The sequence below is a fragment of the Ptychodera flava genome, chromosome 10 (assembly GCF_041260155.1).
Source record: "Ptychodera flava strain L36383 chromosome 10, AS_Pfla_20210202, whole genome shotgun sequence".
Lineage (NCBI taxonomy): Eukaryota > Metazoa > Hemichordata > Enteropneusta > Ptychoderidae > Ptychodera > Ptychodera flava.
Window position 1 is genome coordinate 23,198,661 of NC_091937.1, and position 72,089 is coordinate 23,270,749.

Below are 72,089 nucleotides of genomic sequence, written 5' to 3' on the forward strand. Positions count from 1 at the left end.
GTTAACTTTATACTACTTAATGCTTTACAACACAGTTAGATATCTGTAGTATCAGTATGTGCAGCAGTTTCATCACATTTGATGCAGTTATTTCGGAGTTATATGACTAATTATAAGACTTCATGAATATGCAAATGAGCTAATTATTAACTTGACACTGCTCAATGCTTCTCAGTACAATTGGATATGATCAACATCTGTAGCGGGTTTCATCAAATTAAATACTTTGAATTTTGGAGTAATATCACTAATTACAAAGTTCATAAAATATGCAAATGAACCCTTAATTAACTTACACAACTAAATGCTCTACACCACAATTAGATATCTGTCAGATCAGTATCTGCAGCAGATTTCATCACATTTGGTGCAGTTATTTTGGAGTTATATCACTAATTACTAAACTTCATAAAATATGCAAATGACCAATTTGTTAACTTGACACTGCCAAATGCTTCTCAGTACAATTAGATATTTATCAAAACAATATCTGTACCCAATTTCACTGACTTAGGTGCCGTAATTTCAGAGTTATATCACTAATTACAAAGTTCATTAAATATGTAAATGAAGCCTTAATTAATTTAACACTACTAAATGCTTTACACTACAGTTAGATATCAGTTGGATCAGTATCTGCAGCAGATTTCATCACATTTGGTGAAGTTATATAAGAGTTATATGACTAATTACAAACCTTCATAAAATATGCAAATGAGCTATTTATTAACTTGACACAGCCTAATGCTACAAAGTATAATTAGATATATATCAGATCAATATTTGTTGCAAGTATCATCAAGTTTGGTGCAGGAATTTCAGAGTTATCTCACTAATAACAAAAGTTCATTAAATATGCAAATGAGAAGATAATTGACATGACACTCACAGTAACATCATAATGTTCTTAGATTGTCATCTGTGAAAAGTTTCATGAAATTTTGTGCAGTATTTCTTGATATATGTCTACACTGTCATTACCGTCTCCATAGGGAAACCATTGTATGGAAAAAAACGATATTGCATAACTTCATTAATATGCAAGCCACACTAACCAAAATCTAATCAGTTCTTGCAAGTAGCACATTGTACCTGTGTACCAAATCTGACTTGAATCCGTTCAGGCGTTTTTGAGTTATCGTGTAAACAGACAGACAGACAGACACACACACACACACTAACACACACACACACACACGGACAGACAGACAGACATCGCTATGACAATAGCCCACGTGTTTACACACGTGAGCTAAAAATGAAATATTTCATCAACGTGACAGCTAAACGACGCCCTTAAAGGATGTTCTCTATCGACAATAAATAAAGTGACAAAGTTCTCTACGCTTAATGTAGTACAGTCTCTTTGGGTTTTTTTTATATAGGATATTGTCCTATTTGGCAATTAAATATGTAGCTTCTTTTCTTGTAAATTGCAGATAGTGATTAACAGATGAAATAATGCAATCATTTATTAGCGACTTCTTGCAAACTTCATCAATTAAGTGAGAGAATCAATACGGGTGTAACGTACATTTATTTCTGTAGAAAACGCAAACCAAGCGGAAGTGGAGATGAACAAGCCAAAGACGAAGATCATATGGAGACATATCCTTCAAATGTTAATCTTATCGTTGAGCAAGAAAAGGTTTTGCAAGGATTAGACAATGCTATATGATGGCGTCTAATATCTTTTTCTGGTGTGCTTTGTAGTTATCTTCAAACTTTGTGCACAATTTTGAATAATACCCCGACAAATACTCGTAAGCAGTGTCACTTTAGGTCGTTGTTGAAATTAACATATATCAGATAGGATCTCATGCTTTCTATTTTATATGTCAAAATCGTTGGTAAAAGTAATTAGCAGTTTGATTGTCTTGGAACGGTTCCGCAAAGTGTGGAGATAGTAACAAATTATACGCATTTGTACCAATATCGTTGTTCGAGTTCTCTGCATGTAAACCATAAATGTATTTTAAATGGTGAAACAGGGGCAATTAATTAAACTGATATAAACACGTTGAAAATATTACTACGTGCTAAGGTGATTAGAAAAACGTTTGTTGCGATAGAAAATAACGCCAAATGCATCCATTGCAAACGTTCTCCTTTGTTAACGATTGAAACTAATTTGGGATAATAAGATGGTGAAGTAAGGTCGTTTTAACCTGCAAATGTAAGCTCATTTGCTTATCTTTTTAAGTCACACACTTGCTTTTATGAGTAATTTGTAATGTTGCAACATTCAGCTATATGACACCTATCAGTTTTGAGAAATTTTAAAAAATATAAAGATCCAAAAGTCAAAAATTAGTTCCAATCGCGTTTTTGATAGATTTTGCAACAATCGAACCGAATTCGACGTCCACTGTTTTCATTTACAGAACATGTTCAGTGTAGAAAGCGCCAATCCTTCTACCCTCCCGTACACTCTGCCCCCAAAAACCTGTCGTGAGCGTTCTGTGCAGTTTCATCGCCGGGAAGTTTGATAAATGCAATGTAAGAATGTTCAAGCAGTAAGTGTATGCGTGAGTTTTCTAATGGGAGCGCTGCAACACTGACAATGTTGACTGTGGCACAGTGAACGTCGTCTTGGGTTTAAGTGCTGCAAAATTCATCGAAGGAGAAAGTTTGTAATAAATGCAGGTGGCGTCATTTTCTATCGCCAGTAATGTTTTTCTTATCACCCAATCACGTTGTAATGCCATAATGCCAAGCTATTTGAAATTCACTATTATATGATAAGTTACTACGAATTAAACTCAGACTACATTCACAAGGAGTTTACGAGGTCTACTTTATTCTTTTTCTCATTTTAAAACACCCTTGCATACATTTCGGACTTGAGTTTTATTTCAATAACGACAGCTTTTCATCTCCACCGATTTTCAAGTAATTACACGATACATAATACGCATAATGTTTGCACGCATGCGTGTGTACCTACGCACGTACTTAAATGCCTGCCTTCTTACCTACCTAGCTACCCATCCATCCATACACACATCTTATTGCAAAAATTGCTATATTTGTATTTCTATCCAATAAACAATATAATAAATGTGTCCTTCGCTATCACGGGTCAAACGTGAAATATAATGAGGTAAACGAGGCTTGAAGCAAATATTTTTACCTCATGTTTATTTAGACCATTTACGTACGTAGTCATAAAACGTCACACGTTCTCCCGAAACCCTACTTCACCTTAACCGTCGGCGTTGTGTAGTCAGAAAAAAATTTGCCTCACGGAAACCAACTGTACAACATTATTTCTGTTCTACTCTCCATATTTGCTACCATCTGCAGACGCTAAAGTTACAGGTTTTGATTGAGATAGCGCTCCATGTTTCATAGAACTAAAGGAAAGAGAGCACGGCGCCATGGTCCGAGATTGATTTGTCGTTAATGCTGTTAATCGTCTACGATAATTACGAAGTTTTGATAGCAATGCAGAAATTACATTACTTGTACGACATCAATAGGTTTACTATAAAATGAAAAATATTCATGACCGCAGACTCAAACTAACAATAAAGCCAAAAACGCGTGCAGTCATTCGCTGGTTCTGAATATGCTGTGTAGTCAGAAAGCAACTAGAACAGGGGACACAACATGCACAGAGGTACTGTACGCAGTGAACAATAGGCCATAAATTTTAAGGCAATAAGATGTTATGCTATACATCACACGCATGTTTGTATGGGCGAACACAGTATAGCCATTTCGACTTCTGACTTCGACGACAAGGTCAAAGACTCCGACACTGCTTGTCCCACTGAATAATACGTCAACTGCAACTTTCTTTTCCGTTCTTCATATCCTTTAACATCACAAGGACAAAAAATTTAACGTTTCTTGCTAGCAATCAGGCCTGCAAATTCAACTCGTTCATTGTCGTTCAGAACTTTTACATAGTCGCCATGCTTATTCCACTTACGTTTACACAAATATGTACTGAACCATATAAAGATAACCTCTCTGAATTTATTAGGGACCAAGTCAAACTAACAGCAATGATCTGGTACAAAGAGTTCTTATTCTCAACACAGTCCAACAGCATCTTCGTTAGGCCAAAATTGCTGCACGTACGTTTTCTGTTTAACCGCATGTTAAAATAGCAAAAATTGACTATGCCACGACCAGCAAGCGTCTCTTCAATACACACGCTCATACATGTGTATATAAATGAATAAATCAAGTCAGTTGAGCAACTCTCAATTGACTCTTGTCAATTCAGGTGGATAGCAAAAAGTCAAGAAATAATAATAGTGCAAAGGCGCGGAATATATTACTGTTTCTGATGAAGTAAAAAGTAGTGTTCGTCTAGGTGACCTTTCAAAATGTTACTTACAGCAACAAATATCAAATATGACGACATAATTCTAAGATCAATGTTGACATCCGCTTGGATTTATTCCATGTGCATCAATAAATAATATGGACACTGTAAGTGTTTGTTATTATGACTCATGTAGACAGTTTTTCCCTAAGTGGATGGGCGCGTAATTGATTCCTTCCAATTCTGATTCAGGTGTATCTCTGTACCAATTTAAGAGCGTCGTGCAATGTTTAAAAAACGAGTAATCAGAAGCAGCAGCAGCAGTAGTAGTAGTAGTAGTAGTAGTAGTAGTAGTAGTAGTAGTAGTAGTAGTAGTAGTAGTAGTAGTAGTAGTAGTAGTAGTTTTTTAGTTTTTCAATGGAACTTTTATTCCAATAATGAAAGTCGTGTACAAAAATACAAAATTGCACTCAGCTGTACACGTCAATCTGGTGCAATCAATAAAATCAAAAGAAATCAAAAAAGGTTCAAACTGAGAACACAAGCAGCGTTCACAGAAAAACACACAGAAGCACTGAGGTTGATACTCCATTGGGTCTTGACGTGGTGACCAAAACGTCGATGACATCACTAGATAACTGGTAGTATAAAATTGACATCAGGCGATGAGATGACTACCAAAGCGTACGTGCATCCAGCCTAAGGTGAAAACCACTATATAGATCACATCAGGTGACAGGTGTTAAAAAGTAGCATCACGTGAGATTGGTCGGACCAATGTTGACAGCTGGACGTCAAGATAATAGGCAGCAATAACGCTAACACAAGCACAGTGGTTAGCCTGAAACAAAGCAAAGTGTATGTCCCTCCGACAACTGTCCGAACCATGAAAATGATTCCCGTGAGGAGTACGGTGCCCAGGGCATAGACTCGAAGCTACTCGAGCCTCAGTTATCAGAAGTGTAGCCTAATGCTGTAGAGTGTATGCAGTGTGTTAATACACAGACCTAACAAGCTTACCTCACGAGAGAATATCAGCAATTTTCAGTTTTCCTTCACTAACAGAAGCTAAAACATTGTTCACACACCAAAATCTATCAAAATTCGTGTTCTCGCGGGAGAAACCATGGTAAGCGTATTCATTTAGTATACGCGAACGTAGACGAGATTTAAAGGCGGTAATAAGGTCACCAGACAGGTGCGGATCATTTTCAGTGATGGCTTTACGACGAGTCATGTGAATAACAAGTTTTGCAGTGTTGAAAATATAGTTTAAAAGGGCATGGATATTTTTATCCATAATAGTTTTAATAAAAGGTGGGCCCATTACAAACCACCAGTACAAAATCCTACAGTTGGGTCCAAGTAGTTGACGAGATAATTTACGCAGTAATTTGAACAAAGAGGTTAGTCGATGACATTCCAGAAAATATGAACAAGGTCATCTCTGTTACCACAGAAAACACAATTTGGGGTCTGACTGAATTACATTGAAACAGGTAGTTACCAGTTGCATAGGCACCGTGCAAAATGCGCCATTGAAGATCACCTTCAGTTTTAGGTATAGGACTAGTATAACAGAAACTAAAATTTACCTTCGTGTCTTTTGACAGACCAAGTAATTCCCTCCAAATAGTGTCAGGACGATCACTATGCTTCTTGTGGAAGTCAGACATGATGAGGAATTTATAAATTGCGTCCTTTTCAATTTTACAGAGGGGGCAGTTAAGGACAATGTTATTTGTTTCATCGGTATGAATGATGTCAAAGTGAAAACAGGTATTGATGGGGGAGGTTGGAACGTTAAGATTGACATCTTCGGTGAACGAATGTTGTACTTTATCTCTCCATTGTTCAGGAATGGAGTTATGTAATGACGTCACGACATTGCTCAAAATCCTACGCGAGTAAATGGGCATTATGTTTGCTATATTATCATGAGATAACCAGTTTCTGGAAAAAGGATCGACAAGGTCACTTATTTTTGTTATCCCAGCATCAGTGAGATGAGTCGAAAGGGTTGGCTGATCATCAAATACTGAATGCTTGATTTGATCATTAAAAAAGGGAGGTTCTTGGAGAATATTATCCGTTGAGGTGGGATCACCCTTACGAACAGCCTTGGAAGACTGCCAAGTTTGTAACAGGTCAAGATAAAATGGAGGCATGGTAACAGGAATACTGGGAATTTTAATAGCAAGAAGTTGTCTACTATAATCAAGTTTGTGGACACGCCTAAAGTAATAATCAGTGAATGAGAATGAAGGGTGATCTAAACCTGAATACAAATATCTTTGTATATATTGTAAGCGGAATGCCTTTGCACGTGCAGGGAGATTAATAAGACCATGGCCTCCCTTTTCGAGAGGAGTGTATAACACAGTAGCAGGCACCCAGTGACGACCTTGCCAGAAGAAATCAAGAAGCGCACGTTGAATTTCATTGAGTACATCAGGTGGCGGAAATAGAGAAAAAATGCGATGTAAGATTTTCTGGCCACGAGCTGGTTAATAACAATTACTCGACCACGGTACGACATTGCAGGGGCAAATCTTGACCACCAACTAAGTTTGTTGTTGACTTTTGATATGCAGTCATCCCAATTCTGAATGAAATAGTCAGCATTATTGCCTATGAAAGTACCAAGGATCTTTAAACCGTCACTATTCCATTGAATTTGTAAGGGGGTGTCTCTTCTGTTACGCCAAGCACCCACCCACAGCCCTTTGGATTTTCTATAATTAACCCGAGCATTACTAGCATCTTCATAAGTACGCAACCATTTTTCGAGAATACTGAATTCTGAATTATGTGTGATAAAAAGACTGACATCGTCAGCATAGGCAGAAAGCTTACATTTTCGCCCATTAGATTTTGGAATCATGATTCCTTGAATATTTCGATCTTCACGAATTTTGTGAAGCAATGGCTCAATAACAATGGCGTAAAGTTGACCAGATAGAGAACACCCTTGTCTAATTCCACGTTCAAAGTGGATTGGAGCAGTAAGAGAGCTGTTGATTCGAACAAGACTTTCCGTTTGAGTGTAAAGCAATTTAATGTGTTTTATGAAATTATCACCAAAGCCAAATGAATGCAAAGTTCTGAAGAGGAAATCATGATGGACCCGATCAAAGGCTTTTTCTTGATCCAGTGACACAATACCTAGTGGAAGAGTGAATTCGTTATGGTAACTTATGCAGTCTCTGATTAAGTTGATATTATCGAAAATTTGACGACCCGGAACTGTATAACTTTGATCGATGTGTATGATGTCAGGTAACACGCCTTTCAAACGAATAGATAAAGCTTTAGCAAAGATTTTATAGTCTGCACAAAGCAAACTAACGGCCTCCAGTTACGTAGCAAAGTATTGTCACCTGACTTGGGAAGTAAAGTCAGAACAGCACGACGACAAGAAGTGGGTAAAATACCATCTGTGAGAGAGGCTTGGAAAACATCATGCAAATCATGACCAATAGTGGACCAAAACGTTTTAAAAAATTCCACTGGTATACCGTCAATTCCAGGTGTTTTACCAGTGGTAACCTGCTTTAAGGCTGAGGACATTTCTTCAAAAGTGATCGGTTCGTCACATTGTTCAGCTTTATCCGGGTTTATTTTTTGTAAGTTATCGAGAAGAGAATCTTGGGCTGCAGTTGAAATGGGTTCCGGGTGGTACAAATTTTGATAAAAGGTACGAGTAAGTGAACGGATTTCATGTTGATTTTCAGTGATGGTCTGATCGTGACGACGCAGCTGATTAAGAGATTTGTGCTGACCTTTATGTTTCTCAAGGAATAGAAAAAGTTTGTACTGGCATCGGAACATTAAATTGTTGATAACGTGCTCGAACAGCTGCGCCTTGAGTTTCAATCTATTTAAGTTATCCAGGATATCTTTCTGTTGCTGATATGTTTTATGAAGTGAAGGGCGTTCAGCAAGCAGGCATTGCAGATTTTGGACGTGATCGTTTAATTCTTTTTTCATATGCTTATAACGGTAGATGTATTGATAGCTGTATTGTTTGCTAATTTCTTTAATTTTTTGTTTGCCAATGTCCCACCAAGATTGAAGTGAAGTGAATCTCTGTTTTCATTGCGCCATTTCTGCCAAAAAGTCTTGATCAAATTACAGTAGTCTTCATTACTTAAGAAACTAGTGTTGAGACACCAAACAGGATTTTTATTTTTAGTGAAGTTGGCACAAATATGAAGGGAAACTGGACTGTGATCAGATAAATTGTGACATGAATCAATCGAGACAGATTTGATTTTTGAAGTGAGGGCTTTTGTAATGAAGAAGGTGTCAATCCGTGATTTATTATTATTTTTTTGCCAAGTATAATTACGTGAGGAGGTGTGAACATGACGCCATGCATCTGCAAGTTTTGTGCGATGAACAATATCAGAAAGAAACTTAGAAGAATTCATGTGTGGCTCAGTCTCGGAACCCCTGTCTAAGTTAGGAATGAGCGTACAATTAAAATCTCCCCCATAATACCGGATCATCATTAATACTGTTTAAAAACTTTTAAGCTGAGCGAAGAAACGTAAACGTTCCTCTCCAGAGTACGGGGCATAAACATTCACTAAGTGAAATGGCTGTTCATCTACAGTCACGTGGAGATGTAATAAGCGACCTCTAACAACACTACTTTGAGAAATAACATTCACTTGTTTTCTCTTGGGAAAGAGAATAGCGACACCTGCCGAGTTACTAGTTCCGTGAGAAAAATATATTGGTGAACGCCAAATAATTTGCCATTGGGCTTGACTATCAATTGTTGAGTGAGTTTCCTGGAGGAAACAAAAATCGTTATGGTGATCTACATTCAAGTAAGATAAAATTTGATAACGCCTGAGAGAATCGTGACCTCCATTAATATTCCACGTTAAAGTTGAAATACTTGCCATTAAAAGACAAGACAAAAGAATTAAGGCATTAGTGACCATTATTTTAGAGAATAATGTTTACTCTTGGTATACGCATACAGTTTAACTGTCAGCCTATATATTCTTACATTTTGGCTGGCTGTAACACGATCAGATTTGCGCAACTTATCCAATGCTTTAATTAGAAGTCTTAAATCTGGACAATATTCATAACATCTCTGGACTGGCTTTTTGAACCTTTAATCTGCGCTAAAAACTCTAAAAGGCTGCTAAAGCTTAGATCGTTGCGATCTGTCAGTTCAGAAGTATCAGAAACTTCAGATGTCATAGAAATACTATCAGCGTCATCAACCTCTTCGTCTCCGTCAATATCAGAATCTTGGCTGAGAACATCGAATCTATTACCAGTTTTGACCGGAGTTGTCTGGGATAATGGAAAATCAGAGTCTGTATGCATCCCTCCAGTATTAACACCAGAGAAAGGCGTCTCTGGAAAATCAAGGGATTGAGAAAAACCAACTGAGGAAGAAGAAGAAGGGGAAGGAGCAAAAGGAAGAGAGGGAGAGGAAGGGAAAGTGGAAGGGGAAGGAGAAGCAGGGGTTCGTACCCTGTCTTCAACAGCAACACCAACATCTGCGGACTCTGTGTCATCAACATTTGTGTTCTTACTATTGGCCCTTCCTTCACTTGTTTCATCGTTAACACCTTCATTGCTTTTGTCATTAGTATTGATTATCTCCTCATTGATTACATCATTTGCATCGCCTATTTCCATATCATTAGTATTTTGAACTTTAACCTGCTCATCAACACCTTGCTCCTCAACAATTACCTCATCGATGATATTATCAGTAGCAGCTGAAGAAATTTCTGCATTATCAACATTGTTATGCGACTCTTTGTTCTGACTGTTGCTATTTTCGTTTCTTTGATGAGCCTGAGTTTCATGAGCTGAATTTGTAGAAACATTTCCTGATTGATTTTCAACAACGTGCAAAACACCGGGCTGACCTGGACAATTTCTACGATGTGGCCTTTCATACCACAAGCGAAGCATCTCATTTCATCAACAAAATGTAAATTGGATACAAATGATCTTGATATTTGACCTGTATTAGCCCGTTGATGTTGTCATTATGTAATAAAATGTGAATTTGCCGTCTGAATGACTTGACATGTTTCAAGGCAGGATCTTTACAACCAAGGGGAATGACTCGCATATGTCCAACTACTCTTCCTAGTTTCCACAATTCTTCCTCTAGTTTTTCATCAGGGATAAATGGGGGCACATTAGATAAAATAACTTTGGAGGCAGGTTTGAGCATGTGTTCAACCTGGACGAATTCATTGTCAAGCACTAGTTGGCGTTCAACGACAGACTCTACGTGTTCTAATTTAGCAAGATACACAACCACTGAACGATTCATTCGTGAAGCTGCAATAATACTTTTCAGCCCCAACAATCTTTGAAATTTCAGACACATAGTTTTCTACTGGCACACCTTCAACATTGTTGCACCTCACAGCATGTTTACGGGTGAGGTGCCTGAATGGATTGTCGACCTGGGTAGCCATATTGCGTACCGACAGTGGCCGGGAAGGGGGAAAGATAAAATCCACCCCAATCCAGCCAATCGAGCTTTAAAAACCTCAAAAACTACGTAAAACTGAAAGTATCAATTACTCACGAAGTAAATATACCAGTAGAGTTGATCAATAACGCTGAATGATGAGAATACAACACAAAATTCAGGAGCCCATCTACCACACGTCCGCACGGAGTAGTAGTAGTAGTAGTAGTAGTAGTAGTAGTAGCTTTAAAAATGAAGTTTATTCATACTAAAGTCGCTGATCACATCAAATATTAAAATGTACAAGTGAACTCAATATAAATACTCAAAAGTAGTACTCAAAATAATTGCACTCGATTAAAATTCACAAAAAGTAAAAGCTTACAAACTGAACGATCACGGAGGAGTTTATAGATATCGGTAAACTGTTATCGGCTTGATATGAATAAAATAAAATAAAATAAAATAAAATAAAATAAAATACAAGTAGTAAAAGTCAGAAAGTCAGAAAAAGTTGGCGATCGTTTAAACTGCAAATTTTGTTATTAAAAGTTCATGTTGAAATGAACGTTCAAGTCTGTATTTTGAGTCAGTTTGTAGTATTCAAATTTTAGATGTAACTGTTCTTGTGTGCGGGTCTTAAACGTACTCGTATAAGGATCTCTCATATTGCGTAAGCGTGCAAAGACATTTAGCAGTGTTGTTTCTTCTATCGCTAATTTGCATATTTAATAAACTTTCATAAGTAGTATGATTTCTCAAGAAATACTGCAACAAATTTGATGAAGCGTGATAGAGATGTTGACCTCACAGTGTTGTAATGGCACGCAAAATATTATGTCAGGAGAGCAAATTGTCTCCTGCTGCGAGGGCAGATAAAAACACGTATTCAGGCAATTTATTTATTACATGCCTCTTCACAGTTAATGCTATATGACATTTAGTTACATGCAGGGCATTTTCAAACAATTTTTACCACTATCAACCAGCATCAAACAGATTTTAAACGAAAATCAAAATGGCAGTGCGTGCATGGATATTTTACATCTAGCGTTAAGCGTCTACTTTGACGTCGAAAACATCGAAGGGCAAGGGACACCTGTCAGTACATCGTTCACCGGCCCGGTAAAGATGATAATCCCACACTGTTATAAAAGCATATACAAACATTTAGCAATATCCTATCAATTTATTAAAAAGTGACATATTAAAAGAACTTTGTTAATTAGGGTAGCAGGCCAGATTGGCTTTACGTTTTTGCAACCATGGTTTGGACAAACCCATTCATGAATGCTTTTCCCAACACAGATTTAGACTTTGTGGGTATGGCCTATTGGGACAAATAGGCCATATCCTCCACGTCTATTAAAATTCATTAATTTACTTTTCTTGTTTACGGACACACTCATATCGATTGGAAATCTGGAGAATGGCTATTACGCCAGCTTGACAGCCGCCACGTATTGGCAGTGAATTGAGATTACTTTTTGTAAGACAGTTGCGATTCCGAATAAAGCAAGACGACTTTGTTGGTTTCACGAATTTCCCTTAAAATACAACACTAATGTTCATTAAACAGGGAAAACTATGGAAAAACTAACGACATTCGACCAAGGTATTCCAAATGCTTGCCATATATAGCATGGAGGTACTAGCTCCGCTCCTGGCTCCGTGATCGTAGCGAGCGACTAACCATGGAGGTGGAATAGAACTATTTTATCTTTATGGACTAACGTACGTGTGGCCGAAAAAAACTCGGAGGTTACTACTAGTATTTACTTACTGAAAAGCAATTTCTGTCACGGTATCAACCGACGCGCGATTATTAGCTACTAGCCCTACGGTCTATATGAGTCAAGAGTGCTCAGTTATTGCTAAGCCGTGGCCTTATTGTAGCCCTGCCGCACAGAGCGGACTAGCGCGCGTGCAGACACCAGACTAGCCACCGAGGCCCTTCTTCTATTTACATGTAGTTTATTGTCCGGGCAAATTTGCAGCCACCAAAGTCTTTGTTCGATGATTTGTGTTCGTCCACTTTGTTTCCTCAATTGTGGTGAAGGGTAAGGCAGTGAACGAAACATGTGCACAAAGGTCCACACAGCACAGTAAGTGAGGCTACCCACAATTCTCCAATATCCGTACACACGAAGATCACGTGCACTCACTGAACTGAAGCAAATTTCTTCTGTACACAGAACAACTAGGTCAATATTTCAAAATTCCGGGACCATAGTTCTGATAATCATAATTTTCTGATTTCTTACTGTGAATAATTAGAAGATCAACCCCTTTTCCGCAGAGGAGATAGCAATTTTGTAATTTGTCGACATAGTTTTTTGACAGCCATATGTAATATTTTCAAGGAAATAAGGGAATAAGTAGCATCTGTGTTGGCAAAAGAAAGGGTATTGATTTTTTTGAATGTTCGTTACAAAGGAAATTAATATATCTGACAGGTGGTATGATGAGACCATTTGAGTTGCTGATAACTTTATTTTGACAAGTGTACAATTTTTATCATCTTTAAACATCGAATTCTTATTCAATTTACACCTGAATTTTAAACATGATCAATAATTTTGGAACATAGTTTTAACCAATAATCCTTCAATTAAATTCTAAGTTTCAAATTGTTCAGAAACTGATAAAATTGAAGAAGCCTTAAGTAAATGTCTGAGCACACAAATCAAGGGGAATTGTGGGTAGTCTCACTTACTGTGTACAGCATCGTACCTATGGTGCATCAGCTACGTTAAAGACCAAGAGGAGCCTAAGCTGAACCGTCTTACGTAAACGTTTTTTTTCTGAAGGACACAACAGCGTAGACCCTTGAGCAGCGACATGCACAGTAGAATATATAGTACTACACTAAAATAGTCAGTAAACAATTACACAATTAGACTACATATCACAAAAACAGTAAACCACATGACTCCTAACATAATTTAATAGCCGATGTGTGCAGCCGCATTCCTTTATTTTATTTGCAATGTGTCATGCTTTCCTGTGTTTCGCTAAACTGCTATTGAGACCTTTAATTACAATGTTGCTTTCCAAGTCACCTACTCAACCATTTTAAAGGGGTGATCAAGATGGCCAGAACAGCCAATTTTGACCAATTAGGTTCAAGAATCTTGGAAAAGGTGCTAAAAGCGTGCGATAGATATATTGACGAGATAAACATTGAGAACAATAGGATTAAGATATTATATTATTTATTTATTTTACTTTATTTAAACAGGATAAGTCAATTCATTTCCCACACAAGGTGTTCTATGATCTCCCATGACGTCCTGCATAAAAAGTAAAAGGTACACAACAAACAAATAAAAACAGACACGTAGAATGAATAAAATTGACAAAAGTACATCAAAAGTGACGAGACTTAAAAACACAAAGCGTACAAATTAAACATATTTCTTCACTAAAGATTTAAAATTACAAAGTTCTTTTTGAGATTCTATATATGAGGGTAGAGTATTCCATAGTCTTGTGCCTCTATTCAGAAATGTGTTTCTACCCTTCTGTAGGCTGGACATGGGCACAATTAATTTATCACTAAGAGTAGATCTTGTACAACGCCTGGAAGCGCTTAACAAAATAAGCTCTTGAAAATCAGTAGATAATATGGAGGGGCTAATCTATTAAAACATTTCCAAGTCATCACAGCTAACTGTATATTCCACTGATGGTTTATAGGATGCCATTTTAGATGAGATAAGGCCAATGATGACGAATATATGTGACTGACCCAACCTATTCAGTTTCTGTGTGGGGAAAGGTTGGAATGTTGTTTTCTGCAGTAAAAGTTAACCTTTAGACAGGGAAAGAATGTTTACAATTAGTGATTTATATCTTAAATAACTGCACTAAATCTGATGTCATTTGCTGCTGATGTTGATCATACAAAGGTTTAATAGTCAAGAAAGGCATGTAACAGTGTCAATAGTTAATTATGGTAAGTGTCTTCAGCAATGAATAAGGGGGGCATTTTGGTTTATATATAGTGTTCAGATTTTTTATGTCAAGAGCCGTTTATCAGATATGCCTGGACCAGTTTCTGGCAGATTAGTTGAATTTTAACATTCCAAGAGCCAGTACTTGACATGCATAGTTCTGTCCAACTTGGTAAAAGGGCCTAACCCTATACCATTCATACTAATGTCTATTTGTTGTTTACAGTCCAATCCAATATGGGTATCAGTCACAGTCAGGTCTTTGATACTCCCCGTTTCGTTTTTTATTTGCATTATGTAGACGTAAGTTTAGTTACTTCAATCGACAAATAAATAATTACAAGCGGGGACTATGTCATCTTCAATGACTTGTTAGTATTGCTGTTGATGCTTTTACAACAGATGTTGAATGTTGTCGCTGCTGCTATTGCTACTGCCACTGCTGCTACTAATGTTTTTATATGACAAATGTTGTCATATATTTGTTGGTACACCATAAACAATACAGTACCTGTGTCCTTCGCTACTCATGAGTCAAAGGTGAAACATGAGATGAACGAGGCTTGAAACAAATAGTTTTTACCTTTCTTTTATTATATAGTACGTAGCCCATTAAACGTCACACGTTCTCACAAAACCCGACCTAACCTTTACCCTCTGCGTTGTATCAGTTGCGTTGTAAAAAACAACATTTGCTTCACAGAAACGAACGGTTAAAACATCATTTCTGTTCGACAGTCCATATTTGTTGCCATCTGCAGACGCTGAAGTTACAGGTGAGTTTTAAAATGTAACCCTGCGTCGAATTAATTCATCAATAGTCTGATTCAGAGTAGGGTGAAACACTATCCCTCAATAGTGTACTTTATCAGGTTTTGTTTAAGAATGATGTTTCATGTTTACACCTCTAAAAATAGTAACATGAAGGGAAAAACAACACTGTGCAATGGTTCTAGTTTGATTTCATGTTGTTCTAGTTAATGTTGTTAGTCGTCTACGGAGTTTTGATAACAATGCAGAAGAAACAGCACTTATACGACGTCTTTAAATGTACTAGAAGATGAAAAACCATGACCGTAGTTTCAAAATAATAATATATCCAAAAGTGCTATCACGGCAATGAAGGAACAAACACAACATGCAGTCATGCACTAGGTTCTGAATATGTTTAGTGTAGTCAGAAAGCAACTGGAACAGGGGACACATCGTGCATAGAGGTATTGCACGCAGTAAACAATATGCCATAAATTTTAAGGCAATGAGATGTTATGCTATACATCGCACGCATGTTTGTATGGGCGCACAGGTTATAGCCATTTCGACTTCTGACATCGACGACGGGGTCAAAGACCCTAACACTGGTTGTACAACTAAGAAAAAACGTCAACTGTAAGTTTTCAATTTTCTGTTACTTCCTTCATAACGGTTAATATCACAAGGACAAAAGTTTCTTGCTTGGCAAGCGACTTTGAAAATCAAATCGTTCATTGTCGTTCAGAACTTTTACAAGGCCGCTATGGTAATTCCACTTAGCGTTTACACAAACATGTACTGAGCGATATAAAGATAACCCCTCGGATTTATTTGATAACATGCCAAACGAATGGCCTGCGTGTATTAGAAAGAGTTCTAATTCCTAACACAGTCCCAAAGTATCTTCTTAATTCCACACTTGCTGCACGTACGTTTCCTGTTTAACCGCATGTCAAAATAGGAAAAATTGATTATGCCACGACTAGCAAGCGTCTCTTCAATATGCACGCTCATACATGCGTATATAAATGAATAAATCAAGTCAGTTAAGCATTTTAAATGGACTCTTGCCAATTCAAGTAGAGAGTAAATGTCAACCAATAACATGCAAAGCGCTGAATAGTTCCACATGTTCAAATGAAGTAATAAAGTAGGTAAAGATGACATTCAAAATAATACTTACAGCAACAAATATTAACTATCATGACACACATCTCATTAAATGTTGACAGCGGATTTCATTTATTTCATGTGTATCAACAAATGATATGAACAGAGTTAGTGTTTGTTATTCTGACTCATATAAACAGCTTTCAACATAGAAATAAAATTCTCCTTCAAATGACAATCCATCAAGATTCTTGATTCCTTCCCATCCTTTTTCAGGGGTATGTCTACATCATATTAGGGCGAATAATTGATCACATCCAAGGCGAGTGAGCATCAAATATTGCCATTGCAAAGAGGGTTCTCAGCCAGCAGAGACTGAAGTTATATGAAAAAGCTGAAAGTATCTATTATATGCCCTTTTTTAAGCAAAGTGTGATTAAACTTAAATGGAATAAAACATAGTTTTCTGTCTTCATTTTGAAAAGTGTCACGAGCCCAAGTTGGGCGCATTTTTCATGGTATCACATTCACTGAAGTTGTAGTTTTTTAAAAAAACTCATACGCATTACTATATCTAACCGTCTAGGAAAAGTGCATTCTTACTTAACTTGATTCCTAATTTGGCTCAATACCCTACAGTCAACTTCATTTTGAAAGAGGGTGACATACCTTTTTTCTACTTTATATTTTTCCCCTCAAAATGGGAACCTTACCCCTATTGCGCAAGAATCCAAGTTTATGTCTCTGAATGCATATTTGACTACAAATTTCATATTTTTATTATAAACACCTTTAAAATATTTAGTGTGCTAAATGATACAAAAGTGTGGTAACTTTAATCTTTTGACATTCTCTGTCGGTTTTCTTGATAATTTCAAAACCGTCAAAGTAAAGCCTATTCCTATTACCGATCCAAAGAGGTCAAGTTACTTTTTAAGATGGACCATATTGACAACTTGTCACTCTTATGTAATCATAATTTTAATTAAAAGCTGCAAGCAGCGTTTGCGGGGCCCAAGTGATTGTCATGATTGAAAGTGCTTGCACAGATGATACGTTGTGCAAATTTTGAGCTTGAATGGTCTCTTGGTTCTTATACAGAACAATTTTTAATTTCATCTCGTTGTTATTATAGGTTTTTGTGAAATCCAATATGGCCACCAAATCATGTGACCGATCCATATGCCTTTCACAAACTTGACAGTACTCATACAAAGGATGATATGAATACAATTTCAGTTCAAATGATGGGGTGGTTCTGGAGAAGATTTTTGAATATTATTCGCTTAGTAAACATAGGTCTTTTGCAAAAACCAATATCGCCGCCAAACCATGTGACCGATTCAAATGTTTGTGGCAACTTCAAAGTGCTCACACTAAGGATTATGAGTCAAACTTAAGTTCAAACAGCTTTTTGGTTCTGGAGCAAAAGATATTTAAAGATTAAATTGGTATTTTTTTGAAATTCAATATGGCCGCAAAACCACGTGACCGATACAGATGCCTTTCGCAAACTTGATAGTACTCACAATAATAATGATATGAGCAACATTTAAATAAGTTCTTGTGGTGAGATGGTTCTTGAAAATAAAGATTTTTGAATATTATTTGCTAATGATCGTAGGTGTTTTGCAAAGTCTAATGTTTTTGCCAAACCGATAAAAATTATTTTCGCAAAAATAACAGTACTTAGAATAAGGACGACACGAGTAAAATTTCAAATTAAATGATGCGTTGGTTTAGATTTTTAAAGATTTATTTAAATATTAAATTTTCGCAAAATCCAATATGGTGGCCAAACCACGTGACCCATCCAAATGCCTTTCGCAAACTTGAAAGAGCTTACACCGGGGATAATAGTGTAAAATTTCAGATCAATCTGTGAGTTGGTTCTGGAGAAGAACATTTTAAAAGATTAAATTGGTATATTTCGAAAATCTAATACGACGGCCAAGGTCACGTGACCGCATGCGATTTTATTTTGCAAATTCTCAAGACCCAATACTGTACTTGCTATACAAAAAATTCAAAACGACTAGACCATTAGGTCATCAGGAGAAGTCATTTTTATGTTTTCCGAAAATCAAGTATGACCACCAGGTCACGTGACCAATCTTAATTTGTATACCCATGTGAACGAGTACTTATAGGTACCTGTGAGTCCTGCAAGTTTGAGAAGTTAACGTCAGGCGGTTTTTGAGTTCTAGGTGAGCAAAATTATGGAAAAACATAAGGAAGAAGAATATTGATCGCCTACAAAAACAAAAGAGGCCCAGTCCATAGCCTTGAGCCCCTAAAAATTGACTGCTTTGCCAGTGTCTAGCATTCGGGCACTATCGATACAAGCAACCTTCAATGGTATGAGCGAATATTGAATATTTTGCTTTAAATGGCAATTCAGAGACACATCCTCGTCAATGCACTATAAAACTAATAAATTATAATTATATGCACAACTATATAAAATGGGGTAATCTTCAACCACTACTCAGTGATGACAAAATGAAAGAAAACAGGTCTTGGTTATTTTTATAACGGCTGTAAAGTAAGTAGCAATGACTATACTAGTTTCTTTTCATTTCCCAGTTCAGCATGTTTCACTTCGACGACGTCTTAATTCATTTGCTTGGGGAGTTTGGAACCTACCAGAAACGATGTTCGTTTTTGATCTTCTTGGCTATAATTCCGTCGGGCATGAACCTGTTTTCCGTCGTCTTCATCATGGCCGATACTGCGTCGTGGTGTAAGCTGCCCGAACCGAGCACGGAGTGGTGCGGTAACTTGTCTACAACTGCATGCACAGAGATGGTGAAAAATCTGACCATACCAAAGGAGACAGTCTTTGATGGCTGCGATATGGTGGAGACATACAGCCAGTGTTATCGCTACGATGTAAATTATGATAACATTTCTCTGCCGGCTGACATCAGTAACTCATCCAAGGTCAAATGTGACAATGGCTACGATTATGATACGTCACAATATGAATCAACCCTTCGACAACAGGTGAGAAATGTCACCAAATCATTTCAAAAGATTTGAACATCTTTTCAGCAAAAATATCTGACCTTTTTTCTGCAATGTAGTTGTTGCTGTCAAGGTGAGAACGGGCACTTGATGCATTATATAGAAATGAACTATCGATTATCAGTTCTTATGTTAAAACCGCGTGAAATCATGAAATATATGACAAATAATATCTTCCAACCGTGACCTCTTCACTATTGCAGAAGTAAAGATCACAAATCTTACAAATTGTACTAAAAATTCAAGGAGAATTTTTTTTCATTTTTCATAGGAGTCTTAGATTAAAATATGTTTTTTTTCTTCATTCAAGGTTAATGATGTATGTGTTGCTTTCTTTCTTTCATATATATTTATAATATATAATTATATATATATATATATATATATATATATATATATATATATATAATATACATATATATATATATATATATATATATATATATATATATATATATATACACACGAGTGTCTTTCGCGGAGCCGTACAGGTTTTAGTCGAGAGCGAGGACACGATCACGTCAAACAGGGATTAAATATGTTATTACATGAACAATCTTCTTCGTTTGATGAGGATGGATCAAGTTTTTTATTAAAGATTGCAAGAATTGATGCGATGTGTTTTTTACTTCTCCGGATTACTTTCATTTAATGAGTAAAACAGTTGATCAACAAGGAGATATGCAAATGATTGAGAGGGTACCTTCATTCATAAATCCGATAAAGGTGAAATTTTGATACACCTGATGCCATCTTTACCAATAAGACATACGGATTCGGTAAAGTGAGCTTGTCAATCATTGCCTCGACGCCAAAGCAGGTCATAAAGGCTGACAGGGAATTTTCGCTGCGCAGCGGACGACAGCCACAATAATCAGAGTCATGTACATTTCCGTGTTTTTCGCCTTTAACTCGAAATTGAACGGCCCCGTGAAAAACACTCGTATACTATGTTTAACAGCAAAAAATACAATTTGAGAGAGAGAGAGAGAGAGAGAGAGAGAGAGAGAGAGAGAGAGAGAGAGAGAGAGAGAGAACTAGCTAGTTAGATTTTTAATCAGAATGACAACGTATACACTTCGAATCAAAAGGCAATCGTTCGGTCAAACCGCCCCTCTATTGTAATATTCAAAATGATGTCCTTTTTTCGGTACCATTGTACATTCAATTTGACAATTTTAATTATACCGTGCCGCTGATAAACATTTATATAGATTTAAAGGTGAAGTTTGATAATACCGATATATCCTTTCCAGTTTGACTTGGTATGTGACAAAGCTATCTTGGTCTCAGTTGCGTTGTCACTGTTTCTTGTCGGCGTCCTCCTTGGGAGTGTCGTGATTGGGATTGTCGTTGACAGGTAAGAATGCGACAAGAAGCTTATGTATTATATGTTCGGCATAATTTTACGATGCCAGCTGAAAATATTAAGACATGGGCTACTATAGCAAACATACCTAAATAAACAAAATTGCATTATGTGGTCAGAATTGACTGAAATTTGGTCGACTTGTTCGCTTTATTAAACTATGAAAGGTAGAATATGAGAAATAGTGACAGACGTGGTCGCATTAGTGAAAATTGACAATCGCCCACTAAAATTCATACATTTTAAAAGGGTAAATAAATAAAATGATTTGGCATACCTAATTAACATTTAAAAATGTCTGTGAAATTGCTGGATTTTTAAGGTTTTGAAGAAAAATATTGCGCAAAATTAATAATTTTGACATAGTTGTCGTTACACGAACTTAACTGCAATTTTATATCTATCTTCAATTAGGTTGACTAAATTTTCGTCTAGTGGTTGAAATATCTTATCATCATCTATATGTGTTTTTGGTGGGAAAGTATCGTCTGTTTGTCACTTGACTGGGACGAAATTGAAACATTTGCACATAGTTCGTTTCTACATAATAAAAATGTATTATTGCCAACTTTCAAGTAACTAAGATCAGAACTTCCTAAAACTTGATCCTGAGCTGCTCTGAAATGTTAACAATCTCAGAATATGCCTTAACATGCATGCGTATTGTATTATTGATTAAAAATAAAACAATCTTGTGGCTTGCGTCTAATAAAGAAAACTTCTTTTCTGTAACTGTAGCGTATAAATGAGCTAGAGGTTCCTCTTACTAAAAACCACAATACTAGTACTCTTAACAGGTACTTAACTGGTACTAGATCCGTTCACAGTGACACTTGGCTGAATGTGCGATATGCTGGCTAGGGTCGGAGCGCGCTCTGATAGACTGTCAGCTCTCAAAAAGGGTGTCTGCCCATGACCCATTCTGTTAGGCGCTCACTGCTATACCCTCTGTGGGAAAATATAAAATTAAGTACATCGCTGCTCATCATTACAGATTTGGTAGGAGGACACTAATAGTTGTATGTGGTGTAATCTCTTCAATATTTGGAATCGCTGCTTCATTTTCACCGAATTTCATCGCCTTTTGTATGTTGCGAATTCTTGGAGGTTTTTGGGGTATTGGCGTGTGGATAGGTGGCTTTGTTTATGGTAAGTGTGATTTGTTGCTCTTATTACACTATTACATACTATCTTTATTATTCAAATATACCATATTAGGACCGCTAAATGCCAGGATAAACGTTTACCATAACCAAAAAGGTTTTAAATTTGCTTTTCGGGTTAAATATTACAATATCTGACGTCCAAAATTAGTGCTCCGCTCTATCATAGACCCTCAAGGGTCTATGATTCTACAGGCAGAGCGTTATAAATAATAGTCGCGCCAGCGGCTTACTGACTACGCATGCGCAGATTCATAATATACTTTACGAGTAACCGGAAGAGTACCCATTTTCATAGGCGCCGCCATGTTTTTTGAGTGCTCGTAAATAAACAAATATGAAACGTACAAAACATTATTTTAGTTGCTCCAGCGGTTTACTGATTGCACATACGCAGGTTCACAATATACTATGCGAGTAACAGGAAGTGTACCCGACAAAATTCATCGGCGTCACCATGTGTATTTAATTCTTTAAAATAAACAAATACGAAACTTGCACATTATTTATTTATACATACCAATGAGAAAATTTACCTAATTTATTATGCCAGTAAGTATTATGATCCACCCTGTCGCTCATACAAAATATCGTTACTATCACGCCTAAAAATAGAAAAAGAGAGAAAACTGTCGTGCACATGAACGAAGAGGTATACAAAGAATGCCGGGATTGAATGTTAGAAATCGTCCTCTGTGTAAATAACGTCATCCAAAATTGCCAGTTTTTGGACGGAACGCTAGTTTTCAGCTTGGAATTGGAAGTTTGGCAGTGCAGTTACAGTGCAGATATTCACAACGATGATGATGGAACAACACGCCCCTCGTTACACACAATAGGTTGTTATCATGCTAAAAATGCTAATTTATATCCAACATTTTTAAATATTAAACAGAAAATATATACCTGCAAGGTCTGATATACGTGTGTGAACAATTGGTTGGATATACACGCACGGAAAATGCAAAACAATACAGAACTTTCCAAACACATATGGAATCTGAAGAACAAAACTATGCAACACTTAACCAGTTGGTCTGTTTTGTGCCATACTAGCATACTGCAGCTTACTCTAATGCAACAAAGAGATGTAACCTTTGCCTGAAAGAGAAACTGTTTATCATCAATGCTAATAAGCCTAACCTACAGTACTAAACACGCGATCGGAGCTCATCTCAAAGTGTCTTATTTTACACCGTCCTGAATTGTTTTCCCAACTTAATCAATACCATCCGCAGATACACATAAAGTTTGATTATCAGCAAACATGTCTAAGTTACACATATTTAGACATAAAGGGAGGTCGTTTATGAAAATCAGAAATAAAAGTGGGCTTCAAGTGGAGCCTTCAGCTATGATACAATTGGTAAAATATTTCATTTCTTCTCTAAGTAGCTAGTAAACTTACTCCTATCAATAATATACGAGTCGAAACCAGCTTAAAGAGGAACCAATGACACCACAAATAGAAAGCTTTCTAATGAGAATTTGATAATCAACAAGATCGAAAACTTAACGTAAATCTTAAAAACATTCATTTAAAATATATATATAATATATAGTATATATATGTTGTGTGTGTGTGTGTGTGTGTGTGTGTGTGTGTGTGTGTGTGTGTGTATTAACATAAGTTACTTCAAGTACAAAGTAATACTATCTGTTACTAAAGTTCCACGCATCCTGCAATCTTCAGACAGAAGTGAAAGGGGTTTTAGCTCTACACTCTAGATTTATATAGTTGGGGCGTACCATTCTGTGTCTAGGTGGTGAAGTATGCAGATGTCCTCTTGGAAAATTACATTAGTCGGTGGGGAAAACACACCGTTATAAATAATAATATAAATTCCTCCAAGTACAAAGTAATAATATCTGTTCCTGTCACCACCGAATGATACGTTCCAACTATATGAATCAGAGTGCAGAGTTAAAAACCCTTTACTTTTGTCTGAAGATTGCTGAATGCATGAAACATAGCAATACATAATATATATACATATATATATATATATATATATATTATATATATATATATATATATATATATTATGTATATATATATATATATGAAAAGTTTCATGCATTATTAAATATTCAAATACCTTGTACTTGAATTACTTTGTATTTCAATTACAACTCTCTTTTTTCCATCAATTTCCCACGAGAACATCTATATACTTTGGTATATATGAACGAATTTATGGAGCCTCGATGGACTGGGGTAGCTTATAGACAAAATAAATCACGTCTATCTCACTACATTTACAGAATTGTTTGTGTACACATCATCATTTCAATACCATCCACAGTTACAGAACTAGTAGGACCTTCTAAGCGTGTACTTGTTGGAATGATCAACTCTGCGTCGTTTGGAGTGGGTTACCTCTTGATGGTACTTTTAGCGTATTTCATCCGAGAATGGTGGCTTCTTCAATTGATCGTCTCTCTTCCGGGTATTCTGTCGTTTACCTACTGGTGGTAAGAATAAAATTCATCATAAAATGACTAAGTAGTCATACGTTTTGATGATATTTTAATCATTTTAGTTCATAAACAGTGTATATTTGAATATATTTTTATATATATGAATTCATGTCAACTCTTCATTTAAGGTGCAAACGGTAAAAGAGGACATTGCTCACATAAAAGCTGTATTGGCGGTCATTACTAGAATTTACAATAATATCGGTCAGGGGACGTAAAAAGACACTGCCATTAAAAGACCAACAATGGTCGAAAGCTATATCAAACGTAAGGTGCAATGCAAATTTTATTCGGTCAGTAGCAAATATTACATTCAAAGTAAAACTTCCTTCGAATGTAGAAGCTCAGACATAATCAGTGTTCGCGGTGACTTTTTTTCCTCGCGTACGGCATACGCATTAGTCTGCTAAAATTGCGTAATGGCTGGATTTGAGTGCGTAATTTCACTTCCGCACTCGATTGATGAAAAACTGACAGCAAAATACAGTGTGCCGTTGAATAAACCTACACTACATATTCGGATTGTACGATGTAACATTATTTTAATGAAACAGTTTAACGAACAACTTGAACAATGTTGAAACGTAACAGCGAAGGGTATACATGGTATACATGCAACCGTCACAACACTGTACATCGGGCAACCCAAAAGTTAGAGTTATGGCAGCTTATCCAGACGGTTTCTGGACGTTTCGGCACCAAGTCGTTTCGGCCAGACGTTTCGGCCTTCCAATTTCAGGCCCCTAGTCGTTTCGGCACCGCAACCCAAGACGTTTCGGCACCGCTGAAGGCTACCTGTGGGAACTAGTGCTGGAGCGTAATGTTACAATCAAAGTCACTAAAAAGTATAGTGTCAACTAACATTCACGTACATGCTTAATCTTTGTGAGAACATTGGAAGAGACCGTAAGAAAAACTTCATATCATTTTCAAATCTGTGACACAAGTTTATCGATATCAATAGCCGCCGACACGGCAAAAGTTTGAAAGCGGTGAGGAAACAGCACGGCAAAATTCACACAAAATGCACATAAAGTACTGGTCAGAACGCAAAGGTCACGCTTACGAATATGACGGATCAGTCAATTACTAATTAGTTCGAAAAAAAATCGAAACACAGATGCCGAACGTCTTGGGTTATGCGGTGCCGAAGTGACTTGGGGCCGGAAATTGAGAGGCCGAAACGACTTGGGCCGAAACGACTTGGTGCCTGAACGACCAGTTACCATCCAGACACTTCTGCAGTGTTCAAAATTTATCGGGATTCCGACGAGCTCTATCAATGAATCATTTTTTCACGGACTCGTAGAGCAAAGTTGAAGGAATTAAAACAGATTTGTCTGCTTTGACGCCATGCTGCATGTGTGCTTGATCAAAATTTGGGAACAGCGAGACGCGATGATCGTGCACGGTTGGCATTTATATATTTGTCGCAACATTTCTGTCAATCACTCACTTTCAGAAACTATCGCTCGCCTGAAAATTAGCAACGTTTTATAGCCAAGACGGAGTCAGCTTGGACTCTCTGTTGTGCCGCGCAACAAAGTAAACGCATTCACTGACGTTTTTTCAGACAGAACACCCATCAAACGCCATCAAACAATCGCACAAATCAAACAAAAGATTCAATTTGTATCCTTTTTGTAACAAATAATTACGTGTGCAGAATTTCTCTACAGACGGATTAATTGGAAACACACTGAAAACATTCATCATTCCAGCGAGATATACATGTATACTGCAGACTGTAAAATGAAATGACAGAAAAACCGCAACCGTCTTTCTAGGGTTACCTGGTTCGTTCTCAGGAAAAGGACCTATTTCCAAGAAAAAACTAAATGGTCACATAGCCAACTTTGCGATAAAAGCCGAGGCAATCACCAGGCGTAATTTCCATTACTGCGCGAAGGACAGCATATTGTTTATTGTCCTCAAACAAATGCCTGAATATCGGTCTTTTACATAGTGTCTTTAGGTGTCCGAAAACATACTCAGCTGCGTTGAAGTCAGGCGAGTAAGTTGGCGTGAAAATGTACTTTATTCCCATGTGATCTAAGAATTGTGCCAAAAGTTCACCTCCACTACTGTGATGAGTTGAGTTGGGCAATTGTCAACAATGACGACGTCGCCAACCATGAGCGAAGGAGTACCATCGTCCATTACCGAATTTGCTGCCTAGAAACGAATCAGTGTCAGACGCCCCATCCACTACGTTTGCATGACAAATGCCCGCATGGGCGCTGACAAGTAGATTCAGCGTTACATTTGGTTGTTTAGCGTACCGCTGTATTTCAACACAGCGAGTGCCGATAGCTGCATGTCCGTACAGGCTATTACAAACTCCCGGATAACTAAATCCTGATTCGTCAAAAAAGAGAGAGTAAGAGATGGCATTCAATTATTGAGTCGATGGTGAAAAAATACGATGGGTTTGAAAACAAAAAATACGGTAAATCCTGTACAGAAAGAGCTTGAACGGCGCGGTATCACGTTTCCTGCGCCCGAATCTACATAAACGCCCGATCGAGGAGGTGGTGTTAGCTTCAGCGAAAGTGGGATAGCGTCAACCGAACAATCTCCGCAGCACGCAGCTCAATTTAGATTGCTGCCTTCGTATTGCCAGTACTACACACCTTATCCGTATTATGCGATGCCACCTTCATCACCGTACGTCTATTATCAACGTCCAGGTGAAATTCCAACAAAAGCGAGCACACCGTCAGCGACTGTGACTGTGACCGACTCCTCCACCCTCTCCCGCTAAACACATCAGCGACTAGTATCCGTACCAATGAATGGTTCCCACCCATTCCCAAAGAACTCCCACCATCGTATCCACAAACATCTTGAATGGCAAGGAACACGACTGGTATTGCCAGGCTTACGAACTTGTTGACATTTTCTTGCATGTTCTTGTTTTAAAATTTAGTGTTTCCATAGACTCTATCCATGCCTAGGGTCAATTTTTCCCGCAAAACGGAAAGCCTTCGTTTCTGAGTTGGATAAAATCGTTGGAATATTGAAATTTAACTTTTTCTATTAGTTTTTGTTCCAGACATGGATATGTTTATCTAACATCCATGATGAAATCAACACGTTCAAAACAGTCCTTGTAACGCCAGCACGCCTTTTCAACAAAAAAGATTTCATGATATTTGCTACATTGTCTGTATGTTTTGTCTGTAATAAACGTCAGTGGCTACGTTTGTTTTGTTGCGCGGCACGAGAGAGAGTCCACGCTGACTCCGTTTTGGCCGTAATTCATAGGCACAGCTGACATGATAACGTGCCTAACGTGATAACGTGTGGACTACGATGCCGATTTTTCAGACAACGCCCAGAGAATCCGAAACTTCCACACAACATGAGTGATTGACAGAAATGTGTTGCAACAAATTTCGTCTGGTTGTCGCCTAAGCTCAGTTGTGGGGAGTGCTTTTGGTGTTATCCTTTGCGTATAGAAAACGCATAACGATGAAAAAAATGCGTAGAGAGTCAATTTCAATGCGTAAATACGCACGATTTTTGCGTAAGCGCGAACTCTGCATAATATCATAAAGGCATGTAAACGATTAGCCTGTCTTTTCGTCTGCTGTTCTTAGTATTTTTTATTTCATATTTACACGTTTTCGTTGAGTTTCTTTCATTTACAATGGTGCTTATGACCTGCAGATTTATATTACGAAGTCACGCCCCGTGTATTTGAAGAGCAATAATTCATCAATAAAGAACACCTGTTCTTGACAAAGAACTTGATTTGTATCGAATACTAGAAACAAGAGGCAACTTGTTATAACGTCTGCACGACAAATAAGTGGTAATATTAGAAAGCTAATAAAGCAAGTAGGCTACGGTAGAAAAAGAACATTGGAATCTTAACAAATAAATATTTAGGCAGAACATAACACATGATCTATAACTTTGTTTGCCCTGTGAGCGTCTCTCCGGTCTCGTTTCCTTTCTCAAGTAAAGTGCATTAGTTTTCGTTGCTATTCCTTGTGGCTAAATAATAAATGTTTTGACAGGGTTCTGGCAGAATCACCGCGATGGCTCATTTCCGTTGGTAAGATGGAAGAAGCAGAAGAAATCATACGGAGTATGGGTAGAGTCAATGGCGTTGAACTTCCGGAAAAGATAAGCGACCAATCGTGGAATCCACGAAAACAAGACGCTGACAAGGTGATCACTTACTTTACTTAAATATCCTAAGAAAATAAAAACTAATATATCAAAAAATTGGACAAGTATATTTTGAAAAACGTTATATTTACGTTTTGTACTCTATGATACGAGATGTTACTGCATTTGACGGGATTAAATTCACGGCAACAGAAACAAAGAATAAACCTTCATAAGACATTTATAAATTCAGTTTTGTGTAATGTAGTAAACTGTTGAACACTAGTTGAACATGCCATAAAATCTTCTAACGATCACGGCCATATAGGTGTACGTTTTGAAATGTTTAGCTTTAAGAAAATTATTGCCTCTTTCTCAATGTCTTGCACTGTTTTTATGCGATTATGACCGCCATCTTAATGCAAACATTAGACGTTATACACATAGCGGTTGGGTCGACAGGTTGAATACAAAGCACTTCTTTATTGTGCGATTTATAAATAGGGAAACAAGACCTTATTTCAAAAAAGAAGAGAAACGAATTGGAAAAACATCGAAGGCTGTAATTGTCGAATCTTTCAAGCTCAATTGGCTGCTAAGTCATATCTTGTCAAGTATTCGGGTTTTTTATCGGTTTTCCATTAAAAACCTTGTTGTAAGGATTCTACAATCAAATTTCTAAATCCAACCAGTGCGAATTTTATATATATTGTTATATCTATATGATTAAGCAATAAACCCCGCCGTAGGAGAGTATACGCGAGATTTTGGTACAATGCGCGACATATAGCACCAGCCGATAGGCGAGTGCTATATGTCGCGCTATTTTAATAATTTTAGATTACGTTGACAACAGACGCACACAGTATCCTACGATCATACGCATTACGTTCATCAACATTAATTGCATTTAATTCACATGAACCCGAACACTAACTTGCGACCTGCTGCAGACACAGAAAATTGGTCAAGAGTTCAAATCACAAGAAAAAGTAACAATTTTTTTTTTGGTAAATTTAAATAAGAACAAAAGTCCTTGCTGTTTTGGCATACTAAAAATAGATTTGTCTCATTTTGTACCTATACGTCGACCATCGCAACATTCAGTTTTGCTACAGTGAGGTTACATGCGCTGTTTTCGAATGATGGATAATTTTAACGTTATTGTCCCAGTAAGCAAGCAGTTTTGAAATAATCCAGAGTGGGATGACAGCAACTGTGATCAATAGTTTTGCAGACTGTGCTGCCCGATTCAGCGAGAGCTGGACGCTGACACTGCTTGTTGCATTTAATGTCAACTTTCGTCGCAGTCACCATGAGTGATCCCATTGTTATTTTTAACTTCTCGGTGTACATCGTTAGAACATCCTCGTCTGTTACAGCCCAAACTTTGGTAAAGAATGTCTGACATACGGTTACTGTGAGGAAGTGTTAATTTATTTTTGTATGAACGAATACTAGCTTCATTTTAAAGAACTGTGTGTCGCGTCCCGACTCCCGCTGAATCAAGCAAAAGTGCACGCTACGCCGTTGCCCTAATGCAATGATTGCGTCCATCAAACCCAATGTGCCGCTTCAGAGGTGTCTTCCATCATTGACCCCAACGTATTTTCGCCAAGAGGTGAGTTACATACCCATACTTTTATCTGTAAATCGAAATTCGGACTTCGGTCATTGAAAAAAGCGGACTGTTTAGGATTAAGTTTTGATCAATTGGTACGTTCAAATGCACCGACTTGGCAATTTTTGAAAATGCTGGTTTAGGGGCCCGTTTTACCACTGCTAAAACAGTATTTTAGCATCGGTTGAATGAGCTCTCGTCCAATCAGAATGGCTCATGGTAGCATGATATAATGTAATACTCATTATTGTAGGCGATTGGGTTTTAGTTCTTACATGTATATAACAAAAATGTGTAGATAAATATCACAGGGAGATTTAGCTATTGTCCCATTAATCATTCGGCAAGACTGAAGCAAACTAAGCCCACAATGAACAAAAATATACAGCACTGTGCTAGAGGTCCCAATCGCTTCAAAGAGCCACGGAGGGCCCCTAACACAGCCAAATTGGGCCAAGCGTTCTGGATTTGCGGCATGACTTGACAGTTGCTTTTATGCAAATATATCGTCAGCAATTATATATAATTTTAAACCAGGTTCACTCCAACGGCGGTGCTGATGACGACAGTCAACACAGGGTTTGGGATTTATTTCGCTTACCGTCGATGAGGATGATACACTTAACCCTGTGCATTAATTGGTAAGAAACTATTAAGATTCACTACAGAACAGAACTAATTCTAAAGTAACGTGCCAATCAGATGAGAATCATAAAATTTCTAGTCACTGGTAAACCAATGTTTGCGAGACTTTCCTTCTACATATATTTCAAAGATTGACGATGCGTGAAACGTGTGTAGCTATGCTACCCATAAAGACATTGAACATCAGAATAACGACGTTAGAATCTTAAATAATAACATTCGCTTTTTGAATACAGAACTACAGTTCATTGGTTATATTTATCTGTAATATCTCAAACTTCCTCATTTGTCGCTATATTGATGATTTCTATTGCCAATTGCTTAAATAACATTGTATATTGAGTAGCCTCTCAGCCTGACGGAATATAATCGCCCCTCTGACTGGCAGGACAGTTAATGATTCATCGCACATTTTTATATCTTATCAGGTTTTGATTTCTTTTTGTATTGATATTTCAAGGTTCGTAAATACGTTGGTTTACACAGGGATATCCTTGAATACGTCAAATCTTGGAGGAAATGATTACATCAGTGCTGCCATTTCCGCTACTGTGGAAATTCCCGCAGCTGTCTTGACTTTCTTCCTCGTTGAATCGCCAAGACTTGGAAGACGCCGATCAATTGTCGTTATGATGGCATTCGGTGGCTGTGCCTGTCTTGTGACACTGTTTATGCCCACGTGTAAGGAAAAGCAGTTACAACGATTTCAAGACCCTTTTTGACAAATGACAGGTGTAATTATTGACATAATGGACGAATAACTTTCTTCTCACGTCCTTGCATTAAATTTGTTTATCACTATAGCTAACTAAGATAGGCTGGTTTTTAACTCACGTGTTCACACATGGGCTAATGTCATAGCGATGTCTGTCTGTCTGTCCCTGTGTGTGTGTGTATGTTAGTGTGTGCGTGTGTCTGTCTGTCTGTCTGTTTACACGATAACTCAAAAAAACACCTGAACAGATTCAAGTCGGATTTGGTACAGAGGTACCATATGCTACTTGCAAGAACTGATTAGATTTTGGTTAGTGTGGCTTGCATATTAATGAAGTTATGCAGAATATTTTTTTCCGTATAATGGTTTCCCTATGGAGACGGTAATGGCAGTGTACACATATATCAAGAAATACATCACAAAATTTCATAAAACTTTTCACAGATGACAATCTCAGAACATTACGATGATACTGTGAGTGTCATGTCAATTATCTGCTCATTTGCATATTAAATGAACTTTTTTATTAGTGACATAACTCTGAAATTCTTGTACCAAGCTTGATGATACGTGCAACAAATATTGATCTGATATATATCTGATTATACTTAGAAGCATTTGACAGTGTAAAGTTAATAAATAGCTCATTTGCATATTTTATGAAGTTTTGTAATTGGTCATATAACTCCGATATAACTGCACCAAATGTGATGAATTCTGCTGCGGATACTGATCCGACAGATATCTCACTGTGGTGTAAAGCATTTAGTAGTGTGAAGTTAATAAAGGGTACATTTGCATATTTAATGAACTTTCTAATTAGTGATATTACTCCGAAACTATAGCATTAAATTTGATGAAACTTGCTACAGATGTTGATCTGATAAATATCTAATTGTACTGAGAAGAATTGAGCAGTGTCAAGTTAATAAATAGCTCATTTGCATATTTTATGAAGTTTTATAATTAGTCAGATAACTCCGAAATAACTGCATCATATGAACTGCTGCATATACTGATCCGATAGAAATCTGACTGTGTTGTAAAGAATTTAGTGGTGTGAAGTTAATTAAGGGTTCATTTGCATATTAAATTAACTTTGTAATTAGGTATATTACTCTGAAGTTACGGCACCCATGTCAGTGAAATGTAGTACAGATATTGATCTGATAAATATCTAATTTTACTGACAAGCATTTGGCAGTGTCAAGTTAACAAGTAGCTCATTTGCGTATTTTATGAAGTTTTGTAATTAGTCATATAACTTCGAAATAACAGCACCAAATGTGATGAAATCTGCTGCGGATACTGATCTGAAAGATATCTAATTGTGGTGTAAAGCATTTAGTTATGTGGAGTTAATTAAGGGTTCATTTGCATATTTAATGAACTTTGTAATTAGTGATATTACTCCAAAATTACAGCATTACATTTGATGAAACTTGATACAGATATTTATCTGATAAATATTTAATTGTACTGAGAAGCATCGGGTGTGTCAAGTTAATAATTAGTTCATTTACATATTAAATAAAATTTTGTAATTAGTGATTTAACTCTGAGAGTACTGTGTGAAAGTTGATGAAACCTGCTACACATAATTATATAACAGATATCTGATTGTTCTCATTACACGCCTCACGCGGATGTCGATTATATTTGTATGAATTGGGTTTATTAACAGGAATATTGGAAAACATAATACAATAAATCTTCGTCAGAGATAGTTACTCTAGCAGTAGACCGTATACATGGTTTGTCTTAACTATCAGTAGTCTGTCTGCCACTCAGCGTCAGTGCTCAATTGAACTGCTGTCGGAATATACAATGTCTGTCTTGTCTTGTATTTTGGTTAGTGGTTATCCTGAGGTGTGCAAATGGTGCGTAACATCTCCTTGCTCGTTGTTTTAAAATGAGACAGGTCAAAGTTACAATTGTTTTACACAGCTTCATAACAGTCAAAAGTATGCAGTAATTCATGTCGTAATGTATGATTTCATGCGTCCAGTAGTGTCTGATAAATGTCAAGACATGTTGAGTCATCAGCAGTCAGTTTCAATGCTTGATAACTAAGTTTGTAGTTTCGTCAAACTCAAAATCTGCACAAGTCAGTCCTTCCATTCAGAGGTCACATTAGCAGGTCAAGTTGTTGTGTTGAGTAAAGGCTAAAATTCAAATCTGTTGAAAAACACGTGAGCATATTCAGTTCGTATCTGGTTACTTAATTAGTTCCTTAGAGTGAACTGGGACATGTTAATTACTATGTGCTCCTTTCAAATTCAAATTCAATAGAGCAAGTAAAAAATGTATGTATACCTACAGTTCAATTCACGCTACAATGAATAACAAGGATTGTGCATGCTACAAGCCTATGTAGACCTATAAAATAAACGTAAGTTTGTCGATTAATAATTTCATTCCCGTTTTCCTTCAGGTGGAAACGTGGTCTGGGCTGGCATATTGATTCTTCTGCTTGGTAAAATGAGTATCGTGATGGCCTACAATACCATGATCGTGTATGCAAATGAGTTGTACCCTACACCACTGAGGTCTGGGAGTGAAAATATTTAGAAATCTTAGAAGTGCAATTCTTTTCTGTTCTAAATGTAAACTTACGATTTAAAAGATTACTCATATTGGTAAATTATGAGGTTTAGACGTGGACTAGATGAATACTCACGGTGTCAGCAGTCTAATAATTTGTCATTATTGTGGAAATGTGATGATGATCGTTTGCTGATGCAGCTACTGCTGCCTCTAGTGATGATATATTCTGATGATGCAGCAGCATGATGGTGGCGATGATGATGCTAGTGATGATGATGATTCCTGTGACGTTGTTTTTAATTACAAATATGATTATGACTAAATATTGCCATTAATGTTTTTTTCGTTTGTATTTTACCAGGTCAAGTGGTATTGGTATGTGTACCATGGTTGGTCATGTAGGTGGTATTCTGTCTCCTCAGTTTCTCGAATTGCAGAGAGTATGGGCACCCCTGACATTGTTAATATTTGGCGTGCTCTCTGTCATCGCTGGAATTCTGATACTACCGCTGCCGGAAACTCGGGGACAGAATCTTCCGGAAACAATAATGGAAGGAGAGAATTTTGGCAGGTATATCATAGCTTAGAATTTATGCAGTTGTCCGTACATATTTGCTGATTTATGCTCGTTTTTTCTGTTCTTCGTTCATTTAACAATCTTCTTTAATGTTCCTAATCTTCGATAGATAGAACACGTATACAAATTTAAATAGCACGTACATATGTAAATAGTTTGGCAATACTGCTGTATAAATGCGCATTTCAGTAAAAATGTATCTCACAAGAAGAATAAGATTTTCAAAGGTTACAACACTTTGATAGTATAGTACATTAAACCCTCGCTCTATCGACCATGCTTGAGGAGGGGAAAACGTTCGTTAAACCTAGGTGTTTATTCAAATGAGTAATTCGAATTCAGACTAGCCCGCCCCGGGGACACATTGTACGTACTACTTTATAACCGATAATTCGTACTACTGGTGGTCGTTAGGGCGAGGGATTACTGTACTATATTGACACATTTTGAAGTATTATTCTAATAAAGTTTTAAATGTGTTCTTGTTGTTGCTGAAGTCGCCGGTTTCCAGCACCATAGGCTTTATACTTCAAGACGTCCACATTTCTGATCCTTCTTATGTGTGTTATGGTAGTGATATTTCTATGCGCCTCGAAAGTGAAGACATTAACCATTATTCAAACTTTCCTCGATGACACTTTTGACCATTCATTTACCAAATAAAGAATAAAAAACCAGCGCTCAATGCGAAAAAATGGTACCAGAGAAACAAAATGCCTTTGGTCTCTCGACATTCGAAATTTAAAATGGCCGACATCCCCATTGTAACCGTATGGGTAAAAATGCAATGTTCAAATTTCCAAAAATGAAGATGTTAAAAACGTTTCTGACATCAAGAGTGTTCAAATGATCCCCATAAGTGGTAAACCAAAAAATATTAATAAAATTTGAGAGCAAGAAGATCTATCTCCGAGGCGCTGTCTATCTAAAGCTGTAATTATCAACAGAAGCTTGGGCAATTTGTGATATAAGAAGTCACCTTTAAATCTCCATTATCTATAACATTTTCTGTATTCAGTAACGTCTTATGGTCTATTACCATAGTAGCTTGTTCTTTGCTTCAAACATCTTTAACTTGAAAACAGGGATTTAATATGCATTATATATATTGTTATCGTGGTCAGTGAATGTTTGGCGGAAGCAGGATTTATTTGTCACCAATAAAGTCACATGTTATGCTCAAAGTAATTTATAGCCATAGTCGTTGCTTCATATTTCAACAAAACAAAAAAGGCCAATAAAATACATAGGGTGTTTAAAGAGTAAAAATGGAAAGGTTACAGTTACACGCCCTTGGAATAGACATCAAATCAGGTCAAATAATCGTTATCATTCAAGGTAACTAAGAAATTTACCAGGTCAAAGGAACATATTGAAAATGACAATGGCAATGGGGTCATCTTGAGCCACAAAATAGTGGTGGTACCAGGTTGCCGGAATGGGTAAGCGTATCCTGAAAGTATGTTCTCCATCGAAAATAAATAAAGTGACAAAGTTCGCTGAGTAGTAAGGAAATACTGGATTTTGTGTCGAAATAACAAATTTAAAATCATTTTATTTGAAATAACTACAGGGAATCCCCTCTTACCCGTTTGCCTATTGTGCATGCGTGGAAGAGGAATTCCCACTGAGTCAGAAGGGTAATCCCAGAAGGGGTAATCCCCTTACGCATTTGCGCATGCGTGGAAGAGGGAATTCCCCCTGAGTCACTACTATTTACAGATGATCCAGAACATGTCGCTACATGTCAGTACAGTAACCGTGGGAGCAACCCGGAACGGACCACTGATGCTGGTAGTGGAGAAACTCGTTCTGTCTGACCTAAACACACAACATGTATAAACACGTTCCGAAGGTGTACGGGAAATTCCATGTGCACCATCAAACTAGTCTATATAAAGAAGCTTTTACCTCATGTTGTCAGTCCGGCCGGCCGGTCGACAGAAGCAGAACCGGAGTCCAGCTGATGTGAATTTTTTCCTACTGCATAACTGAGGTCTGAATTTCCGGTAGGTTTTTTCTGAACTCGGAGTTCCTATCAGTACGAACTTGTTCACACGATAGATAAAATTTTAGAATTTTCCTCTGAACTTAAAATATGTCGGAAGACCATTACTTCAAACAATATGAGACGTTTTAGATAAATGGTACTGATATCTAAAGTGTAAGTAGTTGTATCTTTTTTAACAAATGAAATGTTGTTGGAACTACTTTCTTCCTGAGTATGAGTAAAAATATCTAAATCTTTTCGATCTTTATCAATAGTTATGAAAATAGTGCAACTCGTTCTTGAATCTGTTTTTAAAGCAATATTTCCTACTAAATCATCAAACTCGTCTCCTGTACCTAATTTTATACATTTGATAACAACTGTACCATGCTCAATTATTTTCATATTATCAGTCATCTGTTGATTGACTGTCTGTAAATTTAATTCAGCTGTCTCCTCCCCCACACTTTTCAGACCCAGTTTCTTTAAAGTGGTGTCCCAAAATAATCTTACTGGAACCCTGCTAGCTGTATATGAACAATAATTCTCCCCATCTTTATCCACCTCGCAGTGTATTATCTGCCTTCATTATTGTATTAAGAGGACTAATTTTAAGGTGAACCGGTATACCGAGTAGTGTAATGTATGGGTTATTAGGCTTAAGATAAAGGCGAAAATCAGACAATTTATATTTGTTTACATTGCTATCAAAATAAATCACATTCGGAGTCCCGGCGTTCATCAACTCCACCTACAATTTCACTATCCAATATATCTAAGATGTTACGCGGTACATTATAAGGCATGAATTTCTGACTATCCCCATCCCATGTCAGAGCAAAAGGAGTAGGATCATTTGAAGCCTTGTAGCGTCTATTATGGACTCATCAATGTCTTTAAGTTCGGAAAATTCTACAGCATGCTCATGTTTCTGTGCTGTCGCTGGCGATAACACGAATTGTTTTTGCGGTCCTTATATCGAAGGACGTAATCCTTATTATGATTACCTGCTATCTTAGTATTATTGTTAACTTTAACATCACTCAGATCTTCGAGCTCGAGATTTTGTACGTGAATTGCACCTAGACCGAAGTTACTTGGACCAGACATAATTAACCTATATACAGTGAAAAATAAATAATACCTTATAATATACAATACACAATCATGGCTTCAGCTATAGGAATGACAGTTCTCGGTGCTGTATTAAATGCAACGGCATTCACAGGAGGAAATATTATCGGACAAAAGCTTTCTGGGAATGGTGATGCTCTTATTGAAGAAAAGGTCCGACATGATAAAGCATTAGAAAAATTTGAACATGATCGCAACGTCTGGTCAGAAAAAAGATTACTCCAGGCTGACTGGGAAAGAGAAAATCAAGCAAAGGACGCGCATGCTGCAGCTGAGTTAAGAGATACAGATGCAGAAATCCTGGAAGAAGCAGAAGCGGTGGCCAACTCTACGTCAGGCCGTTCCGAAGGGGCAGCGCAATTCTCAGATTATTATCAGCCCAGTCCTGAGCAAAAGAAATATGAAATGATTTATATTGCTGGAGGATTGGTCGTGGGATGGTTTATGCTGCGTTAGCTACAGCAATTCAATACAAAAGCTAGTTGGCCACTTATTGAAATTAACTATGTTTCAATCCTGATCTGTTATCCAAATACGCATTGAACTCATATAGTCTGAACCCTTTCTCAATGGCATGGAAATTGCACCCCCGTTTTTAAAATCATAGGTGACCTTTTCACTTATTTCTTTTGTATCCTGAACGGGAAGTATTTGTAAACAGTCCGATACTTTCCCCTGTATGTATCCTTCGACGCCAGAGCCAAATGAAACATAATTTCCAGTAACGTCTACGACATCTGAATGAACCACGTATTTAGTGACTGTTAAGAAATCTGCTCGACCTGGACTCATAGCACTTTTTGACACGGGGTTGTCATCTCCTCTATGTTGAAAAGCCGACGACGTTGGCGAAGCTACCTGTGGCATTGAAATAGACTTTAACATTTCTAGCCAGTGTTAGATAAACGCGGTTTGTGGGCAGATGTTTTTCGAAATTGATTTTTGGCTGCATCCCTATCGCTTTATTGAGGGTATCAATATTGTAGTTACCCGGACGTATTGATTTTGTCGTCTTATTTTTTGGGTCGTTTCCTTCTTGATATTTTAGTACATTATTCGACACCGTTATGTTATGCCATGAATTATATAGTCCACACTGTAAAAGTCTTATTTTAGTAAACTGTGTCATGTCAATTGAAGGGTTGAAATTAACAGTAACTGGTTCACCTGTTTTGCTGTCGATCCAAATGATCATACTTACTGTATGTATATACATTACAAAGTATAAGGTTCTGCAGGAATAATATTTTTCTGTTCAAGAAGATCTTTGGTTGCAACCGCGGCAGCAGTCGCACCGCCTAATTTTGCCAATCGAGTCAAATTTGGACGACTTGGATCGCCCACCTCTATTTTTAGAAATTTGCTGGAGATCATTAGATATCCCATCGCTAGTCCTGCGATTACAATACCATCGTACATTGTGTTTACAACTGTTTTAGTATCCATGATTGCTGACAAGTATATAAAATAGAAAAATAAAATAATTATGGAGTTAATCCATCTCATACAATGTAGAGGAGCTGGGTTCCCCTACAGAACGGTTCTGGAGGGAGCCGTTACGGGCTCTGTTTTTTTCGCTTTCTGATTTTGCTCATCTTTCCGAACGGAACAAATATGCCGAGCACGCCCCAATAAAGTCCTATGCAGTCAATGAAACTCCCACAATTCCTAAAACAAGATAACATTTATTATACCAGCTATCACACTGTTCTTTCGTCGTAGGCGGTACCCTATCGGAACGGTCCCGAAAGGGGTCTATACAGTTTGCTTCAGTCGCTATCGCGGAGCTATCATTAATCATTGCTTTTCGTTTCCTCTCCTTGTTTTGCCTGTTCCATTCTGCTAATCTCTTCCGGCTTCCACTCTCCCTGGATGCTTCGTCGGTAATGTAATTTTCTCTATATGACGCTGCGGCTCGTTCCGAATGGTAGTCGGTGTCGGTGTCGGTGACGGAGTTGGGGGGCCGTTTGCTGAGTCGGTGTTGGAGCGTTTGCGGTGCTTGCGAAGTTGAATCCATTTATTTCAGGTATTATATTAAGCCCGATTTTTTTAAAATTTAAATGTTTACCTGTAATTAAACCGGTGGAAACTAGAGCAAGTATGGGCCCCCATGTGTAGGCTATCCGTCCTGATAATCGTTTTATTTCACTGTTTAGAATAAAATCCTTTTTAAGATCAGTGGCATAGTTATCTTGATCATCGATTGGAACTACCTGACTGATTGCACGGGCTCCTAGATCTATGAAACTTTGAGTGATATTATCACTTATAAGAGAACTGTATTTCGCTTCGTACATTTTGAAGGCTTTATTCACCGTTTCATCTCCCCATTTTTCTACGTCAGCAACTGAAATCTCCTTACCAAAAAATAACTTACTTTGACCACTTGCGATGACACAGAGTATTTTTTCACGTTTAGTCTCTATTATGGATCGAGCGTCCGACGCTGCGGTTGGCCCTTCGGAACGCGTATTTGCCGCTGCCGATGACTTTATTAAATTCTCCATTGTTTGCAGTATGTTATCTATTCTTAGTAAAAAATAAAAAATTCGTTTAAACCTGTATCCGAAATATAGTATTAACATGGTTTGGAATATGACGAGAAAATATAGAAAATTCTCCTCCATTAAAATCTATCTGTATATAGAAACACGAATAATGAGTACAGACGCATTCCCAGTTGCTTTTCAATTAAATAAAGACGAGCATACCAACAGTACAGCATGCTGATATTCCTTCCAAACCGAATGACATAAAACCTATTCTCATGGACTTAGAAATATTTGTAACGCCAACAGATAAATTTACTTTTCACACTGCATGAAAACCCGATAATTCAGATAAATTCACATTAATGAGTTGCCTGTATTATAGTATAATACACCTGAATTCACATGAATCCACATGAATACAGGCTTGCTGAATACAAAAAATGGATTCTTGACTGTATTCATCTGTATATGCACTCTTCAGCTAAAATACAGGTATTAATCCATGTTAATACAGTAAGTATTATCGGGTTTTTATGCAGTGTCATCCACGGGATATATTTAAAGATAATTTAATCACTCATCGATCAGCGAAAGAAAGTAATGTCTGGCTGGGTGGTCCGCACATGAAATATTGGGACCAGCAATTAAATTCGCTGTATGGTGCAGCACTACAGGTTGTGGTATATCATTCGCCCATCTCTTCGGTTCCGAAGGGAAATTTCCTCCACAAATACGATCATTCTGCCGTTTCCATGTATATTTTACAATACGTAGGATCCTTCATGAAATGGGCGTTGCACTTCCAGACGATACTGTATTCAAAGCGGTCAACAATCCATGCAAGCTCGTCCAATATGAACTTCTATGTACAGAATTTGGAAATATAAGTCCAACGAAGTCCGACTTTCGATATCGCAAAGGCCAAAACTCAGGTCTTGGTTATGGTTATGAATATTACACTAATCGTGGGCCTGTTCGACAGCCTGCCGCTGTATACAATGGTCATGACTTTTTCCTCTCCGCCGACGGAGGCGTTTATTACACACATACAATTTTTGGAAAGAAAAAACATGTACTGTCCGACAAAGACAGACCACATTATTTCTTCCGAAATGATGGATCGGAGGGACAATATAATAGTTTCATTCCTCTGAAGGGAGACAGGGACTAACAAAGGCTGGTCTCGCCCGCCTCAATGAAAGCCTTGAAGCCTACGTATATTGCATACTCGGTGCACAAGCAAATATTCGCAGTACCATTGTGGGCGATACTGGCAGTGCAGAGCAAGTCCGAAAAGAATTTGGCGTTCTCCTCGAAGATGAAATTCGTAATACCGACAAAGTAATCAGTTATAGGCGATATCAAGACACAATAATGAATACTGGTGTCAAACTTGATATGGCCGTTTCACCCAATTTACTTCTCTTGCCGTCTAAAATGGTTATTCTTTCGGGCCCGGCGATCTCAGGTTATAATAATGAATTGCAATACGCAACAGAATCTATGACCTTCGGGGTGAATGGTGATATAAACACGGAAGTTCGAGAAAGTGCTATACATGAGATGGAAGGGGAAGAGGATCCCGTGAAGTGGCAGGACGAGCTAACGCATAAGCCCGGAGGGCCACCTCACAATGACACGAGTCGGATTCCCCTATCACCTTCGGAACGGGAACGGAAGGCAGCATCCGTGACCAGCGCAGACCCTATTCATGAATATGGCAAAATTGGTTTGTTATCTTTAGCAATATTCATTACATTTATGTACAGTATATAGATCCGTTCCGATGGCAATGTACGCGACCCCACCATTCAACATGATTGTAACTGGACCAACAAATTCTGGCAAAACAGAATATGTAATGGATCTCCTCACCGGTCCGTACTTAAGGAAATTTGAATATATAGTTTTCATTTGTCCGACATTCATGAACAATAAAACGTATAATAAAAGATTCATTTTCACCGATGACCACGTGTTTGTGTTTCCGGTCGGACTCGATGCTGTGGATGAAACTCTAGCCTTCGTACGTGACGAATGGGCCGGCACGAACACTTTAATAATCCTCGACGACTGCGCCTCGTCCAAAGATATGAAGAAGCGCAGTGACGTTTTAGTCAAACTTGGTTTCAGCGCAAGACACGACGGATTATCTGTCTGGGTTCTGACTCAACAATATACTAGTATTAGTAAACCATTTAGGGAAAACATACAGATGTTAGTACTTTTTTACACACCGAGCAAGACAGACAACAAGACTATTATAAAAGAATATGGAATGGAGGTGTCAGAACGGGAAGCCACGGACCTGGTCAGACAATTGAAAAGTATACCATTCAGTAAACTAGTATTTCATTTACGGCATCCGTACGACATTCAATTTTTCGTTTAATATAGCTAATCATGGAAGGCTCTACCGATAGGAACACCGAAGGCTCCGCCGAAGGAACTCTTAGAGAATTATATTACAACCCGAAAACTGGTTTTGGAGGTGTACAAAAATTATATGACGCAGCGCGCGCCAGCGGACTCCACGTTACTAAGAAAGAGGTGCAGGAGTGGTTAAAAACTCAGCTAACTTATAATCTACATAAACCGGTACCTCGTACTCGTGCTACGGGCGGGAGGCGCGTTTTCGTAACATCGATAGACGAGTTTTGGCAGGCTGATCTCGTGGAATTCCCTTCACCGTTTGCAAAAGAGAATCGTAACATTCGATACATGCTAACAGTAATCGATGTGCTCAGCAAATATGCATGGGCCAGGCCGATACAGTCAAAAACGGCTGAACACACGTTACAGGCGCTACAAGACGTGATTAAGAAATCCGGGAGGCAACCCGACAAACTTCAGACAGATGAGGGGCGGGAATTTACTAACCGAAAAATGCAGAAATGGTTGGAGGAGGCGGGAATTCACTGGTTTCACACCTACAGTGACAAAAAAGCTAGCGTCGTTGAACGTTTTAATCGTACGTTAAAGACGATGATGTGGAAATACTTCACATACAGACAGACACGTTCCTGGCTCCCCATTTTACCACAACTTCTCGAGAATTACAATAACACCGTACACGGAAGTATCAAAATGAAACCCGTCGATGTAACGGAGGACAACGATTGGCAGGCATTTTATACACTTTACCCTGAGTTGGCAGCCATGGGAGCTAACCCTGAATTCAAGCCGGGAGAACGGGTCCGAATTACAAAATACAAGACCACTTTCAAGAAAGGATATTTACCAAATTGGACCGAGGAGATTTTCGTGGTTTCAAAAGTTGTGTACGCAGCTGGCTTGGTAACGCCGCCAGTTTATAAGATAAAAGATCTGAATGGAGAGGAAATACTCGGCACTTTCTATTCCGATGAACTGCAGAGCGCCCTTTCGGAATGCGCCGACGAGGTGTACAGAGTAGAACGAATTTTGAAGACGAAAAAAATTAGAGGAAAGAAATATTATCTGATAAAATGGAAAGGTTATCCAGAAAGTTTCAATAGTGGGAGCCAGAGGAAAATGTTATTAGAACTTCGTAAGTTCCTGTGCTGGTACTTGTCAAGTACTAACGTAAGTACTAACGTAAGTACTAACGCAAGTAATTACGAAAGTTATTCAATAAGTACCATGGAAGAAGTCTTAATTTCTTGAAAGCCGAAAGTGTCAGTTTACCACCCCGCTTCCAACCACCTGGCCAAGTATTTATCATGTACTGTCGTAAGTAATGTTCACTTATTGCATCTTTTTCGGCTGTATGTGGATGAGGTGGTACCTCGGTTCCTGAACATATTAAGTTTGCAAGATCTTCAAAGCGACTTCTCATGTTGTTATGAGCTGTTCTTTCGAGTCCCCCTTTTTCAGCTTTATCTATAAGTTCTGGTTGAAGTATAATGTACACAACTGACATGAGCCATAGACAAGTAACTTCAAAGCCCCTACTACGGTGGCCCAAAACTACCCGTTCTCCGCATTCAAAGTCTGCGTCGCAATCAAATGTTTTTCTCTCACATATGTCTCCGCATTCAAAGTCTGCGTCGCAATCAAATGTTTTTCTCTCACATATGTCTCCGCATTCAAAGTCTGCGTCGCATTCAATTGTTTTTCTCTCACATATGTCTCCGCATTCAAAGTCTGCGTTGCAATCAAATGTTTTTCTCTCACATAAGCTTATGTCTCCGCATTCAAAGTCTGCGTCGCAATCAATTGTTTTTCTCTCACATATGTCTCCGCATTCAAAGTCTGCGTCGCAATCAAATGTTTTTCTCTCACATATGTCTCCGCATTCAAAGTCTGCATCGCAATCAAATGTTTTTCTCTCACATATGTCTCCGCATTCAAAGTCTGCGTCGCAATCAAATGTTTTTCTCTCACATATGTCTCCGCATTCAAAGTTTGCGTCGCAATCAAATGTTTTTCTCTCACATATATCTCCGCATTCAAAATCTGCGTCGCAATCAAATGTTTTTCTCTCACATATGTCTCCGCATTCAAAGTCTGCGTCGCAATCAAATGTTTTTCTCTCACATATGTCTCCGCATTCAAAATCTGCGTCGCAATCAAATGTTTTTCTCTCACATATGTCTCCGCATTCAAAGTCTGCGTCGCAATCAAATGTTTTTCTCTCACATATGTCTCCGCATTCAAAGTCTGCGTCGCAATCAAATGTTTTTCTCTCACATATGTCTCCGCATTCAAAGTCTGCGTCGCAATCAAATGTTTTTCTCTCACATATGTCTCCGCATTCAAAGTCTGCGTCGCATTCAATTGTTTCTCTCCTAGATGGGCGTCGCAGTCAGTGATTTTGTCACCAACACATGAGGCGCTTTTTGTGAGCGTGACCCTCGCTCCATGACCCATGATTGCATCCGGAAAAAGTATCACTCTTTCAGTGTTCGTGATCGCGAAAAGCTCATTGATTTCGAAGGTAAGTGACAAAGTTATTCATTGTATTGTAAGCTTATGGGGTTAATGATCTAGCCACCGTCTAGCCCTGGATGTATTGGCAGTTGTGGGACGGGCTGCCGTTTTACATTCGGACGCTCATGTGGGACCCATTATGATGCGCCCATACTGGTGAGCAGCGTACCTCCTTGGCTAGATCATTAACCCCATAAGCTTACAATACAATAAATTACTTTGTCACTTACCTTCAAAAATGAGCTTTTCGCGATCACGAACACTAAAAGAGTGATACTTTTTCCGGATGCAATCATGGGTCATGGAGCGAGGGTCACGCTCACCAAAACTTGCCAACGCCTTCATGTGTTGGTGACAAAATCATTGACTGCGACGACCATCCACAGGCGGCCCAATCACTATTAATAAAGCTTATTATTGAGTTTTTCTCAGTTTTCTCTGTCACTATCAGTCCCTCTCCTTTTCTTCATGCTCTGACTGATCGTAGTAAATAAAATAAATGACTATATAGCCTAGCCTAGCCTCTTGACTCTTTATTTATTTTACACCCCATTACAAGGATGTTTATCTCTCATATACACATCTTGTAATTAATTAGTCAACACAACTAATTATGCTAATCCGTGGACTTATCAAGGGTTGGTCAACATTGGAAAGATAGAGATGTAAATGAAAAAGGAGTTTTAGTAACCTTTCCTATCTTTCGCGATGTTGACTAACCTATAAAATCCCTGATAAGTCCACGGATTAGCATAATTAGTCATGTTGACTAATTAATTACAAGATGTGTGTATATGAGAGATAAACGTCCTTGTAATGGGGTGTAAAATAAATAAAGAGTCAAGAGGCTAGGTTAGGCTATAAAGTAATTTCTTTTTATTTCCTACGATCAGTAAGAGCGTGAAGAAAGGGAGAAGAACTGATAGAGAAAACTGAGAAAAACTCAATAATAAGCTTATTAATAGTGTTTGGGCCGCCTGTGGCCCATCTAGGAGAGGAACAATTAACTGCGACGCAGACTTTGAATGCGGACACATATGTGAGAGAAAAACAATTGAATGCGACGCAGACTTTGAATGCGGAGACATATGTGAGAGAAAAACAATTGAATGCGACGCAGACTTTGAATGCGGAGACATATGTGAGAGAAAAACATTTGATTGCGACGCAGACTTTGAATGCGGAGACATAAGCTTATGTGAGAGAAAAACATTTGATTGCGACGCAGACTTTGAATGCGGAGACATATGTGAGAGAAAAACAATTGAATGCGACGCAGACTTTGAATGCGGAGACATATGTGAGAGAAAAACATGAATGCGACGCAGACTTTGAATGCGGAGAACAGGTAGTTTTGGGCCACCGTACCTTACAGAACCGTAAGGTTTCATCATATCAAGTGCCTGTAAGTCAAACGGAGCATTATAAGCACACACTGTTTCACAAGCATTAAGAAGTTTGTGTAGGTTCTTGAGTGAGACTCGAGGTTGTTCTAGTTGTTCTTGACCAGGTGGGTAGTACGCTTTTTCAAGTTCCTCCTCGCCGAAACTGTCTATTAAAAATCCCTGGCTGCCGCTATCGCGTGCCGAAGGGCCGCTCCATGCAATTCCAAAGTCAAAAGCTCGTGGAGATTCTACTGACCCGACTGTCTCGGTATCAATTGTTGGATTAAGTATATTCTTGAGAAGAGCAGGCGTAAGAGATTGATGAATTACCAAACATGGAAGCCTGTAGTCATTACAAATTTCTAAGAAAGTCTGTTTGAACTTATCGTGAATCTCTTCTAGTTCTTCTAAGGCGGCTATTTCATATTGTCTAGCTCGAGTCAGAATATTCCACCTGCAATAATCAAAAGGCATATCTTTGAATATGATAATGAAACTATGTAAATGGTCAAATGCTCTAGAAACAATCTTTTTTTCTTCCGCTGCCACGGAAACGCCTCGGATTCGAGAAAAAGTTAGATGTTGAATTATGGAAGAGTCACAAATAATGTAGCGTTCCGAAGGGGCTTTCCCAGCCCGACATTGTAAATTAAGAGTATGTTCTATAAACTGATTTTGAAAATCGGCGATCGAAACTTTCCCATTATAAAAGTCGGCAATGTTGCTAGAAAAACTAGTGTCAAATTCTGGTACGTGAGTCGCAGCCAAATTTACTGCATCGTAACTCTTACCACTTCCAGTTGGTCCATTTATGAATATGTATGACATTTTTGTGCTATATATCATAGAAAAATTTTTTTAAAATTATTTTTTATTAAGATATATGCGATAAGACATGGCAATCCTTTCTATTTCAGATGCAATAAAAATACTTGAAACCGGAGAAATTCAAATCAGTGACGGCAAACTCATATTTGGCGAATCTTTGGTAGATCCTTTCATATACGTAGACAGTGAGCTAGAAGTAGTTTTCATATCGGACCTAAGTACGGTTCTAAGAACGGAAGAACTAGTCGACTTAGAAAGATTAGGCGAGATATATAAACAAATAAATGCTGCCAAAAATATTATAGTGGATTTTGATGACCTATCATAGAATGATTATTTTTCTTTTTAAAAAATTTAGTATGTATATGAGGACAGTACAATGGAGCCAGTCGTGAATGAATATAAGATAAGCCAATGGCCGATATACTTAAACTCGATTTAAATAGAGGGCTAGACACTCAGAATTACTTATACACTATGTATCGATCAGAGATAACAGATTCGGCGGGAAACATTTTCTTATGGAAGATCCCTTTGATGGAGAACAGAGGATAGATTTCAATGGTATCAGAGACATATTAATAAAGAAATGGAAGGCCGAAGGAGACCATTCCGATTTTCTTCGGAAGCTTACAACCTATTATCATAAAAAGCAGCACCGCTTACGTGTAGCATTCCACAAGGCAGATTTAGAAAAAAATTTTCCTGAAGTCGAGCGAGTCAAGGACATCACTAAGATTGATATCGAAGGTATGGCTGAGAAGGGAAAGATGTATCGAGTTTTAACAATGATGGAAGTCAGTTTATTAGATCCCAAAGACGAGAAAAGTAAGCCACAAATTCGTAAATTGTATAAAAACTTAAAAGATATATACACAAAATACGGCGGACGGGAGACTAAGATGAAACAAGAATTAATAGTTCAATACGAAAATATGCTTGAATATATTGAAGTTGAAGGTTCTGGTCTAGTTTTCGATAAGATCCTTAATTTTAGAGTAATTCTGTTAAAACTTCGACTGGGCGCCGGCAGCCCTTCGACACACGATAGCCAGATTCAACTGCCTGAATGGTTAAAAAATAAGCATTGTGTTAGTAATCTGATTCTTCCTTATGGCCCTGATGGTAGTGACACCGGCCGCTGCTTCCAATACTCAGTTGTAGCAAGTATAAAGTTAGGTGACAAGGAGTTTTGCAAGAAGAAGGGAGGTCAGGTAAGAAATAACTGGAATACGTACACCAAGTTTATTACTGATTACTGTTGGGATGGTATTCCATTTCCTACACCTATAGAAGATATATCCATATTCGAGAAGTTCGAGCGGCAAAATCCGAGAGTTAAGTTACAAGTATGGTTGATTCACGAAAATGATACTGAATCGCGCGACATACCAATCATATATCATGGTAACAATGATGCATGTTCCGAAAAGGCGCAAATAGCCAATATCTTACTAATAGTAAGTGCCGCGGGCGGAGACGGTCACTTCGTGCCAATTACTTCATTAAGTCGTCTTCTTAATTCTCGTAATGATCGTAAGAATGAGCACAGACGGAAGTGTATTTGTATAAGTTGTGGGAAAGGTTTTGCAGCGAAAGAAGAATTGGAAATACACCAGATGTATTGTGGAACAGACATGGCTAAGGCAGTTTTTCCTCAGGAAGTGTGTCAATTCGAAGGACATAAGAAGAAGGTTCCTTGCCCCTACGTCGTGTATGCAGATACTGAGGCAATTATTGAGAAGGATACCGGCCTGCACATTCCAATTTGTCTTTCGTATGTTATTATTGAACGATGGTCGGACAACGAGCCGAAAATTTTTGATAAAAAAACATTCACAGGTACAGATTGTGTTACAGAATTTCTCAAGGAAATGAAGGAAATGGCTGGGTATTATTCGAGAATATATTATTGTAAAATAAAACCGATGAAAGAGGCGAAGCACCAGCCTTGCATTGCATGTGACAAGAATGCCACACACCGAATTGCAAAGTATGAAAATAGTTTTTATTGTGAAGAGTGTCGTCCGTCGAGAACCATTCCTATCTACTTTCACAACTTCAAGGGGTATGATAGCAGTTTTATTATAAAAAAGTTACACGAATTCGATACCGGCGGCCAAGAGCCGAAAATAATAGCTAAAACTGCCAATGGAATCATGGGTCTTATGAAAACATTTATCTTTAGTGCTTCAATTGTTGTCGGCGGAGAGTGGCCAAACCGAAAGAGGAAGACAGTGAAACGTTTCTTTTCGATAAAGTTTATGGATAGTTTACAACTAATGAAAGATCCACTAGATAAGTTGGCAAAGACTGTGCCAGAGGATGGATGGATGATACCACTTCCGTACCCACACATTCAGCGGGCGAAAGGTTTCTTCCCCTACGAATATTTAGACTCGGTTGACAGACTAGAAGAGGACCAGCTCCCGGAGAGAAAAAAATTTCATAGCAAACTAAAGGAAGAGGATATCTCAGAGTCTGATTATGAACACGCATTGAAGGTGTGGGATGAAGTGGGATGTCAGACGATTAAAGATTATATGGAATTCTATTGTGAGACGGACGTTCTCCTTCTTGCAAATATATTCGAAAATTTCCGAAACACATGTTTAGACATATATAAGCTGGATCCAGCTCACTATATGTCGGCGCCCGGCTTGACATGGGATGCTATGTTACTTTATACAGGTAATAAGTTTAAACTCATTCAAGATGCTGAGCAGATGACTTTCATACAGAGGGGAATTCGAGGTGGTATCAGTCAGTGTAATATTCATTATTTACAGACAAATCATCCAGCTTATGCAACAGACGAGCCTGGCGGAGCTGGCGGGAATTATGATCCGGAGAAGCCGCTGTCTGAAATAAAATATCTCGATGCTAATAATCTTTATGGCTGGGCAATGAGTCAGGCAATGCCGGTGGGTGGACTTCATTGGATGACGATGGAAGAGTAGGTAGAATGGGAAGGCGGAGCAGGCTTGGATTGGGGACCCGGCGCTAGATTTCCGCCAAGTTTTCTAGAAGTAGACTTAGAATATCCGGCTGAATTACATGAAGAACACGACGATTTACCATTAGCGCCGCATCATTATGAATTTCCGAGGCAGGGCAGTCGACTGATTACAAGTCTTATGGACAGAGAGAGATACGTCTTACACTACAAGTTGCTTGAATTCTATCTTCGGATGGGAATGCGACTGAAAAAGGTGTATCGGGCGCTTGCCTTCGAAGAGGCACCGTGTCTCGCCGACTACATTGACTTTAATACTAAAATGAGGGCAAAGGGAAAGACAGATTTTGAAAAGAATTTCTATAAGCTTATGAATAATGCAATGTTCGGCAAGACAATAGAAGATGTCCGAAAGTATAGAAATTTTAAATTTGTTTCGGGCAGTTCTGATAAATACCAAAAGTATATACCAAATATGAAGTATAGAACTTATATATCTAGGGAAGAGGATGGCGATTCCTGCGACAGTGTCCTACTGGAACTGAAAAGGGATCAATATGAATATAAAAGCCAGTTTCATTGGCGCGGCAGTACTCGAACTTTCTAAGCTGCTTATGTATGATATGCACTACAATTACTTTCGAAAGCAGTTCAAAGGAATAGAATTAGCCTACATAGATACTGATAGTTTTGTTTACAGTGTCCTCTTCCTTCCCCAGACGTAACTTTCAATGATATAGTCCGAGAAGATGTGGAAAAGAATGGTAATGAGTCTATATATGATACTAGTGGGATGAGCGGCCCCGATTTTCCAAAGATTAATAAAAAGGTGATAGGTAAATTTAAAGATGAGTTGAATGGAGTACCTATTCTTGAATTTGTCGGCATTCGTTCAAAAGTATATGCTTTTCGGACTCCAACTTCGGAGACGAAAAAAAATAAAGGGATAAAAGATGTCTGTGTTCGTAAACATATAAACTTTGAAAACTATAAGAAACTGTTTGAAACTGGGGAGGAGCCGGAGCAGGCACATTTTGTACAATTTGTGCGGAAAGCCGGTGAGATTAGGAGCGAAGACTGTAATAAAATCATGATGGCAGTCAATGATATCAAACGTATACAGCTATATAATCTAGACACAAAAAGATGGCTGGAAAAGACTAGGTCGATAGGATATATGTATCAGAAACAGAGTTCCTAACGGAGTTAACTTTCATATCCATTTAATCCATAATGTTGCATGTAACGCTCTAAAGGGGACTAAATCCTTGTTTTTGAATTTCTAGTGCCTGATGAAATATGTCCTGAATAAGTTCTGAGGCGCTTTCTGTTGTTGCGCCTTTTTCTTGTATTTGTGTAAGCAGCTGTTTATATTGAACGTAATAATGTTTATATTTCTCTCGCCCTTTTGATACTCCTGTTTTTCCTTGTATTACATCAATAATAACACCTGGTATAGGAGTTAAAGCTAAAAGAACTGGTACTGCCGGAATTGCTGCTATGACAGCTGAACTTACAAGAATTCCCTTAGTCACATTAAGAGCCATATCAATTCGACCCATTAATTTATAACTGCGGCGATATGCGGCGCTAGTTCTTTCGATATAGTCGGCCAATTGTTCAACGCTTTCAACAACTGAGACGTGCATTTTTTTACTGTATATGTAAGGGATGATAAAAATAATTGTAGTAATATAGAAAGACAATATGGCAGAAGGAGGAGAAGATATACCACTCCAGGATTTCGATGATGCAAATTTAAATGATGATGATGTTATTGATGAAACATTCTTTATAGACGATGATAATGCCCTTGCAGAAGCCGATCCTTTCCAGGCCAGCTCAAGCGACAGACCCCCAGGTGATTCGCTGATTAGACAGAGAGGAGAAATTACAAAGGATATGGCTGAACGACTCTTAGACAAATATAATATTACTAATCCGGATGCACGAAACGAATTGATTATAAATGCTAAGATTATTGGTAATGATCTGTATTATAAAAACATCAGAGTTACAACAGAAAAAGGAAGTAGATTTTTAGAGAAATCCACATTAAAAAGTTAAAAGGAGGTTCTGAATTCGTAAATAAAGTATACACATGGAGTGGAGTCGAATATCACTCTAGCGCAGAGCCCGAATTTGTTAGTTCTACGTATTCTGAAGATGTGAAAAACGATAAAATACCGGCTGAGAAGATGACACCAGAAGACATGGGTATATACAAAGATGAACTGACAGAGTTACAACAAGATTCTTTCGGTAATACAGATAAAATACAAGCTTTTGAAAATAAAATACATGAATGGAATAATCTAAACCCCGAATATAGAGCTTTTGTTGATGAATTAAGGATTGCGAATATGCGTCTTGACAAACTTAACAATGAAAAAAAGAAAATAACGCTAGAGAAAAAAGAAGTTGAAAAACAGTTAAAGGATCCTGAAACGAGCACCCAAGGAAAAGAAAAAGCTGAGAAACTACTAGATGAACTTATAAAAAGAGAAGCTAAAGTTGTTATTGAATTGAATATGAACATGGTAAGATTAGCAGGGCACGTGAAAGTCTCACTACTACTAGGTCTCTTCATGATGTAATTTCCGATCCAGATTTGTCACTTAGGTTGAAACTGACAGAGTTATTTAAGCGGAACGGTATTACAATAGCGGCATTACTTACTGCCCTTGGAATGACAATATCAACGATTGCCCTAGCTGTGACTAAAGGAGGAGGAGCAACAGGAACTGGAGGCTCTGGAGCAAACACAGGTGGTTCAGGCCCACCTAAAATATACACAAAAGCGAAAGAAATTGTAAAGCAATTTGGTGAATGGTTAAAAACCTTGGCTGCAAAAAGTGCTGCTGCAATACCCGGTCTAATTGGTTCCCTTGTCAGTTTTCTGTTAAAAACAGCAGGATCAGTTGTTGGATTCGTTGGAGAACAACTATGGATATTTTTGACAGGTTTCACACTGGTCATAATAAATAAAATTATGTATTAATATATGGTCTTACTGAATCGACATGTTTGGTGAAAAGAATATTGCAAAGTTTCTTTCTAAAAATAAAGACCTGTTTGGTTTCTCTGTCGAATTGGAATGGTGTAAACTCCGACGAGTAAATCGACATATCCTTCGAGCAAATCCAGGTGTCCGACTCAAAGATGATAATCTATATCATAACATATTAGCTTTCGTGAAGGAATGTCAAAAGACTAACTTCTTTAAGCGACTAGAATTCATAGCTGTATTCCAGGATACTGAGGATGACCAGGAGGCTCATCATCTCCAAGAATATTGGGTCCTTCGACTTATTCGTGACACGGGTAATCGATTTATATTTCAGGCAGATGGTAATATTTATGTAAAGATGTGATTTATTTTCTTTTTAACTGTAATTTTTTTCTTCTTAGTTACTATATACATTACACGAAAATGGGGTACGATAGATCATTATTACCGAATTTCACCAACCGAATACCGCAGGGAACGAAGTCAGAAAGAACTCATCATGTGATTGCTCATAATCCAAGTGAGGCAGATCCAGGTCAGACACTTATCATACGATGTCCAAAGTTAGAAAGCGGAGTAGTACTAGTTCCAGATACTTTCGACCTGGTTTTTGATCTCGAAGTAATGGGACATGAAGATAACCGAGTAGTACAAAATGTTGCAAAAAATTTGGTGGAGCGTATGGTTCTCACATTTGAGGGGCAGGCACTTTTCAATTTGAATAAATATAATCTTATTGAATGTTATCACGATCTCTTCAAACATAAAAAGGAGAGAACAAACATGACACTGTAGGAATTCAGAACGAAAATCTAAGAAAATTGAGAAGTGGCGCGGCCAATGCAGATCACGCCGTCGTGGATGATAATTTACTTTTTGACACATATAAAACAAAATATGCTATTCATCTGAATCATCCCCTCATAACAGGCCATGGGGTTGCATATCCAAAAGAGTTAGGGAGTCATATCGAATGGGAAATTACGTTGGCACCCGCCTCCCTATTACTTGCCAGTAATAATGTTGTTACACCCAATTATAAATTAAAAAACATTCAAATGGAATACGAAACAATATCTGACCTCGAACTCGCGAGGTCAACTGCTGGTTATTACAACGGTGGAAAAAGTTACCTTTACGAGCATATACATTATTTTAGAACAATCCCATTCAAAGAATCAACCACGGTTATCAATGAAAATATAAATGTACCACGACGTAGCATGAGAGGTATCTTAATACTCTTCACTAAAAAACAGAATCAGTCAGAACTTAATAGCGAACTTTTCTTTAACCCGTCGATTGAATCTGTGTCTGTATCAATCGAAGGCATTGCAAATAAAGTGTACGCTCAGAAGATGTTACCAAGACAATTTTGGCGAGAGGCACGACGGTATTTGCGGAAGATAAAGATTGGTGTGAAATTGATATAGATGAAGTTGATTATTTGAAGAATAAATTCTGTCTGTTTATCGATCTGCGTAGTTTTAAGATATTGAATTTCATGGAAATGGTTTAAGAGTAATGAACACAAAGGATGGAATACAGCTTGAAATCTTGAAGAAAGATACTTCAGTGAAAAGTGTCGACTCTCGCGATGATAATAGAATCGAAGGTCGAGATGATAATATATTTGCTCATCTTTATGTTATTAGCGATGCCCAGGTCTCTGTTGAAAATAGTAGATTAAAGTCTTTACTATTTTAGTTAACGAGAGTCATTCAGAGAAAAAAACCTACTGGAAATTCAGACCTCAGTTATGCAGTAGGAAAAAATTTCACATCAGCTGGACTCCGGTTCTGCTTCTGTCGACCGGCCGGCTGGACTGACAACATGAGGTAAAAGCTTCTTTATATAGACTAGTTTGATGGTGCACATGGAATTTCCCATACACCTTCAGAACGTGTCTATACATGTTGTGTGTTTAGTTCAGACAGAACGAGTTTCTCCACTACCAGCATCAGTGGTCCGTTCCGGGTTGCTATTGTTACTGTACTGACATGTAGCGACATGTTCTGGATCATCTGTAAATAGTAGTGACTCAGGGGAAATTCCCTCTTCCACACATGCGCAAATGCGTAAGGGAGATTACCCCTTCGGGGATTACCCTTCTGACTCAGTGGGAATTCCCTCTTCCACGCATGCACAATAGGCAAACGGGTAAGAGGGGATTCCCTGTAGTTATTTCAAATAAAATGATTTTAAAATTTGTTATTTCGACACAAAATCCAGTATTTCCTTACTACTTTGCTGCGCTTGTGTTGGTACTGTCTGTTTGTTTTGCATACAGGATACCTTCCTATTTGGCCAATAAATAAGTAGTTTCTTTTCTTGTAAATTGCAGACAGTGATTAAGAGATGAAAGGCAGTCATTTATGAGCGACATCACGCAAACTCATCTTGTAACCGAGAGAATCAATACGAGTATCATATTTCTATTTCTGTAGAAAACACAAACCAAACGGAAGTGGAGATGAACAAACCAAAGACGAACATCAACTGCAGACCCCTCCTTCAAATGCTAATCTTATTGTTGAGCAAGAAAATGTTTTGCAAGGATTGGACAATGCCATATGATGGCGTCTAATATATTTTTCTGGTGTGCTTTGTCATTTTCTTTAATCTTTCGCGCAAATTTTTTAATAGTACCCCGACACATATTTGTAAGCACTGTAATTTTAACAGCTAGGTCGTTGTTGAAATTAAGATATATCAGATACAATCTCATGTTTTATTTTATATTTCAAGATCGTTGGTAAGAATAAAGAAAAGTTACATTGTTTTGGAACGGTTCCGTAAAGTGTGGAGATAGTAAAAATTATACGCATTTATACCAATACCGTTTGAGTTCTCTGCGTGTAAGCCATAAATGTATTTTAAATGTTGAAAACAGGGGCAAATAAATAAATTGATATGAACATGTTGAAAATATTACTATGAAATGACAGAAATCTTATAGTGAATTTCAAAACAGCTTGGAATTTCGTCGTGCTTGGGTGATTAGAGTAAAGTTTCTAGCGATAGAAAATAACGCCAACTGCATCCATTACAACCGTTCTCCTTTGCTAACGATCGGAAGTAATTTGGGATAATAGGATGGTGAAATAATTAGATATTATTCCCTAATATTTTTCCTCGTTCAGCTGGGGGAAATACGAGTGACGTAATGACCGTGTCACTACGAGTCGAAACATTGGGGAATAATATACTTATCACATACACAAGCCGTGCATTTATTTTTTTTACGAAAAATAATACCTTAGCAACTTATTTTCGTATATCCGTCGAACGTCTTTTCTGATCACGTGACTGGATGTTTAGCCTGGCGTGTCTGCTATGGATGAAATGTCTTGTGATGTCTACAAGACAAGTTTATAGGCTTTTTGCTTAGTGATTCAGCAGTGTTTTGCGTAGTTTAGACAATCATCTTAGACAAGTTTAATCCGTTTTCAAACAGAGATGACCCTGTATTGACTATAAGGGAAAGGGCCAGCCTGGTACGTGCACACATGGAGTCTGATTTCTGGTACCGCCATGGTGTACACAACTACAGACAAGTAGACGCGATGGAGCCTGACAATGGACCTCCTGACAATTACTTTTTGAGACTTGGATATAGGCGAATTCTAGAGACAGGTAGTCATTTGCATTGATTTCTCTGTAGACGTATTTGTCACGGTTATTCACCTTGCATATCCATTCAAGAAATTATCACAACACGCGTGAGTATACCTTTCAAAGAACGTTTAACTTTAATTGCAATGAACGCTTGACCTCCCTAACAAGAAAGTCGTTTGTGTTTGCAACTCTGTAACTTGAAAAGGCAAATAATGTACAATAAATTTAACATGAAACTGTGAAAATCGGAACTTGTATATTTCTTAACATTAACAACAACACAATGTTCAAATTTGCTCTTGTGAACTTCTGATGAATCATAAATTATCGCTCTCCTGTAACGCTTACGAACCGGACTTTCGAAGGAGCGGGAACCGGGCGACTGGTGATCAGTGTTATTCGTCGATGTGATGTTGAACGTAAACGTTCAGCCATAAATAAATGCCCCGTTGAGAAATCCTGATTTGGATGCCTGCTGATGACTACTGCTTGTAACACACGGTGAGGCCGCAGGTACTTGAGACAATGCGTGGTACCGAAGGTCGCGACCGGTCTGGCCATCGATAAGGTTTTGCTTTGCCACGGCTCTGGATTACTCAATAAGTCGGACATTTCGCGTTGTTGGTCTAGCGATGCCACTCCATATGTGTTCACGCTTTGTACACAAGAATGTCCGGACAACTGCTGGACTTGAGTTGGAGGTACGCTAGCGTGTAAAAGTCGTGAGACATAAGCCTTCCGTACAGTATGTTTTTTTTCTCCCCGGGAATTCCAGCTTTCTCTTTCACCTAACGATGGTTGCTAATTTATTTTCACCTATGGCTTGGCGTTTGAACCCTACCTCGGCGTCGGGTTTGTAGATTATCGCGAGTTAAACGGGTGGTCATCGGAGCTGAAATCTTGGGGACGGCGACGAGCGTACTCCTTGAATGTTTCGACGGGACACGTTTCTGGATTGTCCGGTGTAGCAAACATATTGGGATTAAACGGACGTGGACATTTTCCGACTTGCCCCGATCTTGTTTTCTTACCCCTTTCATTGAACTCTAAGTACGCGAGGTTTGTTGCCGTGTGCTTGATTTTTATGTCGCCCCATTTCAGTGAACGGTTTTCTTGGCCGCCGCGGAAACCGAACAGTTTGGTGTTGTTCAGCCAAACAGCATACACATGTGCTTTGGGGGAATGTACTCCAATAATATTCTTCTCGCGAATGATCTTTTCTTCGTCTTCCGTCAATGCTTTGGCAGCATATGGCTTGTTTCCTTTCCCATATTTTTTCAGTGCAGAACGCTTTGCTGCCAAAACGTTACGAGAGCGCTTGAATTCGTTATCTCTCGAAATGGAAAGTCCGTAGTTCTTTTCTTGGAGATAACGGTCGATGCCTTTCTGATAATCAGTTAATGTATCTGGCTCATATTCACAACCATCTTTCTGACGTGTGCTGAGAAAGAAACTGGATAAGTAGTCATCCAGATCATTCGCCGGCATATCTTCGATTGGCCTGGTCTCCAGAGGGTCTGCAAACCGAACGTACTCTGTAAACTGGGTGCCGGCCGTGCTGGTGTTTTTTACAGTGTTTTTGTTTTCTCTGAAGACTAATAAATTCATTCTCTTCGGAGCGAGTGAAAGTCGCGCATTGGTTATTTTGCTGGGTTTGATCGGACTTCGGCGCCTTCTTGAAAATTCCGTCGTTTGTGAGTTCATCGGCGAGAGCGAAGAACTCGGCTATGTTGAAGTCTTCGTCCATGACCTCGAACTGATTAAATTTCAACCGATGTACACCCTATGAATTATCGTCGTAATTACACACCGTTTTAACCATACGTAAATGTGGCAAGTCTGTGTAATAACTGCTCAAAATTTTTGAACATAGTTGTCTTACTTTTTACACACGCCAATTTTCGTTCTATCCTCAGACTAAGGAAAGCTTGCCGTTGGCGCCGCGGTCTGGCGCGGCATTCCACAGCAAGCGGCCCCAACGCCCTTCGGTAGCAGTGTTGCCGGTATATATTTGGTACCATTAATTCATCAAATATTTCTTTGCCGATCGTTCGGGATGTGTTTTTTATTAGAATATGCTATTCAACCCCTCATTTTCCTGGTCATCAAAACCACCCACTTTTCGTGTTCGGACGTAAGATTGTATGGACAGGCCAGCGGGTAAAGGCCGCCATATCATTTGTTTACATTTGAGCATTTGAGGCACCTGAAGGTCAACGTGAAAAAAGTTCCGACGCACCAGAATTGATGACATAGACGCGGGTTGTCGTGACGAAGAACGACCAGAGAATAAATCCCGTATTTTGGTCAAGAGATTACAAACTTGGCTTGTGTATGCGATAAGGTAATTTAACCTGCAAATGTAGGCTCACCTGTTTTTCTTTTAAAGTCACACACTTCTATTTATGAGTAATTTGTAAAATTGCAACATTCAACTGTATGGCACCTAACACCTTTGAGAAATTTAGAAAAAATAATGATCAAATTATCCCAAATTAGTTCCCATCGCGGTTTTGATAGATTTTGCAACAATTGAACCGAATTAGACGTCCACTGTTTTCATTCACCGAACAGTTTCACTGGAGGAAACACCAATCGTTTTACCGTCCCGTATTCCCGTACACACTGCCCAGAAAAAAAACCCTGTCGTCAGCGTTCTGTGCAGTTTCATCGCCGGGAAACTTGATAAATGCAATGTAAGAATGTTCAAGCAGCCAGTGTACGCATGATTTTCCAATGGGAGCGCGGCAACACTGACGGTGTTGACTGTGGCACAGTGAACGTCATATTGGGTTTAAATGTTGCAAAATTTATCGAAGGAGAATGTTTGTAATGAATGCAGGTGGTGTCATTTACTATCGCCAGGAACGTTTTTCTTGTCACAAAAGCACATTGTAATGCCAAGCTATTTTGAAATTCACTATATATGTTACGTTACTACGAATTAAACTCAGACTACATTCACAAGGAGTTTACGAGGTCTACTTTATTTTTTTCTCATTTTCAAATTCCTTTGCATAATATTTCGGACTTGTGTTTTATTTGAATAACAACAGATCTTTAATAAAAATGCATCTCCACCGGTTTTCAAGTAATTACACAATACATAATACGCATACATGCTTGCATGCATGCATGCGTGCGTATCTACGCACGTATACTTAAAAGCCTACCTACCTTCCTACCCCCCCCCCCCGACGCACACAGCTATTGCAAAATTGTATCCCATAAACAATATAATACCTGTGTCCTTCGCTATCACGGGTCAAACGAGAAATATAATGAGGTAAACGAGGCTTGAAGCAAACTGTACCTCATGTTCATTAAGACCATTTACGTCCGTAGTCATAAAACGTCACAAGTGCAAACAAAACACCACTTAACCTTTACCGTCGGCGTTGTGTTGTCAGAGCAACATTTGCCTAACGGAAACCGACTGCACAACATCATTTCTGTTCTACTGTTCATATTTGTTGGCATCTGCAGACGCTAAAGTCACAGGTGAGTAAAATATCCCTGCACCGGATCAGTTAATCAATGATCTGATTTTGAGCAGACTGAAACACGGGGAAAACTAAATGAAAAATATCTCTCCATCGTGTATACTATGACGATGTGTTTCGATTGAGATTGGCGCTCCATGTTTCATAAAACTAAAGAAAAGAGATACGGCGCTATGGTTCGAGTTTGATTCGTCGTTCATGCTGTTAGGTGTCTACGATAATTACGAAGTTTTGATAGCAACGCAGAAACTACAGGACATCAATAGGTTTACCATAAGATAAAAATCATGACCGCAGCGCAAACTAACAATAAAGCCAAAAGTGCGTGCAGCCATTCACTGGGTTCTGAATATGCTGTGTAGCCAGAAAGCAACTGGAACAGGGGACACACACGGTACACAGAGATACTGTGCGCAGTAAACAATAGGCTATAAATATTAAGGCAATAAGACATTATGCTATACATCACAGGCATGTTTGTACGGGCGCACACAATATGGACAATTCGACTTCTGACATCGACGACAAGGTCAAAGACTCCGACACTGCTTGCCCCACTGAAACCTTAATAACGTTCAATATCACAAGGACAAAAGTTTCTTCCCGGGCAATCGACTCTGAAAATCAAATCGTCCGTTGTCGTTCAGAACTTTTACAAGGTCGAAATCGTTCATTGTCGTTCAGAACTTTTACAAGGTCGCTACGGTTATTCCACTTAGTGTTTACGCAAACATGTACTGAGCCATATAAAGATAACCTCTCGGAATTTATAGGGAACTTGTCAAACTATCGGCCATGGTCTAGTACAAAGATTTCTAATTCCCACAACAGTCCCACAGCATCTTCATAATGCCGAACTTGCTGCTCGTGCGTTTTCTGTTTAACCGCATGTCAAACTAGCAAAAATTGATTATGCCACGACTAGCAAGCGTCTCTTCAATACACACGCTCATACATGTGTGTATAAATGAATAAATCAAGTCAGTTGAGTGACTCTGAATTGACTCTTGCCAATTCAGGTGGATAGCAAAAAGTCAACAAATAATAATAATGCAAAGGCGCGGAATATCTTACTGTTTCTGATGAAGTAAAAAGTATTGTTCGTATGGATGACCTTTCAAAATGATACTTACAGCAACAAATATCAAATATAAAGACATAATTCTAAGATCAATATTGACATCGGTTTGCATTTATTCCATGTGTATCAATAAATAAAATGAACACAGTAAGTGTTTGTTGTTATGACACATGTAGACAGTTTTTTCCCTAACATGCTTTTCAACTATGTCGAATTTTGTGCATTGATAATCTAGGAACAGTGCATTCTCAGAACTGATTCCTGATTAGGCTGAACATCGTACAGCTATCTTTACTCGAAAGAGGACGACATCCTTTTTTATACTTTTAAATGACAACCCTGCCGCTACTAGGCAAGAATTCAAGCAGTGTATTAGCTCTAAACGCTTATTTAACTGCAGATCTCATATTGTTATGATAAAAACCTTGAAAATATTTAGTATGCTGAAATGTACAAAAGCTTGATAATTTTAATCAGTTGACATTTTCTGTCGATTTTCTTAATTATGCCAAAACTGCCCCAGTAAAGCCTTGTCTTATAAACGACACAAAGAGGTCATGGTTATCAATGGTAAAATAGACCGTATCCACAAATTGTCAGTCTAATGTAATCACAATTTTAAACACTTGACTTGTAAGCTCATGCCAAGCATTCAGAACTCTGTAAATACAAGAAACCTAAATAGTATCTGAGAATATCGAATATATTGCCTGAGTGCAATTCTGAGACACATCCTCGTCAAATAACCTTTCATCTAAAAAATTGCAAATATACACGTCACTAAAAACGGGGTAATCTTCAACTACTCCTTAGTGATGGGAAGAGCAAAGAAAGTAGGAGAGGGTTATTTTAGTGCTTTTGTTTCATCATAACAGGCTGAAACTTAGTAGCAATTTCTGTACTAGTTTCTTTTCCATTCCCAGTTCAGCATGTTGCACTTCGATGACGTCTTAATTCATTTGCTTGGAGAGTTTGGAACCTACCAGAAACGATGTTCGTTTTTGATATTCCTGGCTATCATTCCATTGGGAATGAGTATGTTTTCCGTGGTCTTCATCATGGCCGAGACCGCGTCATGGTGTAGGCTGCCAGAACCGAGCACGGAGTGGTGTGGTAACTTGTCAACAAGTGCATGCAAAGAGATGGTGAAAAATCTGACCATACCGAAGGAGATGGTCTATGATGGCTGTGACGTGGTGGAGACATACAGCCAGTGTTATCGCTACGATGTAAACTACGATAACATTTCTCTGCCGGTTGACATCAATAACTCATCAAAGGTCAAATGTGACAATGGCTACGATTATGATACGTCTCAATATAAATCAACCGTGCCACAAGAGGTGAGGAATTTCAGCAAATCATGTCAAATATTTACACATCTTATCTGCAAAAACCAGTGACCTCTTTTCTACAATGTAGTTGTTGTCAAGGTGAAACGGGCACTTGACGCATTATACAGAAATAATCTTAGACTGCCGATTATAAATTCGTACCTTCATTGCCCTGATGTTGAAGCCTCGCAAAATCATAAAATATATGAAAAATTATATCTTCCAATCTTGAGCTCTTCGCTATTGCGGAAGTAATATCACAATTCTTACAATTCAACTAAAAATTCGAGAAGAAATTTTCCGTGTTTTCAAAAGGACTCCGAGATTGTACACACACACACACACACACACACACACACACACACACCACACACACACACACACACATATATATATATATATATATATATATATATATATATATATATATATATATATAAATACATACGAGTGTTTTCGAGGAGCGGTACAACTTTGATCCGAGGGCCAGGACACGATTATTTAGAGGGCATCTTTATTCATAAATCCGATCAAGGTGAAATTTCGATACACCTAATGCCATCTTTACCAATTAAACATACGGATTCAGTCACACGAACTTGTAAACCATTGTCTCGCTCTGGTCAGACGCCAAAGCAAGTCATATAGGCTGGGAATGACTATTCACTGCGCAAGCGGAAGATAGCCACAATAATCTGAGTCATTTACATGTCAGTGTTTTTCGCCTTCGGCTCGAAGTTGTACGACTCTGCGAAACACACTGGTTTACGATGTTTAACAGAGAAAAGTACAATGGAATTTGAGCGAGAGAGACAGACAGACAGACAGACAGACAGACAGACAGCACCATTTATTTAGGTTTCTAATGGGCAGAATGCATGCACTTCGAATCACAAGGCAATCGTTCTGTCACACCACCGCTCTATTGAAAAAATATTCAAAATTATGTTTTTTTTTCGATACAGTTGTACACTATCGATTATGCGGTACCCCTGAAAAACATCGAATTTGATTTAAAGGTGAAGTTTTGGCTTGGTATTAATAACTAATATCTTTTTCAGTTTGACTTGGTATGTGATAAAGCTTCCTTGGTCTCAGTAGCGATGTCACTGTTCCTTGTCGGCATCCTCCTTGGGAGTGTCGTGATTGGAATTGTCATTGACAGGTGAGAATTTCACAAGGGGTGGTGGTCATAATGTAATAATTAAATAATAACACATGAGAGCGAGGGCAAGATCACGATTTATTGCCTGCCCAAGGGATGGTGGTCATGATCGAAATATTGATGATGCCCGAGCCGTAGGCGGGGGCATCATTAGTATTTCGATCATGACAACCAGCCCGAAGGCAGGCAAAAATCGTGATCTTGCCCTAGCTCTCATGTGTTATTATTTTTATTACACCGAACAAACTTCTTCGAGTACAGTTCGCCTTTCTGCATGAGTCCGGACATCAGCGTAAAATGTTGTCAGTGCCAAGTCTAGGGTTGCCGCTGAAAGTTTGCCGATCTCCTCGGTGGCGTATCCAAATTTGTTACTTGCATAGTCGCTGAACACAGAAATTGCATTCCTTGTTGCCATTTTCGTTCGTTTGCTGTTTACTTGCATCAAAATATCGTCTAACTGTGCCGGTGACAGCTCTGCATGACGTTTCGCAGCGATAGTAGCAAGTACAAGCGAACGACAATTTGTTATGCGCAGAAAGGATGCGCAGTAAGTAAAATGACGTCATCCATGTAATATCAAATGCAGAGGGCATTATCAATTTCGCAGAGGGCATCATCACGTTCGCAGAGGGCATCATCACGTTCTTTTACATGTCACGTGAGTCGTGTTTAACCAATGGCAGTGCACGCTGAATGAGTGAGGTGTAATAATTAAATAATAACACATGAGAGCGAGGGCAATATCACGATTTATTGCCTGCCCAAGGGATGGTGGTCATGATCGAAATATTGATGATGCCCGAGCCGTAGGCGGGGGCATCATTAGTATTTCGATCATGACAACCAGCCCGAAGGCAGGCAAAAATCGTGATATTGCCCTAGCTCTCATGTGTTATTATTTTTATTACACCGAACAAGCAAACGTGCAAAGACACAAAAACACTAAGACTGCTTTGAGTACAGTTCGCCTTTCTGAGTCCGGACCTCAGCGTAAAATGTTGTCAGTGCCGAGTCTAGGGTTGCCGCTGAAAGTTTGCTGATCTCCTCGGTGCGGTATCCAAATTTGTTGCTTGCATAGTCTCTGAACTGAGAAATTGCATTCCTTATGCCATTTTCGTTCGTTTGCTGTTTACTTGCATCAAAATATCGTCTAACTGTACCTGTGACAGCTCTGCATGACTTTCGCAGCCACAGTTGCCGACTGAAGTACAAGCGAACGACAATTTGTTGTGCGCAGAAAAGATGCGCAGTAAGTAAAATGATGTCATCCATGTAATATCAAATGCAGAGGGCATCATCACGTTCGCAAAGGGCATCATCACGTTCTTTTACATGTCAAGTTAGTCGTGTCTATCCAATGGTAGTGCACGCTGAATGAGTGAGGTGTAATAATTATATATTTGGCATTATTTTACGAAGGGTCACTGTAGCAAACATGCCTAAAGAAACTAAATTGTAGTATGTGGTCAGAATTGAGTGAAATTTGATCGACTTGTTCGTTTTATTAAACTACGATAGATTGAATATCAGAAAATGTGACAGACTTGGTCACGTGGGTGAAAATTGATATTTCCCCGCTAAAATTCATATATTTGAAAAGGGTAAAATTTCAAAGTCTAATCTCAAAAAGTAAATTTATGTTTTTAATTATACGTAGAAAGAGTATCTGTCACTAAACACAAGGGACAACATACGCTAAACAAATAATTTGGCATAACTAATTCACATTTTAAATGTCTGTAAAATGTTGCTTTATTTTGGGGGGTTTTGAAGAAAATTATTACAAAATATAAATACATTTTACATGTTGATTGTTACGGGAGCTTAATTTCTAAATAATTACTTAGCAATTACGTTTAAATAAATTTTCGTCTAGTGGTTGAAATATCTCATTATTTTCTATGTGTGATCTTGGCGGGAAAATATCGTCTGTTTGCCACTTGTCTGCGACGAAAAATAAAATATTTGCATAAAGTTTGTTTCTACATAGTAAAAAATGTATAATTGCCAACTCTCAAGTAACTACGATCAGAACTTCATGAAACTGGTCCCTAAGCTGCTCAGAAATATTAAAACTCTCAGACCTGTGTACCTTAGCACGTGCGTATTGTTTTATTGATTCAAAATAATTTGAACGATGTATACTTTGTGCGATATTTTGGCTGTGACACTATCTTGATGTGTGCCTTCGAACATTTAATGACTATCTTCAGCTATTGCGTCGAACAAATAAACCAACCATATGCCTTGCGTCTGGAAAGGAGACTTCTTTTCTGTAACTGTAGCCTACAAATGCAATAGAGGTACCACAATTCCAGTTCTCTTAACTAGTACTTTAACAGGTACTAAACCCGTTTATAGTAAAATTTTGCTTAATGAGCGATATGTAGGGTAGGGTTGGAGGGCTCTCTGAACTACTTTCGGGTACCACCGAAGGCGCACGCTCAGAACCCATTCCGTAAAGCGCTCACTGCAATGCCTTCAACGGGAAAACATATAAAAGTAGATTCGACGCTGTTCATAATTACAGATTTGGTAGGCGGACACTAATAGCTGCTTGTGGTGTAATCTTTTCAATATTTGGAGTCGCTGCTTCATTTTCACCGAATTACATCACCTTTTGTGTGTTTCGACTTCTGGGCGGTTTTTCGGGTACAGGCGTGTGGTTAGGTGGCTTTGTCTATGGTAAGTGTGATTAGTTGATCTTTATTACGATATTATTCAAATTTACCATATTATGACCATGAAACGCTATAAACCAAAGTTCTTAAACCAGTTACAGTAACCGAAAATTTCTTAAATTTGCCTTTTTTGGGTTAAATAATATTCAATAGTTAGAACGACCCAATGTCAAAGAATCGTAGAGGCATATTTACTGCAGCGTGTCGTCACGCACCATAACTTTCGATATATTTCCCGGTAATTTTGGTCTGGTTGAAAGTCTTTTCCTTGCCATCTTCAAAAAACTTGTGTTCAAATGCTTGTAAGAGAGTCTGTATTTACGGCAATGTCCAATGTTATCGCTTAGATTGAGAATTCATTAATTTGTTAACAACACAATTGGATAATATGAGAATAGCATGCATTGTATATAAGAATAGCACACATTAAGAAATTTTCAAAATCCTCAAGGGATGCGTTAAACTTAAGTAACATGCATTTTTACATTGTACTTGAAGTACTTTGTGTTGCCATTTATAACGCTCTTTTTGCAATGATTTCACACGAGAACATCAGTATACTTTTTTACATAATGTATGCACATATGAATACCTCGGTGGACTGTTGTAGCGAACTCACAGAAGAAATCACGTTTATATCAATACATTGACCGAGTTCAATGTGTGCACATTATCATGACAATACCATCCATTCAACAGTGACAGAACTAGTTGGACCTTCTAAGCGTGTACTTGTCGGAATGATCAACACTGCGTCGTTTGGAGTGGGCTACCTCTTGATGGTGCTTTTAGCATACTTCATCCGCGAATGGTGGCTTCTTCAATTGATCGTCTCAGTTCCGGGTATTCTGTTTTTTACCTACTGGTGGTAAGAATAAAATATATCGTAAAATTATAAAGTAGTTATGTAACTTTTGATGATATTTTAATCATTTTAGTTCACAAACAGTGACACTGTATAACGCATTGTTTACAAATGAATTCATGTCCGGACTTAAATTTCAGGTGCAGGTACAGCTGAATATTACACACATAAAAGCTGTATTGAAGGTCATTACTTGAAATTACAATAATATCGGTCAGGGGACGCAAAAAGACACTGCTAGTAAAAGACCAACAATGATAGTGGAAAGTAACATCACAGAGTAGAGGCAATGCACGCTTTGTTCGTCAGTAGCAAACATCACATTCAAACATTTCGTTTTCTGTTCTTAGTATTTTTTTATTTCATTTTTACACATTTTCGTTTGGTTTCTTATGACCTGCAGATTTATATTACAAATCCGCGCCCCGTGCATTATGCAGAGCAATAATTCATCAGTCAAGAACACCGCATGCTCTTGAAGAAAGGACGAGATTCGTTTTCAAATACTAGAAAAAGAAGGCAACTTGTTATAACTTCTCCACGACAGATTAAGTGGTAATATTAGAGAGCTAATGAAGCAAGTAGGCTACGGCAAAATAGAGCATTGAAATCTTAAAAAGTTAATATAGAGGCAGCAAATAAGAAAATTCATTGAAATTCCTTGTGGCTAAATAACAAATGTCTTCACAGGGTTCTGCCGGAATCGCCCCGATGGCTTATTTCCGTTGGTAAGATGGAAGAAGCGGAAAAAATCATACGTAATATGGGTACCGTCAATGGCGTTGAACTTCCGGAAAAGATAAGCGACCAGTCTTGGAATCCACGAAAACAAGACGTTGACAAGGTGATCGAAAACTTTACCTAAATATCCTTAGAAGAGGACTAAAACATGCAAAAGTACTGGAAAAGTATATGTTGGAAAAAAGCTATATTCGCGTTCTGTACTCTATGATACGAGATGTTCTTGCATATGACGGGATTACATTTTCGGAAACAGGAACAAAGAAGAAACTGTCATAAGACATTATCCGTTTATTTTTGTAATGTATTGAACCATCCAACACTAGCTTAACATACAAAAAAAATCTTGGAACAATCGTGCCACATAGGAATACGTTTTTGATTTTCTTCACCTTCAGGAAAATTATTGCCTCGTTCTCCATACCTAGCAATGTTTTTATGAGACAATAATAATCATTTTAATGCAAACATTAGACATTATACACATAGGGTCGTGAGATTTGTAAAAAGAAAAAAGGCCATGTTTCGATAAAGAAGAGAAACGAACTAAAAAAGACATCGAAGGCTGTAATTGTTGAATCTTTCAAGCATCTTTCAAGTAGTATCTTACTCGTTGTCGAGTATTTTCGGTGTTTCTCGGACTTCCATTAAAAAGAATGTTGTAAGGATGCTACAATCAAACTTCTAAGCCAAACTAGTGCGTATCTTATATATATATATATATATATATATATATATATATATATATATATATATATATATATATATATATATATATATATATTATTTATTATTTATTTATTTATTTATTTATTTATTTATTTATTTAGATATAATAATCGTTATTGGAGGCGATTGGATTCTAGTTCTTATATGTGTATAACAAAAATGTAGAGAAAAATATCACAAGAAGATTTAGCTATTGTCCAATTAATCACTTGAGAAGACTGAAGCCAACGCTTAACAATAATACGATACTTTGCTGGGGCCCAATAGCTTCAAAAAGCAACGGAGGGCCCCTAACACAGCAAAATTGGGAAAAGCGTTCTGACTTGCGGCATGACTTGACAGTTGCTTTTATCCAAAAATGTCGTCAGCAATTATATATAATTTTAAACCAGGTTCACTCAGATGGCGATGCTGATGACGACAATCAATACAGGGTTTGGGATTTATTTCGCTTACCGTCGATGAGGATAATACACTTAATCCTGTGCTTTAATTAGTAAGAAACGATTATGATTCACTACAGAACAGAAATCATTCTAAAGTAACGCGCCAATCAGATGAGAATTACAACATTTCTAGTCGCTGGCAAACTATGTTCTACATGTATTTCAAAGATTGACGATGCTTGAAACGCGTGTAGCTATGCCACCCATGAAGACATTGAACATCAGAATAAAGATGTAGCATCTTAGATCATAGCATTCGGTTTTTGAACACTGAAGTACAGTTTATCGGTGATATTTATCTACAACATCTCAAACTTCTTCATTTAAGTTTACAGGTTATTTGTACACTGTTGCTGTATCGATTATGTCTATTGCCCAATGCTTAAAGGGATAGTAGCTGTAACTTTTGAGAATATTTTCACTATTTTTGTTGCACGTCGCGAACTATTCACATGAATAAGCATAGTGAATCATGAAGAATCACCTACTAATTGACCTCAGTACGTAACGTGTATCAATTCCTCGTGATAAAGAATGTTGACGAAGTGAATTTCTTGACGGAGAGAAATTCAACGATGTTGACACACTGAATGCAACGTAATCGACTTTGTACGCATGTGCAAGAGAAGTACTGCACAGTTCAACTCTGGTTCAACATGGCGTCCACACCACAGCGCGCAGCGCAAGTGACTAGTACAGTTGGTAGACCGAACAATGTATTTGTCATTCATATTGACAGCTGGAAATATAACTGACAGTTTGGCAATATCCGATCCTTATCATGTCTGAACAAGGAAGCATATTCACATGTCCACCACTGTGTGGCTATGCGATGTAAAATGTTTACAGTAGCCTTCACCGTCATGACCATTGAATATTACGCAGTTACGGAGATCACTGAAAATTTACAAACATGAGAGACCAAATTGAGTTGCGGGTAACTGGGTAAAATTTGGTCACTTATGTAGATAAATTCTTCGCATGACTTATAGTTTGCAGTTATGTTGTCTTTTTTTCATTTGCGAAAAATCTTATTTCTGTAACCATGCATGTACACTTGTGTTGTATGTTGTCATATTCAGTGGTGATGCTCGCGACGGAAGTAAATTTTTATAATAAAAACAAACAAACAATAAACATGCATTTAAAAATAGACTAAAATAGGCAATACTGACGATGGAATTGTCTAAAGTACGAAAGCGCCTTTCAGAGTGATTAGCCAAAATCCAAACACTCTTTCAGGAAAATAAGCAGATGAAACAGCCCGTACACATCGCAGACGGCTTTACACTGAACGATCATTGATGGTGTGACCCGGGCCCCGCGTCCGAGCTCGCGAACTGTCACTGCTCACTGTACTTGTTGTGGTCGCTGTAGAAGAAACAACGTGGCACGTTTAAATTTATTGGTTTGATATTTAGGAAACGTAACCAGAGTTAGCAAATGTAACGACTCAACTACAAGTACCACCAAAATTTTGCTCAAAAATACTGCTGAAATCACTGGTGTGTTCAAAACGTCACGTCAAAACAAAGGCCGAGCTGCGAGCACGTCTTACCGCAAGATATTCCCAGCTGTCGCTCAACTTGTCAAGTGAAAACATCAACCCGCCAAACTCAAAAGATCGTCGCGCGAAATAGCGAAGTTCACCGCAAAAGCAATTCTGTTAAATCACGCCTCCAATTTTGACCTCAAAATTTCAAGATCAACCCATTTCTCAGACGTTGTTCAGACATTGTGGTCCTGTCGACTGGCGCGGCCGGCGGCCATTCTGTCGTTCATCTTTGGAAAATTGTAAAATTGTGAGACGATGAACAGTTAGGATTTACCCGAACAGAATATCGACACGCCGCGGGAGAAATAACTAGAAGCATGGCTCGAAAACATTGACTAGGACTTTGTGAAATATGCAAGAACTGGAAGTCAAAGAACCGGATTTTGTTTGGGTGTTGTTCAGAGAAAAATCACATATTCATCACAATAAGCAATATTCTCATCGTTGAATTTTTCGTAGGCTACTGGCGTTAGTTTTTTAAAAGTCCATTCCCCAACTGACCATCGGCTGCTCACACCTCGTGCGACGGCACTGGTTGGACACTATCGCCATATTTGTCATCGCCATACAATTCGTCTTTTTTCTTGGAGAGATATCTAATGCTTCACACGATACAAAGCGTTGCCATACATTTCGTAACCCATGATCGCTGAAACGTAGCTGTGTGTCCATAGCTGTGGTGTTTTCGGACGGGATTTCTGACTTTTACGTTATTAACCCCGCTGTGGTAGCGGGGTTAAAAACGTAAAAGTCTAAACCACCACGTAAAAGTCAGAAATCCCGTCCGAAAACACCACAGCTATGGACCCACAGCTAGCTGAAACGGAACTTTTCGCC

At 38.2% G+C, this 72,089-nt stretch overlaps 4 protein-coding genes across 4 annotated transcripts in view; 3 read left to right on the top strand and 1 right to left on the bottom strand.

The window, feature by feature from the left end:
• LOC139142272 (organic cation transporter protein-like) overlaps positions 1-1,973 on the top strand; it is a 3,991-nt gene extending 2,018 nt beyond the window's left edge. Inside the window, exon 3 of the mRNA XM_070712153.1 lies at positions 1,549-1,973. Coding sequence (XP_070568254.1) covers positions 1,549-1,678 — 130 coding nt within the window. The 3' untranslated portion in view covers positions 1,679-1,973. The remainder of the gene's footprint in view (positions 1-1,548) is intronic.
• Positions 1,974-15,350: 13,377 nt separating this feature from the next.
• LOC139142271 (organic cation transporter protein-like) lies at positions 15,351-56,452 on the top strand. The gene is made up of 11 exons (XM_070712152.1): positions 15,351-15,477; positions 19,151-19,570; positions 20,848-20,951; positions 21,955-22,109; positions 24,430-24,598; positions 28,630-28,783; positions 30,882-30,985; positions 31,450-31,670; positions 34,139-34,253; positions 34,613-34,822; positions 55,982-56,452. The coding sequence occupies exons 2-11, from the start codon at positions 19,157-19,159 to the stop codon at positions 56,109-56,111; spliced, it is 1,776 nt and encodes a 591-aa protein (XP_070568253.1). The 5' UTR covers positions 15,351-15,477; positions 19,151-19,156; the 3' UTR covers positions 56,112-56,452.
• A 1,561-nt stretch (positions 56,453-58,013) lies between these two features.
• On the bottom strand, positions 58,014-58,760 carry LOC139141554 (uncharacterized protein KIAA1958-like). Its single transcript, XM_070711147.1, has one exon. It carries the CDS (start codon positions 58,758-58,760, stop codon positions 58,014-58,016), a length of 747 nt encoding a protein of 248 aa, XP_070567248.1.
• Positions 58,761-62,662: 3,902 nt separating this feature from the next.
• Positions 62,663-72,089, top strand: part of LOC139141555 (organic cation transporter protein-like) — a 15,875-nt gene continuing 6,448 nt past the window's right edge. The window contains exons 1-3 of the mRNA XM_070711148.1: positions 62,663-63,079; positions 64,132-64,235; positions 68,472-68,625. Coding sequence (XP_070567249.1) covers positions 62,666-63,079; positions 64,132-64,235; positions 68,472-68,625 — 672 coding nt within the window. The 5' untranslated portion in view covers positions 62,663-62,665. The remainder of the gene's footprint in view (positions 63,080-64,131; positions 64,236-68,471; positions 68,626-72,089) is intronic.

What these genes read in the sequence shown, in the direction of transcription:
- LOC139141554 (XM_070711147.1), bottom strand. Translation starts at nt 58,760, where the DNA reads ATGAATTTATTAGTCTTCAGAGAAAACAAAAACACTGTAAAAAACACC.
- LOC139142271 (XM_070712152.1), top strand. Translation starts at nt 19,157, where the DNA reads ATGTTTCACTTCGACGACGTCTTAATTCATTTGCTTGGGGAGTTTGGA. An exon ending in TTAACCCTGTGCATTAATTG is followed by an intron (nt 30,986 to 31,449) that starts GTAAGAAACTAT and finishes TGATATTTCAAG; the next exon opens with GTTCGTAAATACGTTGGTTT. An exon ending in GAAGGAGAGAATTTTGGCAG is followed by an intron (nt 34,823 to 55,981) that starts GTATATCATAGC and finishes CTATTTCTGTAG; the next exon opens with AAAACACAAACCAAACGGAA.